Here is a 70,665-nt window from a genome sequence, read left to right on the forward strand (position 1 = left end):
GGCATCGGCGAGGATAAGCTGGAGACCGATACACCTGCCTTGGTCGGGTTCGGGGGAGAAGTGGTTCAGCCCCTCGGACACATCTACCTTCCCCTTTCGCTCGGGAAGGGGCCGATCAAGAAGACCTGCATGACGTACTTCATTGTCGTCAAGCGGCCGTCAGCCTACAACATCATTCTGGGCAGACCGGCTCTAGTCGACCTTGACTGCATCGTCCATTACGCCAACCTTCTCATCAAATGTCCGGTGGGCGACGACTGCATTGTCATTCAGGGAGACCAGTGCTCGGCTCGGTCATGCTACGCCGCTTCGATCAAGCAGAAGGGTCAGCTGCCGAACTCGCAGGAGCTTGACTCTATCGCCGATTCGGGCAGGTGGCCGAGGGCGGAGACATTCGACTTCACTTCCGAGCCGAGCTCAGATTCTCGGCCCCTCCCCGCCGAGGCTTGGGAGGAAGTGCCGATCTCGGCCGAGACACCGGATCGGCTCGTCCGAGTGGGGACTCAGACCAGCCCCGAGCAGCGCTCCGCCATAATTGACTTCCTCCGTGCCAACGCGGAAGTGTTCGCCTGGTCTTACGATGACATGCCAGGCATATCGTCTGACGTGATCACCCACAGGCTGAACACGGACCCGGGATGCAAACCGGTCCGTCAGAAGAGGAGGTCATACGACCCGGTTCGATACGCCGCCATGGCTGAAGAGGTAACCAAGTTGCAAAACAACGGGTTCATCCGGGAGGTCAACTACCCCGACTGGCTCGCCAACGTGGTCATGGTGAAAAAGAACAATGGGAAGTGGAGGATGTGCGTGGACTTCACCGATCTGAACAGGGCTTGTCCCAAGGATAGTTTTCCCTTGCCCAGAATAGATCAGCTCGTCGATGCAACAGCAGGACATCAGCTCCTCAGTTTCATGGACGCCTACTCTGGATACAACCAGATCCTGATGCACAAGTCCGACCAGGAAGGCACATCTTTCATAACTGATCGCGGCATGTACTGCTACAAGGTCATGCCCTTCGGCCTCAAAAACGCCGGAGCCACCTATCAAAGGCTGGTCAACCACATGTTCAGATCTTCCATCGGCAAATCCGTAGAGGTTTACGTGGATGACATGCTGGTCAAGAGCATCAAGGCGGACGATCACGTCAAGGACCTCTCAGACATGTTCGGAGTCCTGAAGGAGTATCAGATGCGGCTGAACCCAGCCAAATGTATCTTTGGGGTTCGGTCAGGAAAGTTCCTGGGCTACCTGGTCAGCCAACGGGGGATTGAAGCCAATCCGGAGAAGATCCAGGCTTTGATCAACATGAAGTCCCCAAGGACACGCAAGGAAATCCAGAGTCTGACTGGAAGAGTTGCCGCCCTGAACCGGTTCATCTCAAAATCTACTGACCGGTGCCTCCCTTTCTTCAAAGCCTTAAGGGGAGCAGGGAAGAGCATAGAATGGACCCCCCAATGCGAGCAGGCCTTTCAAGATCTGAAAAGGCACATGGGGGAACCTCCCATCTTATCCAAACCAGAGGAAGGTGAAGAACTTTTCCTCTACCTTTCTGTTTCAGACTCGGCTCTCAGCTCGGTCCTGGTGAGGGAGGTCGGCGGTGTACAACACCCCGTCTTCTACACGAGCCGAGCCCTCGCCGATGCCGAGACCAGGTATCCAAAATTCGAGAAGATGGCTCTCGCCCTGGTCAGCTCGGCTCGGAAACTGAGACCCTACTTCCAGGCTCATTCTATCGTTGTCTTGACGGATCAGCCGCTCAGACAAATCCTAGCAAAACCTGAGACTTCAGGTCGGCTCATCAAGTGGTCAATCGAGCTCGGCGAATTTGACATCATCTACCGTCCCAGGACGGCCATCAAAGGTCAGGCCATGTCAGACTTCATCTGTGAGTCGACCACCTCGACGGAGGATCCACCGCGCGCCGACGCTATGCCAGCAGCAGCTGATCCGAACAAAATCTGCGAACGCGACCAGGTTGATCTCATTACCTGGACCCTCTATGTGGACGGATCTTCCAACGCCATGGGAAGCGGGGCCGGGCTTGTTCTGATCTCTCCAGAACAAGTTGTGATGGAGTATGCTCTTCGTTTCAGATTTCAAGCATCCAACAATGAAGCAGAGTATGAGGCACTCATCGCCGGGCTCAGATTGGCAAAAGAGCTCGGCGCGATCAAACTAAACATCTTCAGCGACTCCCAGCTAATCGTCAATCAGATTTTGGGAGAGTATGAGACTCGAGAGCCTAGCATGACTGCTTACCTCGAGAAGACTCGTCTGCTACTTGGAAACTTCCACGAATACAGAATATCTCAAATCCCGAGGGCAGAGAACTGCAGAGCCGACGCCTTGGCGCGCCTGGCTTCGGCCACAGACACCGGATCCGCCAGGCATGTTCCAGTCGAAATCCTGGACAGACCTAGCACCGCCGAAACCGAGGCCACGGTTATGCAAACCGAGGCCGAGCCGAACTGGATGACGCCGATCATCACCTACTTGGTCTCCGGGATCCTCCCCCCAGAGAGGGATAAAGCACGTCTCATCAAAACGAGGTCGGCTCGGTTCAGCATGATCGATGGTCAGCTCTACAAGAGGAGTTTCTCCCTACCTTACTTGCGGTGTGTCACTCCCCAAGAAGGTCAGGATGTGCTGAGAGAAATCCACGAGGGGATATGCGGAAACCACTCGGGAGGAAGAACCCTCGCCTACAAGACGATCAGACAGGGTTACTTCTGGCCAACGCTGAACAAGGACGCAGATCATCTGTCTCGCGCTTGTATCAAGTGCCAGCAATTTGCCGCGGTTCCCCATCAACCTCCCCAATTGCTGACTTCCATATCCAGCCCCTGGCCGTTCGCGCAGTGGGGACTCGATCTGATCGGTCCTATGCCGAAAGCTAAAGGGCAAGTCACCATGGCGGTGGTAGCAGTCGACTACTTCACCAAATGGGCCGAGGCCGAGCCCCTGGCCACAACCACAGCCGAACGGATGGAGACCTTCGTCTGGAAGAACATCATTTGCCGGTTCGGCATGCCGCATACCATCATTGCGGACAATGGCAAGCAGTTCGACTGCAAGAAGTTCAGGAGTTTTTGTTCACGTCTGAACATCAACTTGCGCTTCACCGCGCCATACCATCCGCAGTCGAACGGACAGGTCGAGGCCATCAACAAGATCATCAAGAAAACCCTCAAGACTAAACTAGATAAGGCTAAGGGAAATTGGCCTGAACTCCTGCCAGAGGTACTTTGGTCCTACCGAACTTCCTATCGCAACTCCACGAAGGAAACTCCCTATGCGTTGGCGTTCGGAGCTGACGCCGTCGTCCCGGTCGAAATGGGGACTCCTTCATTCCGGACCGGCACGTACAATCCCGAGACCAATGACGCCGGACTTCGGCTCGGCCTGGACATGATCGAGGAGAGACGAACCGACGCCGATCTCTGCCGAGCCGCCTACCAACAAAGGGTAGCCAAATATTACAATCAAAGGGTCAGACCCAGAAGCTTCGGATTGGGCAATCTCGTCATGAAAAAGAATCCCCTTGCTATCAAAGAGAGCTCATTCGATCCGAACTGGACCGGACCATATAGAATCACGGGCATAGTCAAGCCCGGCACTTACAACTTGGCCACTCTGGCTGGGAAGCCTCTCAAGCATAGCTGGAACGCTGAACACTTGAAGACTTATTACCAGTAAAAATGTAGTTAGGATCGGGGACTGTCCGACCTAACACCCATTCCAATCAATGAAAAGATGAACATTTTTTCTACTCATTTTTTTTTTTTTTCGAAGCAAACACTGGGGACTCTACTCCTATACACTTCTAACAAAGAGGAAAGATCTAAGTGTTTCCTTCGAAAAAATTGTACACCCATGTGCCGAGCCGAAGCGCCATTTCCGGCCCGATGCTCGGCATATTACAGACTCATCAGGTCTATAAACTCATGTGTCGAGCGGGCGCGCCATTTCCGGCCCGATGCTCGGCATATTACAGACTCATCAGGTCTATAAACTCATGTGTCGAGCGGGCGCGCCATTTCCGGCCCGATGCTCGGTATATTACAGACTCATCAGGTCTATAAACTCCCGTGCCGAACTAGCGCGCCACTTTCGGCCCAATGCTCGGCATGGTACAGACTTATCAGGTCTATAAAAATCCCTGTCTGAGCCGAAGCGACTTCCTACAGTCCTAACGTTCAACAGGATATTTCTAAAAGAAAAATATACACTCCAACCAAAACTTTCATCGTGCATGCCGAGCCGATCTGAAAGTAGGTTTGAATATTTTTCTCAAAAAACTGCATTCCTAAAATATCTCAATGGGTATGCCGAGCCCATCCTAAAATATTTTTACTTATCCTGGTTATGCTTATCAAGCTGATCCGAAGACAAGTTCTAATTTATCATCACCATTCATTTTCATTTTAATCGGCATGCCGAGCCGATCTCAAAATGTCTTTGTTCTTATTATGTTTTCACTTTTATCATTTTCTTTTCCATGTGTTATTAGTTTTGTCTTTTAGCTTAATTCCCGAAGCCGAACTGACAGCAACTTGTATCATAAAAAGAAATACTGACAAATAAGTAACATAAAACCAAATACAATCTGTTCCAAAATTAGTCAAACCCGAGCCACACCTCGGCTCGGGAAGAAATATAAAAACATAAACATTACAATTAAGCAAAATCAGCTATCATGCAGACCGCTCGGCAGGGCTCTCCTGGACCGGCTCGGTAGACTCCTCAGGCGTCTCCTCGCCAAGCTGCACCACCTCAACCCCGCCGATCTGCATCTCAGCGTTGGGATCGGATTCGGGGGCCGGGGGGATCGGGGTCGGCTCGTACGCAGGCAGTGGAGGGTCTTCCGGAGTCGGCTCGGCTTCTGCGGGGACTTGGCGATCAAGAGGAGGAAGCTCATCCTGATGACTCCCCTGGGTATCTTCCCCCTCGTCATCGGACTCGCCGAGGAATGAGACATCCCAGTCCGGCCTCTTCGCTTTGATCGCCTCCAAGAGCTCCTGATACCCATCAAAGTGGGCATCAGCCAGTGCCTGGGCGCTTGGAAGCCCAGCTCGACGCCGAGACTCGGCCGCCCTTCGTTCAGCCTCATCAACATCCCGCTGGAGCTGGTCAGCAAGTTGCCCCAGGTCAGCCACCTTTTGCTCTGAAGAGGCAAGCTCCTTACTGAGCCGAGCGACCTCCTCCTCCTTCCCGGCCAGCCTGGACCGCAAACCCTCCGACCGTTCACGCTCGGCATCGACCGTCCGCTCGGCCTCGGCTAGCTTCTCTTTTAGCTCCAGGATTCGTGCCCGAAACCTCTCCAGTTTCGCCTCGGCATCGACGGCGGCTTTGGCAGCTTCGAACTGCCTCATGGCGAGCTGCAAGAAAAAGAGAGGCAAATTCGTTACTAATCCGAACCGAGCGAATGGACAAAGTCCGAAGTAAAAGAGACTTACCAACATGGCCTGGCGGGATGCGATCAGAGCCTGGTGGCTGAAGCCCGGCTCGCCATGATCGGCCCACAGCCCCTCCTGCGCCCTCGCGGTCATCACGCGCTTAAGGCCCGTGACGAACGGCTCGAGGCCGGGGTCTACCTCCACCGCCTTCAGGGGCGCCGAACCGGACGTCCCGACACCAGAACCGCCGGGCTCGGCCCGAGCCCTCTTCTCCACCGGGGCCTCGGCCTGGGAGGCCTTCCTCTTCTCTGCCTGCCGAACCGGTCTCGGCGCAGGAGATCTAGGCTGAGCTGCCGCTGGGGCAGGAGCCTGGACCGGCTCGGTAGGGGGCCGCCCCGCAGCTCTCCTTTGGACACTCTTCGCCGCCTTCCTCCTGAGCCGAGCCTCAAGATCTGCCGAATTCATACCTCTTTCCGCTCTCGGATTCCACCTGGGTACAAACCAGGAGATCCCACTTAACCTGATCTGAGTCGGTCCGAGCAGGAACTTGGTGGACAGGTATTCGGTCGGCGAATCTCTGATCACGGCGATCTGATCCTTCAGCTCGCCTCGGAGTTTATATTTGCCCCAGCTGACTGCAAGGATGAAACCAAAAGAAGTTAGCCACAAAATACACATACAATCACTACAAAATATATATAAATTGCCCTCGGATCAGCCCCAGTCTTCCGTTGCCCACCTGGGATCCTAAAAGCTCTCGGAACCCGAGCCGTGGTGGGTCTGCTCGGATCGGAGAATTCCCAATCCCCGGAGACGAAGAAATATCTCCTCTTCCAGGTCTTCTGAGAGGAGGGGTTGCCCGAGAACAACGGCCCCGAGTAGGCCTGCAGGTTGTAGAAGCCGAGCTCAGTGTTCTTCGACCTCAGCGCGTAAGAGCAGAACAGGACATCCTTGTGTGGCACACACTTGTGCACTTTGTGCCACAAGATGTGCATGGACAGGATGATCCTGTACACGTTCGGGTTCAACTGGTGTGGCGCCGCGCCGATCGTCGCAAGCCAGTCCTGCAGGAAGGTGTGCAGGGGAAGCCGAACCCCATTCTCAAACATCTCCGGGTACATGGTCACCCATCCTATCGGGGGTCGGCTCGGCTTCTCCCCCTCGCTCGGCAACCTCATCAGCACGGAGTCGGGGACTGAGTATCTATTCCTCAAATCCCTGAGATGGTACTCGGTCATCTCATTGGGGATCTGATCGGCCTTCCACGCCAGTTCCTCGTAGAAGTCCGGGTCGATCGGATTCCCCGTCACCCCCTGAGCCGAGGTCGACGCCTCGTGACCCCTATCCCTTCCATCCGAGCCTGAAGTAAGAGTGCTCGGGATAGTGGCGATCGGCTTGACGTCGAGAGGTTCTTCATCACCTCCTTCGGCCGTGCCTTGTTCCCAGTCGGAACTCAATATCTCGGGGTTTTCCTGATCCCCTCGGGCTCGGCGCTCTCCACCCGGATTGCGATTCAATGCCGAGCCGGCCTCGTCCAACTCTTCGGACAACCCGTCCCAACTCGCCTCACCCGCAGGTGGGCTTCGGCTCGGCTCGGCCTCACCCGCAGATGGGCTTCGGCTCACCTCAGCCTCACTATCTCCCTCGAAGGCTTCCCCAGAGCCGAGCCGACCACTTGAATCAGTCTCGGACATTACAAACACCTTCTCACCTTTCTCTCTCTTGCTTTTTGAATCAAAAAGTGGTTTTTCTCAAGAACTCTCAAGAACACACACCCAAAACCCGAAAAACACAAAAACTCAGAAAGGAGGAGAATCACTTACTGGTTTTCCTCCGCCCAAAGTCTCCGCCCCTTACACACTCGGAACCACCTCGCCCGCGACCGTGTCTAGTCAAAATCAGGATCGGACAACCTCTCAGACGGCGGTGGGAGATTGAAATTCGCGGCGAGAGAGAGAGGTTTCGCAGAGAGAGGAAGAAACTGAAGATGAAAGTGTGAGGGAAGAGAGAGAAAAGCATGATTTATACCCCCATGCAGACCGATCTCAGCCCTTCATTTCTGGCGCTTCAAATGCCAGATCTTGACACCTGTCAAGCATTCAAAAAATACCCATAATGAGGTGACCCTTACGTTCCCCCATGCAGAAATCAAACGTCCCTTCACCTGTCCCAGAGATTTTCTGACCAATCACAAGTCGTCATGTGCTCGGATCTTCGGGAACATGGGCTTGTAGGGTTCGGCTCGGACCAAGCGAACACGCCATCCTTGGGATTACACTTCAACTTCCAATCCACCACTGCCCGCTCGGATCGGAAGCTGGGGGACTCCTGTTTGTGGGAAAACCCACATCGACCCGAACAGCCAATCACAGCTCGACACGTGGCTGGTCAAACATCCACCTCGGAGTTGATTCTCAGTGGTCAAACTTTGACTTCCACGTCATCACTGATCAGCACTTCCTCTACCAGCTCAGACCGGATCTCCACACCGCCCCTCCTTGTTCGGTCCGAGCCGAACCGATGATCTTCCTTGGGATCGAGTGTCCATCTTCCCACGATCATCCCGGCTCGGCTCGGCTCGGCACACGAGATGGCTTCCTTCCGAGTTCTGGCGTCGACCAGTTAGGGCTCGGAAAGACTCCAATCTATGGACCGGCTCGGCTTGGAGTCCCATGCCCGATCCGACCACATATGGACTTCGTGTCTTCGCATGGGAACATATGTTCGTATCGGCTCGGCTCGGCTCTCCGCCGCCATTCCCAGGAAGATCACGCTGGGACGAACCGCCACACTTAAATGCACCTGACACATTCTTCTGACAGATAGAATATCAGGCCTGCATTCATGAATGTTGGAGCAGTCTACCTGAACCTTCCAACCTTGCATTTAATGGAGCATTCAATGCAGCATTGAATGCTGAGGAAGCAAGCAGCTGAGCATGCAACTAGGTCTGACCAGGTGCGTGGGTCTTTGGCAACCATTCATTCACATGCAGGTATCTTACTCATTAAGGTTTCCTTTGCTTATATATATACCAAGTCATATGCACAAAATGGGGCACCTAGCAATCCACCAATATACACGCAAAAACACTTGCATTCCCTTCTACAAAAAAAAGCCTACCCAACTTGCTGAGAATAACCCAGAACATTTGCCTTGTTCTTCCCATTCTCCCAAGTTCTTCCTTTGTTCTTCCTCACCCACCATCAAACATCATCACTGATTTCATCATCGGAGTGTGTTTGGCTGGTACCACACCGGTCCATCTCCTTTGATCTTGTTTTGTCTACAGGAAGATCTCAACCAGCATCCACTTCATCATCCAACAAAGCACCTGATCAGCCAGGTCAACTTATCTAAGTTGTTGCATCTACCTTACGAGAATTTGCATCAACAGATCACAACTTCAGCTTGATATGAACACCATTCAATTGTGGGCCTCAACAGTTGACCCTTTACAAAAAGCCCATATTTCAAACACTTATCACCAAGCCCGTGTAAGATGTCACTACCCACCAAACACAAGGATACAATCCAAGGAATTAATATGAAATTCTTTTTACAATTACAATTTACAACATATATTAACCTATGGTTATAATTTAAACAGTCAATTGGGTTCTGTTGGTTTTCTCTTTCAAACCATAAATTACAAGTGTCATTAAAAAAATGAAAACTAATTATATGCAGATAGGCATAATGACAAGATATTTATTAAAACTTTGTATTATAACTCTTTAAAGGCTTTAATAATAATACATAAATCTTATTATCTTTGATTTTTCCAAAAGACAGTTAACTCTAATTAAAGACTTATATGTTCTCTTTTACTCTTCCAAAAGACCAAGTTATTAATGTGAAAATATACAATCATATAAAGTTTTATCCTCTTCATGTATTAAAAATGGTACGATCCATAAACTTTATATTTCTGGAATATGAAAAGGGTAGGTTTCGATCAATAGAACAAAAAAAGAAAGAAAGTTCAATGGACCTAGCCCACCACATCTAAACTCATTCTCTTATACATTAACTTGCTTCCGTCAACTTTGAGTCACATAAATTGATCGATAAAATGAAAACAACTAAGAAAACATTTATCTTACAATTCAATTTTAATGCTTATATTACTTAGATTTTCATTCAAGTATTTTCTTAGATGAATTTTTATTGAAGTTCAAAATTTACTTTCTAATGAAGATGATGCCACCAAAGTGACACCGTAAAACTTGTGAAGATGATATGGCCAAAATGACTTTATTTAGCTCGCTTGGTAAGCTAGATGAATTGTGGAACAAAGTAATTGAGGTGTTTAGTTGAAAAGACTTCTTGAAAAGGAAAAGAGAAGTACTGAGCTCTTAAATAGCAACGGTATGTTGCCTGCCAAGAGTCCTATACCTTTATGAAGGGCATTCAAATATCTCAATATCATTATAATTGGGAAATGACATAAATGACTCATATTAATTAGTGAGATATCAGTTAACAATTTTGAGGGGTTTTTTTTTTACCAGATTATTCATTATTTAAATACATACACTTGATTGATTCAACTATAATATCAACCTTCTTAAGTTTTTAATTATTTAAATAATTCAATCATTTCACAATACAAAAGAAAACATGAATCAAAATTGTAATGCCTCATTGAAAAGGGCCAATTTATAAAGTTTCTCTATGACATTATATCTCCCAATTCATTAAAGTGTGCCAATTTATTGGTAAAAAGAGCACATCCCTTATCAACTTTGTAATAAGAAATCTCAACTGTATCTCTAACTTGTCAAACAATTTTAATAAGATTTTATAAATTAAGGTTGTTATAGTAATTATACATATTTTTTAGACTTTCAATATGTCCATTACTTTTTGTAATAGGTATCACATTATGTATGTATTACGTGTATGGTCCATTCATATAGTATTTTATTAATCCAAGTCTAAAACATTTTAACCAGAAAAAAGACAAAAACATTTTGTTTCACGAACTGTGCATAGAATTAGGATATTTTTCCTTTTTCTTTTTCGGTTTGAGTGGCACTTGCATGCAAGTATGCAACTATGCAAAAAATTGGAGGTTGGTTGATTGATGGCTTAAATTGTACGCTGTACCGAAACAAAACGACATCAGTAAACATTATTTGTAAAGGCTGCGGCCTGTGGGTCCCACCGTAGACCCTACTCAGTGGGCCTAAACCACCCACCAAACTTAAGACGTCCCACTCATTGTAAACCGTCTTCATCAGTGATGTGATCGCCACCCTGATCGTTCGTTCCCTCCATGACAAGGCCCGTTTGTCCCACTGGGCCTGCAAAGGCTTACGTGGGATCCGACGGTTGTGGAAGTCCATTGCTGAAACAACGGCGCAGATTGGACAACAGGTGGAGGGAATCTGCCGTGACTGTGACACCGCCGCCAACGTGTCGCGTGCTGCGTGACTTTTTCCGCTGAACGGCGCTCTCCAAGTAGTAGGGATGCGCGTGACTGTCACTCGCGCTTTTGTTTCTTTCTCAAAGTGGAAATTAGAAAATCACCTCAAGCAAATAAACAATTCGTGTTGGTGTCGTGTCATTTCGTGTTTAAGTTAAATATTAATCAATTTTAATTCAACTTGTTTAATTAATTGGTTTATTTGCACGTTTAGTATTTGACTTTAAGGTCTTGTCTTAATTTACTCCCTTATTTTTATTTATTTTACATAATTCCTTGAATTTTTATGTTGTATCTTACTTTGCCTGATTCCGTCAACACCACAATTAAAAATGTTGATGTGGAAGGGTAATCTTGTCATTTCAACCGTAAAATATTTTTAAAACAATATTTAAATTAATAAAATAATAAAACTTTAAATTAAAATAATATTTTTAAAATAAAATCTTTAAAATTCAATTAAATTTAAAAACCTCCTTCCCTACCACCCACCCACTATGCACGCCAACCCCTTCTCTTCCCACCATTCCGGCCACCCCCTCCCCCTCCCCCTCCCCACTTGGCCCTTCCCTCACCCAGCCCTCCCCGTCCACCACCCCAATCCAGCCCCATCCACCCCACCTACCCAGCTCCCTCCCTCCCCGCCTACTTATCCCTGTCCACCCCCTCAACCCAGCCCCGCCTCACCTCACCTTCACCCACTGCCCCAACTCCTCCCCGCCCAGCCAAGCTCCGTACCACCCAGCCTCACCCTTCCCCGATCCTCCCCACACAGCCCAGCCCCACCCCAGATCGGCCCACCCCCAACCAGCCCCTCCCCCAACTCTTTCCCCGCCCCTCCCAGCCTCCCCTTGCCCTGATCCGCCCCACCCCGCCCTTGCTCTGCCCCGCCCTGCCTCAGCTCGGCCCACCCTCCAGGCCCAGGCCCTGCCCTACCCTCCACCGCACCAAGCCACAGCCCCATCGCACCCCTTACCCCCAGCCCCGTCGCACCCCCACCCAACAACAGCCTCCCCGCCCTTTTATCTTCTTCCCTACCCAGCATCAGTCCCCCTCCCGGGCTCTCTCCCCCCAACCCAGCCCGCCCAGCCCCTCCCCTCCCCCTCCCCCGCCCCACCCAAACCCCTCCCACCCCCGTCCCCAGCCCCACCTCAAATCCACCCCACACAATCCAGAAATTTATTTTTTCTTTAATTACAATTTTTTATTTAATTAAAATTTCAGTTTTTATATTTTTAATTAAAAAAATGTGAGAGGGTTGCCAACATGGCATATTGGGTCCCACAAATTACCACATGGCACAAACATGGCAAAGATTGGTCCTATGTGGCTGAAAAGACGAAATTATCTCGCCACGTCAGCATTTTTAACGGTGGTATAGACGGAGTTGACAGAATCGGGTAATGTGAGACATGACACAAAAGTTCAGGGGGTTATGTGAGACAACAAAAATGTAAGGGGGTAAATTGAGATAAAACCTTAAAGCTAGGTGCCAAATGTGCAAATAAGTCTAATTAATTTTGTTGAATGACTCAATCACAATTCAACTTGTTTATAATAATGTCGTGGTTGAGTTACACATGTTTGATAATAATTCAAATTGATTTTATTATTTATGTTTAGCTTATTGTGTTATATTCGTGTTTGTATCAGTAAATAGCCAAATTAAATTCACTAACTTCATGTCGGGTTCATGTCATGTCAAAAATTGTTTTCTTTAACCTTAAATCAATATTTTTGAAGAGTGAATGTGATACACGATTTTGGAACAACGCGTGAGGTCAACTTTGAAGAAATCAACGTGTCTAGGGTGTCCACTACATAGACCTAATATTTATATGCCATTATGTTTTCTATAGAAAAATACGCGAACAGTGAATAATCAATAATGGAAGCCAAGTTGATCATATGATAATTTGCTAATCAATAATTAAGATTCTTGGCCAAAAGAAAATCAATAATTAAGACTCATTCAATTTGTTTACTAATTTGTTCAAAAAATAATGTTTCTGTATGTAAAAAATTAAATAAGTTTTAGAATGGACATAGATATAAATAAACAAATACTTGTTACATTATTTGCAAATAAAATATAATGTATTTGATATATTGTAAGATTCTCAAACACAATTAGAATTTATAAATAAACAACTTGAAATGAAGTACAATTTTTATCATCATTTTTAACTTAATGGTTACGTGTAATTATAGTCAAGGAGTAAAATTTCGGTTTCGAGGAAATTTTCGATGGAAATTTCGACGGAAATTTTCGAGGAAATTTCGATTAAAATTTCGATTTCGACAAAATGAGATAAAAACGACGGAAATTGCTATCAAAATACGGAAATTTTGAATGAAACTTGACCATATGCTTATTTAACATATTATCTACTGTATTGATAAAAAAAATTGAAGAAACCAAATTATATAGTAAGTTTTATGTAATATAAGATGAATATAATGTGCGCTGGTGGTAAATACTGTTAAAAAAATGGGTCACTAATTAGTAATTATATAAATTACACATTTACACCTCAAATTTATTTATATTACAATTTTAAATCATGAATTAAATAAGTATTCAATACCACATAGAGTTTCTAGGAGGTTCAAAATTTTCACTGTCTTCAGTATCATCCTGTCTAGAGTAGGTGAATTGCGAAGAATAATCACCCCAAGATACATCTCCAGCATAACTTTGCATATAATTCCTAACATGCCAACCGTATGGATCAGGAGGTGGTATTTATTGTTGGCTATATATGCTGATCTAAATGTGCAAGGTTTGGAAGCTCTGCAACTTTTTTGGCTTCTGCAGAAGCTTGGCCTTGGTTTTGATGAAATTAATGATCTGATAAACCACAAAAAATAAAAATAAAATAAATTGAATCAAAATGAACTAGATGAACTACATTCAGATGATACATTGATACCAAGATGAGATATGTAGAAAATAGAAAAAAAGAGAGAGAAAATGAGATAAACGTAAAAAAAGTGAAACATGTTAGATAAGAATGAATTAAGTGGATTACTATAACATCCTTAATTTTTTATATTTATTGTGTTGCAACTTGCAAGTAATAAGCAGTATATTCATGAGATGAGATCTAATAAATTGTCAACTAGGAAAGTTCGGTGGGATAAAAATCATAAAACTCATAAAAGTATGGCAGACTATAGACTATAGTCAACAAGTCAACAACAACAAAAAATATATATAAAAAAGACAAAAAAACCCAACCTTGACTTGAGAACGTGAAGGTTGCTCAATTTTTACAGATTGAATCTTCTCTTCCGTTGGTTCTCAATCGATTGTGCAAAGATCGCAGCTTATCTCCCTCAGATGGGGAGACTTATCTCTCCATTTTCTCTATTCTCTCTTCAGATGGGTGTTGTAGTGTAGTGGGTCATGGGTCCTATTTTACTTCTCTGGGGTTTAAATGGATCAGTCCAGTGACTCCAGTCACAGCCGTCCTTTGATCCTACAGCTGACATTCAATTCACAGTGGGTCGTCCTATTTATTTAGAAAATACCGAGAAATTCTACCATGCAAGTGATGCAACTATGTTACCTTTGCAGGGGGTCACGCCGCGCCGGAGAAGACAGAGTGAAGAGGGAGAAAGAGTCACGCCGCGCCGGAGAAGGAGGCCACTGGGAGAGAAACCTTGTGCGCAGGGGAGAAGAAGACAGAGAGAATAGGTTCAGATTTGAGTGTGTGGATGAAAAGAGGAAGAGATCCGAGTGATAAGGTAAGGCTGCACAGTGAAATTTTGTCTGTTCACAGCGAAATTTCGTCAAATTTCGTCGAAATTTCGCTAAAATTTCGACGAAATTTTACAGAAATGCATGTGAGGGGGGATCGAAATTTCGGGCCGAAATTTCGGCGAAAAATTACCGAAAATTAAGGGTAATGTGATAAAATTTCGGGATCCCTGAAAAACGAAAATTTCGGCGAAATTTCGCCGAAATTTTCGAAATTTCACTCCTTGATTATAGTTACTGTAAAAACTAATCATAATTTGTATGTATAACACGTAATGCGCATTGAGTAGAATAATGATATTACATTATTAATGAGCAAATTTATCATTTATGACAACTATTCAAATTAATCATCTAACTACATAACACCCGTTGCAATAAATTCAAAGTAATAGACTACCCATATGTCATGTGTGATTTAGTACTTTCAAAAACTAATCATAATTTGCATGTGTAACATGTGACACACATTGAGTGGAACAATGATATTACACAATTGTTAAAGTTAAAAAATAAACTTTTCTTTTTTTATATCAAATTAACCGTCTAATAACATACATTGTTATAAAGTCAAACTAATTGTCTAACAATGCGTTACAATAAAAAATAAAAACAATGTAACTATTTCAAGAAGGAAGAATGGGCCCAAAAATTAAAAAAAAGGAATATTTCGTATCAAGAATCTATTAAAAAAATATGCAGGAAACAAGGACCTACCTCGTTTCTGTGTGAGTGGTACACACCATGCCTCTAGCTTTTTTTAATCACCTCTATCTCTAAAATTACCATTTTGTCGGGGTTTTCATATTCTTTGCAAAGCAACAAACGGTGTCGTACCCGAGGACAAGGGTGGGTGGTGCAGCCTGAGCCCACAGAAGGCCGAGCCCTGCGATGCAGTAAGGCTCGGACCACAACGCGCCAAGGTGTTTCCTTTTCGCGGTCGTAGGTTCTAAGCTGGCACACGCCGCTTGGCCCAAGTAAACGGCACAGAGGGCAGATTCGTCTTTTCACATCCCAGACTAAACGCTTTGGGAGCACCAAATGCCAATTTCCAAACAATACAAAATTACAAAACGCCTTCATTTTAAAATTATATCCACCCTCTCTCTCCCCCACCCAAGTCGTCCAACTTCCATTCAACCCCACCTGGAAATGACCACTATACCCTTCGCACATTGAATTCGCTCGAGGCCAGCGTGGGTAGTTTGGTCATTTAAGCTCTGTATCTGTGGTTTTGTTGGTTCTCTGTGGCCATTCATTCGTTATTAGCAGGTGGTCTGGTGGTGCTGTGCTTGTGCTCTAAGCATACACACAGACATACTCTCTCTCAGAATCCAAGCCAAAAGCCCAGAAAACAAAGCTCCATCAAACCTCGCATGGTTTTCTCTCTCCTGATCAGCCATGGAGTTCCGAAAAACCCTAACAATCAGAGCTCGAGAGCTGCTCTCTGTGCTCCACCTCAGGTAGACTCCTCAGCACTCTCTCTCTCTCCCCCTCCACCTTTTCTCGTCGCATTTTTCTCTCCGCTCTTCCGCTACTTATTTTGCTCTCGATGTTTCCGATAACACCGTTTTCAAATTTTTTTTTTTTTTTTTTCATTTTCTTTTGCTTCACTTTCTCATCATCGGCTCCGTCTGTTCCTTCCCTGTCTTGATTGTTCAAAATATTTCTGCTTTTCGCCATTTTTGGACTGCTGATTACTTCATCGTTTTCCGTTTTAGACGCTGTTTGGTTCCGATTGTTTTTTTATTCGTGTCTTGCTTAGATGATTGTTTTTTTTTTCTTTTCTATTCTGAAGTTAGTAGAAATTGTGTTATTTTTTTTCTGTTCGTATTCTTTTTTGAGCTTAGTGAGCTTAAAAAGTTTCTGTAAGTGATTTTAGAGTAATAGTTTATGTATTTTGCGCGTGCTCTGTTATTTAGGAAGTTTTTGCTATTAATGGTGTGGTAAAGATTCATTTCCAAACTTGTTGGAGCAAATAGGTTTGCTGCTAAATGCACTGCCCCAATGCTTTTGTTCATTTAGCGTATATATCTAGCGCAAGATACGGCTGCTAATCGTTTGGAACCCTAAAAGAAGGGACTTTGGTTTTACTAGAAATTTAGGATATGCTATTGCTGCATATTGGACTTTCTAGTTTTTCTTCTATATTTTCTGTTATTGTTTTCTTTCTTTCTTTCTTTCTTTTTTTCCAAATTTTGGTGCAAATGTTTGCATGGCGGTGACTCCATTTGGCTGCTGAGAAAATGGAAATCGGAAATAAAATGAAAGAAAACTGATATTGCTCTGCTCAACGGCATTTCCTAATTTTTTTCTTATTGTTTTAATTAGTGGTCTATTTGCATACCAATTTTTACTGTGAAGTTTAGTAAACCTTCCTTACGTGTAAATTGTAATGCTATTTGCCTTGCTCAATTGTTCAGGGGATTGTCACATCCAACCAAAGCATTCCATGTTCTTTTGGTTTTAGCATGTACCCTCTTTTGCCTCGCTACATGTGAACGATGCTCTGGGAATGGGATGCAGAAATTATCAGACTGTGATGCTTGTAGCTCATATGGAGATAACTCTGATGTGGCTGTTGCGAATATTCTTCTTGGTGATACCACTTCAGACTATGGAATTCCAAGAACCCACTTCAACATTGGTAGTATATGTACTAGTTCTCATTCATTCTGCTTTCCCTCCACATTACCTGGTTTTTTGGAGCATAAAATCGAAGTGGCTGATGTAGAAGTTTCTGGGAGTCATTCTGATGATCTATCACCTGTAGGATCAACTGAGAATAGCAAGTTGGCAAGTAACAAAAGCTGGTCATCAGACAATGGTATGTTTAAGTTATTTAATGGAGGGATTGTTTCTTGTTCTTTGAACTCCAAAGAGGCTACTAATGAGTTTTCATCCATTCAAACTGATAGTGCTAATCAAAATGATCTTTCTTCCTGTAGAGGATCTTTACTTTATCAGAAGAGCACAAGTTTTAGGCCGAACAAGAACCCCGAGATGACCAAATCCAATTCCTTTGTTGGTTCTTCCTCACCCCATGTAGAAATTAGCCCCTCTGTATTGGATTGGGGGCAAACAAATATGTATTTTCCGTCATTAGCTTTCTTAACTGTGGAAAATACATGCAATGACAGGATTTTACATGTTTATGAGCCATTCAGTACTGACGTACAGTTCTATCCTTGCAATTTTAGTGAGGCTGTGTTAGGACCTGGTGAAACAGCTTCAATTTGTTTTGTATTCTTACCTAGATGGTTGGGCTTGTCCTCAGCTCACCTCATTTTGCAGACAAGCTCTGGTGGCTTCTTGATACAGGCTAAAGGTTTTTCCATTGAGTCCCCTTATGGAATTCACCCATTATTAGGCCTGGATGTTTCTCCCAGGGGAAGGTGGAGTAAGAAATTGTCTCTCTTTAATTCCCTTGATCAAATTTTCCATGTGGAGGAAGTTACCGCATGGATATCAGTGTATATGGGGCATACTTCCCATTATGCAGAGGCAATATGTAGTACTGAAAAACTTCAAGGTTCCAATGAGCTTGGGTTGCTGAGTTCTAAAGATCGGCTCGTTGTGAGTACTGGCCAAGTTGGTTTGCCTCTGCTGGCAATAAGGCCCCTTAGGAACTGGGAGATTGGTCCACACAGCAGTGAAACTATCATAGAAATAGACTTCTCAGTTGAATCCAAAGGAAAAATTTTTGGTGCAATTTGCGTGCGGTTGCTAAGGTCTTCACAGGACAAGTCTGATACTGTTATGCTTCCTTTTGAAGCTGAAGTGGATGGAATAGAAATCAATGATGATTTTACAGGATCTATCTTAGCATCTCTTGAGGTTTATGCCCCGTGTGCTGCTAGTGAAACTGTTGTTGCTATATCTCTGAAAAATTCTGCTCCTTACCTTTTGAGAGTTGTTAAGATTACTGAAGTTGCAGAGAGTAAAATTTTCCAGATTAAGTATGTTGAAGGCTTACTACTTTTCCCTGGCACTGACACATACGTTGCTGTGGTTTCTTGTACTCACCTACATGTCGAAATAAATGGACACTGTAAATTACTTATACTGACAAACGACTCAAATAGCTCGCAGATTGAAATTCCTTGCCAGGATGTTATTCATATGTGTTCAAGACATTGGAAGGATTCCACTGTTGAATATGAACATCAGTCTGAAAGGAGTGAATCTGGTGATATGAGGACAGTGTCCTCCGACAGTGGCTTGCAGTCGCCATCACAGATCAAGGTATGCATATTTCATGGATTATGTTTGAACTGGGTTGGCCTTTTGAGCTTTACTTTCTATGCTCTATGTACTTATGGTTCTTATATTTTCTATTTTTTTTACTTGTATTGATTATTTTATTTGTAGTCTTGTTTTTGTTGAAAAAGTGGTCAAGCATGGTCCCTGTCATATACAAGTATCTAGAACAGTCCTAGCTATTTAAAATCCCTTTCTCAAATTCTGGGTGCTGGAGCTAGCAGGTGTCCATTTATGAAATCCTTCTAAAAGAAAGAAAAAAAAATGCGTGTTTATCTGTAACAATTTTATTGACTATTATGGTAAGAGTATGCATTTTTATATGGCTGCAGTTGTGGCATTTGATCTCAGAATAATTTTGAACTTTTGTATGCTGTTCAATGTTCTTTACCCATGGACTATCTATGATCAATTATGTTGCATGATTTCTTTTATGCATAAACATCTTTATCCACAATAATAACAAATGTTTCTATGAACTTATTTGAAGGCAATGGAGACGGCAGGAGCAGATGAATTGGTTCTACGTAACTGGAAATCTCAAGATACCAAAAGTGGGATGTCTGTGCTTGATGACCATGAGGTATTCTTCCCAATGGTTCAGGTAGGAAGTCATTACTCTAAGCGGATCACTGTAAAGAATCCTAGTCAAAAGCCAGTTGTGATGCAGCTTATACTGAACTCAGGGGAGATTATTGACGAATGCAAGAGCCCAGATGGTCTTATACAGCCTCCTTCATCTGGTAGTTTGGTTTGCAATGAATCTACTTCTCCGAGTAGGTATGGGTTCTCAATAGCAGAAAGTGCAGTAACGGAGGCTTATGTTCATCCCAATGGAAGAGCATCTCTTGGACCAGTATTGTTTCACCCTTCAAATCGTTGTGGGTGGAGAAGTTCAGCCCTGATAAGAAACAATCTTTCTGGTGTGGAGTGGTTATCTCTGAGGGGATTTGGAGGGTCACTTTCCTTACTACTGCTTGAAGAGTCTGAACCTGTTCAGAGTGTAGAATTCAACCTCAGCTTGGCAATTCCTCTCAACATTTCTTCTCCTGACATGTTATTTCACATGGAAGATACCACTCCATCTTGTTTACAGCCATTATCAAAACAGCTCTATGCTAAGAATACAGGAGATTTGCCACTGGAGGTTAGAAGAATCAAAGTGTCTGGAAAAGAGTGCGGGATGGATGGGTTTATGGTACAAACTTGCAAAGGCTTTTCTCTTGAACCTGGAGAGTCAACAAAGCTTCTAATATCATACCAGACTGATTTTTCTGCAGCCTTGGTACAAAGAGATCTTGAGCTGGCCTTGGAAACTGGTATTCTGGTGATACCCATGAAGGCAAGGCTTCCTTTGTATATGCTCAATATATGTAAGAAATCATTGTTCTGGATGCGCTTTAAAAAATACTCTGCATCAGTATTCCTTGTTGTCTCCTTGATGCTTCTAGTGGTTTGGTATATATACCCCCAGGTGTTGGCCTTTTGCTCCTATGATTGTTTGTACAAGAACGATAAAGGTTCCCTGGCTACTACTATAAGTAGTACAGGAAAATCATCTCATGTACATAATCATAGAAACAGTAAATTTGCTATGTCGGGTGAGATGGGTAGTTTGTTAAGATCAGCTCAGGAAGATAAATCCTCGACGCAAGCATCTGTTGGTAGATATCCTGATGAACAGGGAGGGGCGTCAGAGCAGGAAAAATTTGCTCAGCATGCAAAACAAATTCTACAAGGTCATAAACAAACTAATGATTTCTCAGATACTCCAAAGAATAAAGCATTAGTTGAGAATTCTGATGAACTAGAAGCATCCCAACCTGGTAGCCTCACTGTCAAAACTGGAAAGGAAAAGGGAAGAAGGCGGAAGAAGAGAAAGGGTGCTGGTGCTAAACTAACAGGACTTCTTGAAGTTTCAAGTAGTCAAAGTGGAAATTCTACTCCTTCATCTCCCTTGTCTCCGTTCACATCTGTAACACCAAAACACATGTGGCCGCTATATCCTGATGTGGGTCAAGCTGTTGAGGCCCGGAATCCATTTACTCAAGTGGCTCACCAACGCTGTCAGAAAAGTCATGTTTTTAAATCTGCTTCTAAGGCAAACTTATCAGAGCCTGAGGTTTCTTTAATGCATTGTAATAATCACCAAAGCTTTCCTTCTCAAGAGCAGCCTTCAGCACCAAGAAAAACTGCGGCCAAACCTGTTTTGTTGCCTTCTGCTACCTTTCCTTGTGCGGGTAGGCCTGTACCTAATGTGGTATGCTCGCCCTCTTATCAGGCTTCAACCTCTGCTATTTCTCCACATGCTAAAGCCCCTGGGTCCAAACTCTGTGGCCAGAAAAATGGAGCAGAAGAAAAGGCTCGGCTTGGGGATGAATATACATATGATATCTGGGGTGACCATTTTCCTAGGCTTAAGTTGATGGGTAGGTCAAAGGATGTCACTTCTCTGGTCTCCAGCACCACAGAGAGTGACTCTGATAGCTTCTTTGTAAAGGGTCCACAAATCCTCATGACAAAGTCTCCACCAAGATCTGTAAGTTTTTTCCAACAAGATGGTTAATGATAAATTACTAAATAATTTATAACGTTTCTCTGCTGCCAGATCTCTCCTTGGCAGCTTATCCGTATGTTAATAACAAACTGAAAAAAAGGTAGCCTAAGCTGTAAATAATAAATAGCTTTGTATGGCCTTAAATAATAACAAGATCACTGTTAGCTATGAAAAGGTGGAAAAAAAGAACAGAACATAGATATTATACATTAACAATGAGATAAAAGATGGGAGGGGGATTGGATTGCTCTCAACTATTATAAGCTTTATGTAGCATGTGCAGTGCACTTCCAAACATTTTAATTTCTGAAAGGAAAAAGAAGTCTTGAATCGGGTTGTTCTGTTGTCCAACAAAGTTTAGTTAACTAACAACTAGCCATGTAAAACTTTGGGGATTTGGGTGGGGCACCGTAAAAGCTGCACTATTATTCTATAATGGAAGGAATAAATTTGGTGCTTAATGAATATTTAGAGTTAGTATTAGCAATCAATCCAATTTAAGACCTTCATGCATGAATGCACACAAAGGAAAATCAAATTCAAAATCTGAACCTTTCAAAACTTATGTTTGTGGCACTTGTATTTGAAGAGCCAAAGTTATGTCTGTTTGTAGAAACATTCCCAAGTGTATGCAATTTAGAAACTGCAGATCACTAATTAAATGGGCTGATACATGGATTCCAAGATAGCAAAAATCAAGACATATATAATAATCTTGAATTTCATTATTTGTTAAAAGTTTGTTAATGACTCTACTACTTCTGCAATCACCTTGTGTTTGCCACTGTACTTAATCACTTGGCTTTTAGGAAATTATGCTATTCAAATACATGGTTCTGAAGAATGGTTGCCTGGGCTTGTTTTTTTTGTCTAGTCTAGTGTTTTCTCGAAATTTCACTATTTTCATGCTTACATAAACCTGTCACGAATATTTCATGGGCTTCAATTTATTGTAATCGTGGAATTCCTGTTATATAAGCCTAATTATTGAAGTGGATGTGGCTTAGATTTTCCACTGATCAGTGATCACTCTCTTTCGAGATGAATAATATACAAAACTAATGACTGAATAAAAAGTGCTGTGATGTGTAGGGCCTTGGAGTTCTATGCTGATTAAACAGCCTAGCCCAATTTTATTTTATTTTTTTTTTCTGGATCATACTTGTAGAAGGGGTAGCAAAGCTCCTCTGATAATTTCACATGTGTCATGACATAGAAGCTGCCCGGGTTTTACAACATTCAATTGCTTGCAACAACCTAACAAAGATTAGCATTTGGACAAGATGTCCTTTTGGTGGAAATACAATACAGTTTGTCTTTTTAGTCGTTTTGCATACACCCATCATATATATTAGGACTGGTAGCAATTTCTTGTTGTTTGCCCCTACCAGTCTTTGTGAGATTGACCAACAGACCTTTACCTAGGGCTGGTTATAAATGCGATATGCCATTCTGGAATTTGCCCATTGATGTGCTTGAACAGTCTAGTCACTAGTCCATGCATATTCTCATAAACGCATGCACAGGCACGGGTTTGTGTGGTTGCTGTGGGAGACATTTTGGTATACAGATTGTTACTTGACATTAGAATCACAGCACCGCATGCATTTACTTCTGTAACTTTCACATTATAGTGGCTTCCTAATTAGGGCACTGCATGCAAGTCCTGTCTCTGCTACTACAACCTTATATAATTGAGAGGACAACGGGTATAGATAAGTTCAGGAAATAGCAGCGATGGTAACGGCAGAGAATGATAGCTCGTCTGCTAGCCAGCAAGTGAGGAAGATGAAAACCATAAAGGTGATGGGATTGCAAAAAACTGATTCATGGATGAGGACTTGCAGGGACCATGAGACTCACAGCTGGCATACCCATATGGAGCACTGTTTGTTATAAGAGCTGGCATAACTGCATGCAACTAAAAACAGTGACCTTGCCCAGTTGCCAGCTCAACAAGAAAATTCCTATTTCTAACCAGAACGGATAGCTCGGTATTTTATGTATTCGCAGTTTACCTTGAAGCTGACGAAGGAGTGAGTCGGGTTTTTTTTTTGTTACCTGAGAAAATCATGCCTTTCAATTTTGCTTGTTTCATTTTCTTCCTCTTCTAGTTTTAACTTCTAGCATTTATGTTATTCAAGCCAATTGATAAAAGGGGATCCAGGAGGGGAACTAAGGCTGCTGTAAATCTTGGGATCGCGTAATGAATCATATGCATTCTATCATTTGAAACCGTCAAGTTTGTTTATTCCATTGTTTCAATTGTTGATGTGGTCATTTACGTGGCAAGGGGTAAAGTGATGGTGGAATTGACGGATTTGACTGTTTCGATTTTGTAAGACACGTGAGAAACTTACAGGGGATAAATTGAGATAAAATTATAGTTTTAGGGAATAAATGTGCAAATAAGCATAATAATAGCTTTTAAGTCCCAACTACTAGAACAATTATTGGGCATAATTAATATACCGTTATTTAATATAACTAATTTATATGTAAGAGTATTGTTGGACATACATGTTTATATTTACAAGACATAATATTAATAATATTTCATATTATAACACATAAGTTGGTTATACCGTGTGATAGTGTATCAGGTATATTATGTCAATATTACAAGCAAGTACACCAATGGATATACCCTTTTTTTTTCTCCACCCATCAGATTACGTACAGCATACTAATCCCTAAAATTGACCACCACAGAACATAACTCAATAGTATAAGTCTTTGTTACCCAAAAGAAAATTACTATAAATTTCTGAACGTGAGGTTAAAAAATTTATTTTTTAGGTAAAATTGAACCCAACTAAAATGTTATGCTTGTCAGAACTCATAAGCATAGAATGAATCATCTAGCCCCATATTTATTTCTTGGAGTTGTACGTGTACAATCCTTGGCCCCCCTTTTATAAGAGAAAATATTCAAATTCAAGGTGACAAATTATAATATTTAGAACCTTTAATCTTCTCTCATATAATGATAAATGTTTTTGTGTAGTGTTCCCCACTAGCCATTTAAAACCAATCATACACATACTGACATACAGTTCCAATGTGCCATTAGGCCCATTACCCATTTTTCACAGCTATATGGTATTATAAAGTTTGTATTTCCAATACTGCACTCATATTACCTTATTTTTATAGCAAATGGTAAATGTATATCTGTCTTCAAGCCAAGAGCAACATATGTTGCCAAAGAAATAAGGATTAGTATCACAATAGAGATTTCAAATGCACATGTAGATAACCATTTTCGGACCAAGTTGGTGCTCAATGAGGACCACTACTAAATTAAATTTAGTCTCGTTTTTTATACATCACTTTTTTAATACTACAAAATTGGGCTTTCTTATTTAATCCCCACAAACAAAGACAAGTTGTTAGTTGCCACATAAAATGGATCTGTTTGTTTATGTACATAACCCTCCCCGAATGGTCAATTTCTTATTAGGGTCTTCCTTGTCCAATGGGTTGGGTCTCACCTCTTTCTCTTTTTCTTTTGGTCCCTCATGTTGCACCCATATGTCTTCAACTTAACTGCACAATATTTCACTTTATAAACACAATAATGAACAATCACTAATAACATTGATTAGTTTTTACAACTCCACTTCGAATCCAATTAGAAATTTATCGAGTCAGCTCTAAATACCCATCTTAGGCTCTAAAAATTTTCTTTGAACTACTCCACCTATTGCACATTTGAGTTGACATTCAACTATGTATCGGCTCGAACTGAAATGATGATTAAGTGCCATGCATACTACCCGAACCATCTGTTCTCGTACCAACACATTGAACACAATGCTCCTTAACTATTAACAACAAAAATAATAAGAATCAATTTATGGCTTCATTCTTTCTTTTGCAATATCATTCCATATCTCTAGGTTTCTTTATACCCCTTTTACAGTTCTACCTTTTAAGATCAAATCTAGTATTGAAGTATCGAGTGGAGGAGAAGGGATTAGAGAAAGTTTCTCTGCATGTGCCCTGCTTTGCTTTTGCTCTTCTTTTTCACGGCTGCATCAACTTCAGCATTGCATGTATTGTTCCACTTTTTGGCTTTTGGCCTCACCTCACTACTCGATTTCTCTTTCACAGTTTCACCACAAACTGAGCCCCAAATTTTATGGTGGGTCTTGGCCACACTAGCTATTAATTCCCTATTTTTGGGACCGCTAGCTCCTCAACCCCAAATAAAAAGTAGAGCCAGCTATTAATTCCCTATTTTTAGGACCATCTCGTGAATCTTTGATATGGTTTAGAGTAATAATTGTATGCATTGTACCCTTTTCTTCTGGGAATTATTTGTACCCTTTATCTTTACAGAGAAGTCAGTTCACCAATCCTTTTATGTCGGCCCATTTTCAAGCTAATATGGTAAAAAACAGCACACCGTGACAATCAACATTCTGTCAATGGATTGTATAACATATATGCATGTTACATCACTTTGAATAACAATTAATGAAATGGCTCCTAGTTGCTTAACTTAGAGGCCCTTTATTATTTTTTTTTTTTGGGTTTTCCACAGTACATACAATTTGACCCGTAAAGCTTTTATTATTTTTTTTAACAATAATGCTAGTTGTCTCATATTTTTTCTCCCACATTTATATCACACCTGATGTGTCATTACTTTACTGGAATGGTATTTTTTTTTTCTTTTTTAGGTTTTATTTTTTAATTTTTAGTGTCCAATGTATGAATGCCATGTAAGATGGTATGCAATTGTGGTATAAAAATATGATAAGTGTAGCATTACTGTTTTTTTAATTTTGAAAAGGAGAAGAACAAGAATTGAAGTTTTGTTATAAATGTGAAGGTACGTGAAATTTTTTAACATTAAAACTATAAGCTTTTCCGAAACTTCCATATATACCATTTGGGTCGATCCTAATAGTAACAAGCAGCAGATTATTAATCGTGGAGTAATGATGATTAGGGAAATGTCTAGGCCCTCTTTATTTGAATATGGCATGCCACCACCATATGGGAAAGGTCGGGCTCAACTAAAAGGAAGGGCCTATGCGATACTGATTTTCTTGCTAATAATGGCTAAATTATTTATACAAGATAATTATGGGCCACACCCAATATTAGGAATGGTCCTAATAAGGGTATTTGCATATTAACAATCGATTAGTAATCTTAGTTGTTCATAATTCAACATAGCCTAAAAAGTGAGAACCCTTTTACCCTATACATAGGAAACGACGGGAGATAGTTGGGTTGGTGAGAACGGAGGGAGGAGGTACAATTATTTCAGTGGCTTGATGTATGACTTAAACATTCAACATGTCCCCTGCCCCGCACACACACACAAAGAGTTGTCACTTCAACTTATGATTATAAAGTCCAAAGATTTTAGACTATAGAAACATCGAAGGTTTCTGTCACGCCCTAATTTTAAGGATTTCTGTCACACCCCATTGAAGTTTATGTGATTCACACCTCAACTCAACTTGAGAAGGGTTTTGCTAGGTTGGGGCTTCATGTTCTCACAATCTCTCTAGTACGTACTCGAGCTGTCACCCACCCACACATATATATATGTGTGTGTGTGCGCTTAACGTGATGTATAAAATGCATGTGTTACTATGGAAAGTAAAACATATTTAATGTATAGATCAATGCTTTAATTAAGAAAATGATCAATTAGTTAAGTTATGAGAAATTTTTTGAGAGATCAAGTTTTGCTTTTCGCTCGACAAAAAGTTTGTAGAATGATGTTGGGGATTAGTTGGTCGATCGAGCAAGCGCATGAGGGAGAGACTGTGAGAGAGAGGCATGCTTGAATGATGCACATGATGCATAAATGTATATGAAGTGCACGCTCACGTGCTTGTGCTAATAGAAAATGCAATGCATCATTGAGACCATGTACCTAATTTTGTTTTTTCATCATGTCCTATATACTATACTAATATACTATCATCTAATATTTTATAATACTCAATTTATATATATAACAGTGCATTGGGGAAATGGGAATGCTCTCAGAGTCTACTTAATTTTAATGATATTCTTGTGATGGTGTCAAGACTCAAGAATTGAGGGCTAATTGAGGACTAAATCTTCCATGGAGCATACCCCATGCCCCATGAAGAGTCTCTCCTAAATTCCTAATTGAGTTATTTTTTTCCCTATTGTCCAATTATGCCGTTGGGTGCTGATTTTTGTTTTAATTTTCGATTTTAAGAGAGAAATGTCTATTTTAACCTTTCAACGATTATCAACAAGTTTATAACTTTAGTGATAAAATAATTTACGTCTCTTCCCTGTACTCATGGAAGATTTGAGTCTTACCAGCTCTCATCTCCGATCTTAAACAAGAAAAAACAATTATCTATGTCTCAACCAAAATCCTGAAAAAAAAAAAAAAAAAAAAAGTAAATGGTCCAAACTAGGTCGTGCAATTGTTTATTCTTCTGAAAAAAAAAAACAATTAAAATATGTTTCTTGTGCACATTAATAGTTGCTTGATTTTGAAGAAAGAATCATATTAATTTCATAACAAATTCAGATTCCCAAATAAATAAATGGTCCAAGCTATGTCGTGCAATTATATATGCCGGGTTGATCACGTATTTCTATCTGATGTTACAATTAATAAATTCAATATTGCTTAAGCAGTTTGTGGCGTACGTTGATGGCTATCTTTCATCTTCTGTCTCCATGCATGTTTCGGATGCCTCTAACAATCATTTGGATTTTGTATTACACAATGAGGAAAGAGAGAGAGAGATGGATTTGATAACATAATTTGGATTTTGTCATCCATTTATATTAAGGACCGTTGAGTCTAGATATCAAATTACAATATTTTTTCATTTTAATTATCAAAATGTTTATGTTATTTCACTTTAGATACTAAATTTCAGTATAGTTACTAACTTTAAAAAATATGATTATATCGAGCTGTGACTGTCTAACAGTCATAACTTTTTTATTGATTTGTTATTTTTTTAATATTTGCAAAGCTTAAACTTTAATTTTTAGTCTCTGTGTTATAGGACTTCATCTCCCAAACTAATAAAAAACATTAAACTCTTATAAATTTTGAATTTTTATGAATTTGAAACAATCACAATTGTGACTGTTCGAGAGTCACACCTATATAACAAACTAATATGTGACCTAATTCAAAATGTCTTCTTCTAGCTAGGTTAGTACCTAAACTAAAAAAAATTAGTGTATTGTTGTTATTGGAGTAATCTTATACCGTACACTATGTCAAGATCGGGGAAGTTAACAACTGGCTTTCGCCATCATTAATTAGAAGGTTGGCTTTTGCTTACTTTAAAAAGGCATATATATTTAATAAGCAATCAATTAAATCTTTCAGTACCTGAGACTCTGGAGTGATATTAATTACAGCAATAAACATGGGCAAGTAACACCTATATCATTAATCAATATTGGTACTTTAGAGTTTACAGTAAGAGATTGATGCTTATGGCCCGCAGTTGGTAAACTTAGTACTTACACTTGAAGAGGTTTAATAACTTTGTAGCTGACATCACAGGTGTTCACAACGTTCTGTTATTACTTAGCTATAAATGTTGTATGGAATCACCACTCTAAAGACCTTCTTTTTTCTACATTGTTTCTTGTTTTGCTTTTTAGGCAATATAATTTCATAATCAGAATTATTTATTTTTTAAAAAAATTAGAATTAAATATCAAACCAATAATTTTTTTGTATAACATGAAAACTATATAATATTTTAATTGAACTACCAAATTTAAATGTAGTTTTTTAGATTATGTTACAAATATGTTGGCCCATTTGATTTGATATTTTTATTCTTTGGCCCACATATTTGTGATGTAATATTATTTTTATTTTTTTATTGTAGTGGCATGTGATGTAATATTTGTAAATTTTAATACTTTTTACTTTATTAATTTGTTTGACTTTTCAACTAGTACATAATCTAAAATGCTATTTAATTTTGGTACCTAAACTAAAAAATTATTAAAATTTAGTAGTTAAAATCAATAGATCTTTATTTTTTATATTATAAAAATTTATTTAATTATTTAATTACTATTAAATAAATAGACGTAAATCTGAAAACATAATATGTCTAAGGACGATTTTTTCAAAAAAAAAAAAAAAAAAAAGATAAACCATGATTCTTTTTTTTTTTAGTCAAGTAGATAGACCATGATTCTAATTGTTACTAAAATCACCTATTTATTTGACTTAGTTAATTTTTATAGAGATGACCTTTAAAGCTTAATCTAGAGATGAATGATTTTGATTATAAAATTACATTTCGGAATGAAAAAGAAAAAGAGAAAAAGTAAAAGCTGGGAGAAGGATAAAAAAAAGATAACTAACATTTCTACTGATGGGAGTAGTGGACGTCTATAAGTGGATATATCAAGATAAATTTTCACACATGTTGGTACCCGTCGTTATTAAGTTGAGAACAATGTCTTTCAAGTCTATTATTACCCGTTTTGTTATACATTTCTCTTGTAATATTTCCAATTACAAACGAAAATATGAAACACTATCAAAAGAGGAAAGGAAATTAAAACATTAACATTATTAGGGTCACTATGACCCTGTTGAACCCTACCCGAATAGTAAATATGATTTTATATTACAAATGTCTGCTAGCATGTTCTACCTCCAAATTGCAAGTGTCTCTTTTAAAATCATAAGTATTTTCCAAAGATTGAAAACAAAGGGAATATCATTCTTATGTATTCTAGAAGGAGTCAGGGCTGAGGTTTTAAAAGACAAAATGAGTAGCATGGAAAATTAATACAATTGGTTGTAATTAATTAATCATTCTAAAATAAAACCAATGTGCACAATTGGTTAAAGAATGAAGTCCAGAAAGGAATCCAAAGAAAAGATGTAAGAAAAAGAAGATTGGTTGGTCCTGCATTATTATGATAAGTTAGTAGTAGGAATCAAAAGAGGGATGAGTTGAGTGGGAGTGGGAGTGAGTGTGAGTGCTCTATCTGTGCATGTTAATTCATCATGAGAGAGTAGGTTGTCCGTTGTCACACACACACACACAAAGGCCTAAAGTTGCAACTTGCACAACTCAACTCTCTTGACAGGTCACTCTCTCTCTCTCTCTCTCTCTCTCTCTCTCTCTCTCTCTCTCTCACTTGGGTTGGAGCATAGGAACTACAAGAAGAAGAAGCACTAAAATTTGAAGGAGGGAGAGACTAGAGAGAGAGAGAGAGAGTGTGTGTGTGTGAGTCTTTCTTTCTGCCTGTCTCCATCTCTCTCTCTAACTTTCATGTTAATTTGTTTATTCTAGAAAAACAAACATTTACTTGATTAATAATCTGCAAGTACTACAATGAATTAAACTTTGGGTAGTTGTTTGTAATATAAAAATAGCAGAGTGTACAGTTGGTTCTAAGCTTGTCCATCTGTTACGCTTTTCTTGGATGACGCTTCAAGCTCAAACCCCGTCGTTTTCTGCTTCTTCTGGGTCTTGTCACCTGTGGGCTTTTCCTGCTTTCTTTCTTCACTCTGTTTGAGAATTCAGATATATAAACAAAAAAATCCACCCATTTCTCTTTCTGGGTCTTCCCCATTTAAACTTTCCCGCTCTCCAAACAATATGAAAATGTCTCTCTCTCTCTCTCTGTCTTTTTAGTTTTAACTATTACTTTTTATGTGTGTATCATATTTAGTAGTTACCTGTTTTATATTTTCAGGGTGTATTAAATTTGTACCATCGATCCTTCTCTTCTCTCATTTTCCAGCAAACTGAAAAAAGATGAATACCAGAGTACGCACCAATCTTCAGACCAGGAAAGCTGCTGCTTTAAACCATGATAAAGTAAGTCTTGCTCTTCTTTAAAGCCGAGAGGTCTTATCAGTAACAAATTTCGAGATGACTCTGTTCGTTTCTCAAGAAAGAAGAAAATATGAGGGTCTAGTCTTCTAGAGCTTGAAACCTTTCTCAAAACCTGAAAAAAGATTCTGGGTGTGGTATGGGGCCTATGGGCAATTGGCATCCCAAAATGGGTTTTCAAATTTACTTCAAAAGAAAAGAAAAGGCTTAATTAATTTCAGAACTGCTTCATGTCCATTTTTTACATTTAATTTTAAAAGTATAGCTGTATAGGACTTATTAAATAGTCTTTCAAATCCTGCTAATCTTCTAGTGAACTGTAAAAAGTGAAGCACTTTTGATCCAAATCCAAATTGGGTTCTTTTATTTCTCTCAAGAAACGAATAGTTTTTTTTTTACTCAGACACACTGCTCCCTTTTTCTTATTTATAACATTATTATTTTATATTGAATTACAAAGAAGGAGAAGATGGAGACTCAGAAGAAGAGCAGAGTAATGGGTGCTGAGAGAAGTGGCATCAATCGTCGTCGATCCACCAGAGAAAGAAAAATGGCTTTGCTACAAGATGTACTACTCTTCCACTTGTTACCCCAACATTTCAATTGGGTTTTTAGTTTTTGCTGTAAAAGGACTATTTTTGTTGAATATGCATTCGTTGACTTATTGGTGAGCTCTGAAATTTACAGGTTGATAAGCTGAAGAAGAAGCTCAGACATGAAGAAAATGTTCACAGAGCATTGGAAAGGGCTTTTACAAGACCATTAGGAGCTCTGCCTCGTCTTCCTCCTTATCTTCCTCCATATGTTAGTACAATTTACCATTTTTATTTACTCTCTCTCTCTCTCTCTCTAAGAATCAATGGCATAGAGGAGAGGGAAACCCAGATGAAGCCTTTGCCAACATTAAAATTGATGGTGGATGTACTTTATTTTATTGTGACATAAGAGTGATGTGAATTGTGAAGTGTGGTACACTTTGTTTCAGACATTAGAACTTCTGGCTGAAGTAGCTGTTTTAGAAGAGGAGGTTGTGCGGCTTGAAGAGCAGGTGGTTAATTTTAGACAAGGTCTCTACCAGCAAGCTGTCTATCTATCCTCCAAGAGGAATGTGGAAAGTTTGAATGACTCAATTGACCAGACCCCAATTAGAAGCTCCAAACATCAGAGGTCAAAGTCTTTGTCCCATAATGAGTTCATGTCAGCAACATCAGCCACCAGGCTTCAGCCTTCTCTTGCTAGATGTGCTTCTAGCAGAAAGCTACTGTCCACTGATACTGTCCCTGATCGAACTACGAATTGCTCTAGTAGACAAGTTAGTGGAAAACAAGCATACAGGAAATTCAATTCCTTCACAGCTCTTTCAGAAGATAGGAGAGGAAAAGAGAATCGATTGTGTTCGAATGCTGTGAAGGATAAGCAATCTCCTGACAAGAAAACTGCCAAAACTGTGACCCCAGTGAAGAAACCTTCCACCAAACATGAATCTGTGGAGAAGTGTTTGGACCCCTTGAAGTTAGAGGTATGCTACTGAGATATCCCAATTAGATTCAATCTGTAAAAATTGTGGCTATTTATTTGTGCCTTTGATTGTTCAGCTAGAGTGCAGATTAGTAGACCAGGAAAGAGCACATGAGAGTTCATCTGGGTCTTCGGGTGATAGGGTGCCGGAAGCAGATAACAGTCCTAATAAAGTATCAGAGGATATTGTGAAGTGCTTGTCAAGCATTTTTGTGAGGATGAGCACTTTGAAGGGCAAAGCAGAGGAATTGGGGACTTCTAATGCAGCAAATGGAGAGACAGGGTTTCGAGATCCTTATGGTATTTTTTTAGAATTCAGAGATATAGACATTGGTCCCTATAAACATCTCTGTTCAATTGATATTGGTTCAATTGATCTTAACAGAACAACAAGTGCAATGATTCTGATACACAGATTAAAGTGAGTTATTAGCCTGTTTATTCTTGGTCATCTGCTAATACTGCTTGAGATTGATTTTGATTTCTCTTTTCAAAAAAATATCCAGGTTCTTACTTGAAAAGCTTGCCTCTGTGAACTTAGAGGGTCTTAACCATCAGCAGAAGCTTGCATTTTGGATCAACACTTATAATTCCTGCATGATGAAGGTAAGATGCCCCTCTATCAAGAAATTGAAAATTAAAGAGGAAAGATTTAGAATGTACCAACTGCAAGTTTAAGCAAATCTTTTTATGTCTTTGGGAGTTGGGACATTGTGTATCTTTGAAAATCTGCTTTGCCCTTACCTTGTATAGCTAAAGCAAAATCAAAACTCAAAACAGTTTTTATTAACAATGTTGTAGGCATGTCTAGAGACTGGTATACCTGAGACTCCTGAAATGGTTGTAGCACTAATGCAAAAGGTAAGGTTAATCCATCATTTATTTCTTATTTACACTTGAAATTTTTGTACTTCCTGTTTCAGCAGTAGAATCAATCTCAACTTTATTGGATTTCATTATTGGTGTCTCTTAATGGTTTTCCTCCCATGTTCTTAGTGAATTATTGATCTTTGACTTTATATGCCCCACATTCCATCATGCACACCATTCCATTATGCAGTGTGCTGTTTCTGTTAGATAATCATTTTGTCGGATAATCAACTTTCGGATAACCATTTTGTAAATTGATTTCAGCCATGTTTTTTGCATTAGGCAACGATAGTTGTGGGGGGACACTTGCTGAATGCAATCACAATTGAGCATTTCATTTTGAGATTGCCTTATCACTTAAGATTCGTAAGTACATTCACCCTAAACTTCATTATACTTTTAAGCAACAGTTGACTGACTTTTCTTGAGCCTTCAGTGTTTTCTAATGCACACCTCCTTTAATATGCCATTTAAGTTTCACACTTTTTCTACTGTTACAACAGACTTGTCCAAAAGCTGCAAAAAATGATGAGATGAAAGCTCGCAGCATATTTGGATTAGAGTGGTCTGAACCCTTGGTTACATTTGCACTTTCTTGTGGAAGCTGGTCCTCCCCTGCTGTAAGCTAATTTCAAATTTATCCTGTACTTTAAAGTTATTCCTTCTTTAAAAAATCTTAATGAGGTAGTTACACTTTCATTCGTTAATAAGATCTAATTTGCATTAAGCCCCGGTGTTTGATTGGATTTTTATTCTAGTCCACATAGCTACATTAAATATACCTACATAAATTATGTTAATATACCTACAAATATGTATATAAAATCAAAGAACTAGAATCAATATCCAATCTAACACCCGGTTTATTGAAGCTTAAATCTTGCGGTAAGGAGGAAAAGCAAAATTTCTATTTTGCTGACTACCTTGAAATTTTCAATATAAGTGTATTCTGGTTTATAGATGTGGTACTGATATGTCAAAGATTTTTGTCAAACAAAGGTGAGGGTGTATTCTGCATCTCATGTTGAAGAAGAGTTGGAAGCAGCAAAAAGAGACTATATACAGGCAGCAGTTGGCATTTCAAGGACAAACAAGCTGATAATCCCCAAGCTATTGGATTGGTATCTACTTGACTTCGCAAAGGATTTGGAATCATTGGTTGATTGGATTTGCATGCAGTTACCCAGTGAACTCAGGAATGAGGCAGTTAAAAGCCTTGAAAGAAGGGGAAGAGAAAACTTTTCACAGTTAGTGCAAATTATGCCTTACAATTTCAGTTTCAGGCTGCTCTTACAGAGATGAGACATTTTATTTCATTTATTTATTTTTTTGTCTGATTCTTTAGTCTACATAGTTTTGTGAACATTGGATATGGTGGGTTTGTATATTGATATAGTGGTGAAAGTACATATAACCTAAGCATATGTATGAAAGTGTGGGCAGAATGGTAATTTCCCCACAAAATTGGGTCTGGGGAAGAATATGTGAAGATGACAATTTCTTCAAGTCACTGCATCTGTTTTTTATTTTATTTTACTTTTATATACCTTTTCAAGGATGGTCAAGTTAAACTATTGAGTGATTCATGAATGTAGGTGTCGCATACAAGTTCATGCATATGTATAAATCAAAATGTCAAACTATTCTTAATGAGGCTTCAGCAAACTCAAAGATCAGAACTTGGTATTACTAATTACTTTTAAGCTAATAAACGTCCCCACATGACCAACCTGTGTCTTTTTTATTCCTCTTTGGTACAATCATTTTGCATCTCTAATTGGTGGGTGAAAATAATCCCTGCAGACAAAGGCCAGGGACTGTTTGGCAATGTCGAGTGACAAATTATTCAGCCAATCAATGAATAACCATGAATTAGCCATGGACACTGAAAAAGAAGCCTGTAGGCTCTCTGAGACTCTTAACTTTGGTTGAGTGTACAAAAAAGTACTTGGGTGACAATGCATTGCACCTTCCAAAGAAGAAATGAGAAAAGTGGGAAGAAATTTTGGGTTGGTTGCTTTTGGGTTGCCCCTTTGGGCTTTGAGAAACATGAAGTAGTGGTAGGGTAACAAATTTGGCCCATCATGGAATCCAAGATACTCATCATCATCAAATGATGAATGGTTTTTAAGAGAGAAAAGATGAGGTACATTAGGTAAGAGGCTAAGACACAAGCTAAGCTAGGTATACTATCTATCTGTGAAGTCTAGTGTAATGTATGGACCAGGGGAAACAGTTGGAATCTGACTTTGTCCCTTTGGTAAGGAAAAGGCTGAGCTTACAGCATTTGGACAAGGTTGCATTAAAGCAAAGCAACAAAAATTGCTCTGAGATGCAGGAAAAGAAGATGCCCCTCTACCTCTGTGTTGTTGGTGTTGCTTTTGGAACTTCTGTTATTTTACTTAGAACCAAACAGAACCAAAATCATTAAAAAAACTAGTCGCTTATGAAACTTCTGTTGTTTTGCTAATGTCATTTGCATTTGTGGGTCAAACCTTTGTTCAAATGTGTGTAATTAGGATTTATGACAAGATATTAAACGTCCAACTGCGATGCTGATATATATATATATTTTTTTTTTTTGCTACATATTTTTTAGGAATTAAAACTTGAAACATCTCTAATATTATAGAATACCACTAAATCAATTACTAGTTTGTCAGATAAAATTACACAATGAGACCGTAAAATAGGTTAATAATAAAGTGGTGATATAATGTCTAAATTTCATTTTAGGGATTATCAGATGGTCTTGGAACTGACCTAGTGCTTTCTAGAAACATGTTGTGGTAACAGAATATGAGTCACTCAGTAAAGCTACCCTACATTGTAGCAATCTATACCAAGAGAAACAACGGCAGCAACATGCAGTTTTACAACACTATAATGAGAAATTTCACGTGGCTATGACAAAGTAATTGAGAAAAAAAAAAAAACAAAAAAAAAACACTGTATCAACTCAATCTTTGATTCTCTCATCTCAGTGCTACGTAAAATCTAGAGAGTAAATGTGAAAGTGTTTGTTTTCATTAATTGAATCTTTGTTTACAATAGGAGATTTATATAATTCTTGTAACTTTTTTTTTTTTTTGCCAGGATACCATCCTTGTAACTTAATCTAGAGCATACTTGTGTAAATATAAGTAAACAGTGACGGATTTAGAATTTTGATTTTTGGGGTCATTCTTAGATAAACCTTATCACTCCAACTATATTTATTATAGAATATAAACCAAGTCGGTTCTAATATGAACATCAAATTTTATTTCTTTTAACCACAACATATTAGCCCGTAGTAATTCTCATCAGGTATTAAATGCCCGTAATTACTCAAATAGTTGATAGTCTACTTTAGTTTGCTCCAATATCCCAAATCAAATAAGTGAAATATCATAAAACTACAAAATGTGATACAAAATATTAACATGTTGGGGGGGAAAATGACAACCATTTTTTTTAGAGTGCTACTATTTGCACACCCTTTTTTTTCTTTTTGCACACCCTTTCACTCTTTTTTTCTCCTACACACCCCACGGCCCACATATTCATCTCAAATTCAAAATCTCTCAACACACACCTAACCCATTACCAAAATACCCTCATTTCATTACACACCCACACACCCCCATTTTTCTCTTTCTCACTCTCTCTCCTTCCCTCTCTCTCTTTCTCTGTCAACACACACCCGTGCACCACCAGCTTCCCCACCACCCTGCTCGCAGCAGCACCACCGGACCTTCCTCGCGCGCAGCACCACCTTCCTCGCAGCACCAACCCCGCGCGCAGCACCACCTTCCTCGCACCACCACCGCGCGCAGCACCACCTTCTGCACCTTTCTCTCTCTCCTCCCTGCTGCTCTGCCCGACAGCTCTGCCTAGCTCATTTCTCTTTCTCCTTCGCGCCCAACAACTCTGCCCAGCTTGCACGACCATGCCGCAGTGCCAGCTAAGAGGATGAGCTTCGCAGGCCGTTCGGCAGTCATCCGTCGAAACCAGCGGGTTCGTTCGGCAGCCATCCGTCGAATCCGGTGGGTTCGTTCGGCAGTCATCTGCCGAAGCCGTTAGTTTCGTTCGGTGGCTGTCTACCGAACCAATCGCAGCGACAGAGAAAAGGAGGGAAGAGAGAAGGGGGAGAGAGAGAGAGAGAGAGAGAGAGAGAGAGGAGCCGAGGAGGAGTTGCCGGGCTGGTTGTGGTGGCTGTTTTGGGGGTGCTGTGGTGATGGTGCATGCGGAGAGAGAGGAAGATGGTGGTTAGTGGTGGCTCGGGTGGTGCTGCGCGCGGTGGTGGTGCGAGGAAGATGGTGATCGGGCGAGTGGAGAGGAGAAAGGGAGGTGCCGAGGAGGGCTGCCGGGCTTGGAAGGAAAAAAAAAACAGAGGAGGGGTCTGAACGAGAGAAAAAAAAAAAAGAGGGAAACAGGGAGGGGAGGGGCTGTTTAGTCCTTTTTTTTTTTGGGTATTTTTTTTTTCAATAAGGGTGTGCAAAATAGCAGCACCCTTTTTTTATTATAAAGCCACAATTCATATGACATTGAGTAACTTCTCTCGCATGTAATTCAATGAGGTATCAATGTGTTTTTTGCTGCTTCTTTTTTCTTTCAAAGATGAGGGACTAAGGGTACAAGTGTCTCTTTTTGTCAAGCGCTACTTTTTGTTCCCCAAACAAAGCCGTACAAATTGCAATAACGTTTTCGATGCTCTCCCCTTGTTAGTAGAGGCCCATCCGGCTAAAGCCAATGAGAAGGAAGCTTTTTTCACAGTGCAGGATAAATTTGTGCACCTATCAGAAAGAATCCAGGACAAGGGAAAAGCAAACACAAATGAGCACAAATGGTAACATGCTCGATTTTTATTTTTGGTCCGAAAATCACATGTTGGAATTCTAAGTTGAAAATTAGAGATTGTCCACTTTGCATATTTTTAGTGAATTAACTAATTAAAGGTTTATTCTGACAAAAAAAATTAATTACAGGTTTTCATTTCCAATTAATTATCAAAGCAGAAGAGTATGCCACCAGAAAGATTTGTGCTTTTTCTTTATCTTTTTATTCTTTTTTACTCGTTATTATGAGTATTTTCTTTATTGAATTAAATTGAAATAAGATTGGGAAAAAGGAAGAAAGAAACAAAGAACAAGCGAAGAAAGACCCTCTTTGTCATGTCTGTACTTGCATTACAAGTCTTTAGATGCAAATGCATGTACCGAGGGGCTTTCTTTTTTTTGGTCGAAACCGAGGGGATTTCTATAGCGAGAATCTTTGCTTTCCTCTAGAAAATTTGGCCAATTCCATCAAAGTTGTTGCACCCTACAACAATACACCAGGTTTTTTTCTCTTTTCTTCTTTTTACAATAGCCCAAATCAAAATACATATCAGCCCACCAAAAGAGCCCTCTAACAAGAGATAGTTCCTAGCAGTCACCCACAACAACAACAACAACAACAACTCTTATGCAGCAAAATCTACTTTACACCACCTGAAAATTTTGAGGAAAAAGGGATGAACATATGCTATGGCCAGTAGGGAAAGTAAACTTAGACTTCAACCAAAGGGCGAAGGAACGGGTGCTGGCCCTGTGAGTGCATCTGATCTTTTAATGCTTCCCATGCCACATATAATGCAACCAGGCGTTATGAGAGCCGAAAATTTGGCCCCACAAAGATCACATACATCATATCCAATAGTTGACAGCCGACTAAGAGTGGCGGCACAGAACTGGGAAGGATCTTCAAGTGGATCAATGGACTTGTTTGACAGACCCCTTTGAACACACATGTCAACTAAGCTCCTCAGCTCATCCTGCTTACTTGGAGGTGCTTTGGACAACAAGAGTTCAAGCATCTGCTTTGAATAAGCATAATTTTGCACCTCCATGTTCCGCTTAATGGCAGTTCGAATACAATTTATCCTGTGCTTTGCCAGAAGAGGCAAAGAACCCAGGTGGCGTGAGAGTCTCGCCATTTCATCTTTTGCACTGATTGCACTAGGGCCGTGGACTTTCTGGAGTCGCCCAATTTCCTGCAATCAAACCCCAAATAAGAGATTATCTATCTGTTGCTAAAGTATGAATGACTGTCTATGTATTGGCAAAGGGCTGTATTGTACTCTTAAGACATTTAGCCTAAGGAAGTTGGATCTAATTCCATCTGGTCTATTTGAGAGTTTGAATAATAATTATAATACCTGAAGAAGAGTAACAGCTATCTTGTATTGAGCACAGATGGTCGCTTGTGATTTGATATCAGCTCCACGAGACTGATCCTTAGCTAGTGCAAGAAAAGCTTCATCAAAGCAAGATAATGCATCTGAAAGTTGATTCTGCTCAAGGTGAGCAACTCCAGTCTTAAAACATACAGAAGCAGCAGCCCCACGGGGAACCTGTTATGAGGAAAACCATGAAATAAAAGAGGATTAGGAGGGTGGGGAATTAGATAGTTATGCATGTGTGTGTAACATGTACATGTATGTATTACCTGTCCAGGACGCACAGAAGATGGTGGAGAAGGAGGCCGCACGGAAGGTTTTCCAGAATCTGCAGAATTCGGAACCCCAAGGGCGCTAAGATCAAGGGGTTGGGTAGAATGTGGGAACTGAGCTGACTGAACCTGAGGCTGTTGCTGCACAGCAACCTGGCTAGAGTATTGTGGTGGGACACCACCATCAGGAAGTCCAATGGACTCGTGCGGAACAACAGCCTGTTGAGTAGCTTGGGGGGGAACACCACCATCAGGAAAACCAAAATTGGCATTGGATGCATTGACCTGATGAACTGTTTCCTTGTTAATTTCAACCCCTTGAGAAGCTTGATCCAATTTTGAAAGAAAGGTCCCAGGAGGGGGTAGTGAGGCTGCAACCTGGAGGGATGGTATGGTATTCTGGAAAAAGTCCTCTGGAATAGGTCTAGCCGTAACCCCTCCACCTGTAGGAGCTTGCTGTGATACTGTTGCAGGTTGAGTAAATGAATCCATACCAAACAGATCACCAGGGGCAGAGCCTACACGAGGAGCCATTGATCCACTATTAACTGGAGGCGGTTGGGATAACATCTGGCTAAGGTCCTGGGATCCAGTCAATGACTTGGTCCTGCTCATAGGTGGACCCAACCCTTCACCAAGTTTGAATTGCTTCGTGGCTTCTTTGATCTTATTCACATCCACTGCAGTAGAAGCAATTGGCTTCTCTCTTATTCTAATGTGCAACTTTTTAGTTTTTGAAGTTTCTTCCTCATCGCTGCTGCTACCATCAGCTGCACCATACATTGTTTTCTTGAATTCTTCTTCAGCTTTAGCCTGTTCATCTGCCGCACTGGAATTAGCAAACTGTTTGGTAAGTGTTTCCAGACCCTTCAAGGAATCACCATCAGGCACTCCCTTGGATTTATTAGATGTGGATAAAACTGAAGACAATTGAAGACCATTTCGCTTACTGTCACCACCTGCGGATGTAAAAGTTTTGACCAAACTATTTTCCCTTACTTCTACGATGTTGCCTCTTCCTTTGATTGAACCCAAGTACACACCTATATGATCAGCAATAATGGATGGAATGGTACCATCATCAGTCTTCATGTATGGCATCACCTCTGCAGCCAGTTCCCACTGAGGTATTGCCTTCATGTTAGTTGGGGTTTTGATTTCCCAGTTCCCACCACCCCATTCAGGACCTTTAGGAACCATACTCTCAGCAGCAAAGTTAGCAAAAATTCCTTGAGTCCATCCAGTAGAGCGGACTCTTAAAATCCTCTCACAGTATCGTCTTAGTTCTGAATCAGTGGCATCTTCTTCCAATTTTTGAGCAAGACGTCGCATCGCACTGGGGTTAAGGTGGCATATAAAGAGATCTAGCATACTTTCATAATCTGCTATAACTTCAAAGGTTTCTTTTGCACTATCAAACTGACCAAACCTGTCAGAGTACAATATCAAGAAATTTAAAAGGAGAAAGATACAGAAAAAGTTTCTTAAAAAAATTGTTAAGACATTTGCAGAATAAAAAATTGAAATGAACAGTTTGTCTTATCTGCATACTTGATACATGCATATCCCAACTGGCGGAATCGGTGGAATAAATGAGATGTTGGAGGACACCTTGGATAATCTCTAGAGCGCAGAAATTCATCTTTTAAAACAGATAAAGCAGTAGAAAACCGGAGAGCTTTGATAGCATAGGCACCCCGCAACACCTAAGTCATTTATATGTTCAGTAAACAAAACAGACGATTAACAAAATTCACTAAACAACACATTCTTTCACTCACCTGAGTGAACTGTGGTCCTGCTTGAGATAATGATACAGAAAGATCTCCACAAACAGGAGAGCCTCTTGCAAGAATATCAAGAGACCTTGGAGTGATACGCAAGCTGTCAAACCTTCATTCAGAAAGAAACGCCACATATCAAGTATCATCAGCCTTTATTCATGGACCCATATTTATTAAGGTGCCGTAAAGAAGACATGATGTTACAATCCATAATGTTATAACAGTTATACTGCTTTAAGATGTAAAAAACATAAAAACAATTTCCACAAAAGATAGCAAGTGTATAAGTTGAGATCATGGGAAGAAGAAAAACCTTGATGTTATTTGATACAATATCTCTGGAAGGTCAAGCTTCTGCTCAAATCTTTCTTGCATCGTGGCAAATCCAATAAGAAGAGGTTCAAGGAGCCCAACAAGACAGCTCTTAATCTCAATTCCCTTCTTTTGTCTGGGATTTATTTCTGTTGGGCTAGCAAGCAACAGCCGGTCATTCAGCGCACCAACCAAAACTGCACAGAAATACATCGTAATGAGTCAGAAGAATAACAGTAGAGAAAGATACATACCTGCATCAGCAGCATCACAAGATACATACCTGCATAAGGCATATTGATAGAGAGAATAGTCCTCACTTTCCCATCCCAGCCAAGCACACTAATTGCAGTGGTAGTAGAAAAGAGAAGTGCAGGGCCAACCCATAAAAGTGATCTAAAGTGAATAGAAGTCAAGTGCTCAAACAAGTTTATGTAACATAAAAGTTCAATTGAATCAATGATTACATAAAGTAAAAAATTTTACACCAAGATATTGTATGAGGATATTGAAGGAAGTCCTTTATCAAATTTTGCAGAACTGCCTGCCAGTATCTCTAGATCTGCCGAAACCATAAGCACCCTTTGCGTAGTTAATATTCCAGCAACATATCCCCTAAGAGTTTCTTGCCAGTGAACCTGTCATATTTGAACAGAAAGAGCTTCAAAGGGGGATTCAAAAACTCTTTCACATAAAAAAAAAAGTCCACACCAGTGGACAGTCCCGAAGAATACACTTGCAGAAGAATATAGTTGCATGTGTTGTGATTGCAAATGTCGTCACTCACTTTAATAAGTAATCAACAATATGCTTGACCCAAAAAAAAAATCAACAATATGAATGTACAGGAGCTGTATATATAGAAGAAATTTGGAGAGCTATGTGTCAGATGCAACCATAGCAAACAACAATAGAGAACTACTGGTCTTATCATAAAAAAGCCCTAGAAATAAGGTTTCAGGAAAATAAGGAACAGTTGCTCTATCTTTTTGCAGGAAAGTTATAGTCTGCAGGGTAAAATACATGAAACCAAAACATCCTTGGTTTGAACCTGAAATTTGGTTAGGCAATGTGAGAGAAGCAAAAGGGAATGGAAGTTTATTGGAATAGAAAAAATATGGATTTATTCACATAAAAAATAAATATGACAAGATCTGGCTGCTTCAGTATCTGATGTCAACGCCCGTCCCCTCCTCCCCCCGCCCCAAAAAAAAGAGATGGAAGAAATTAACACTTTGGTATCAAAACACAGACAACAAGTCAATGAATGCCCAATTTTTAACCAGCACCAACAAATGTCCTAAAATATTTTTCACCATTCAACAAAGGGTCATAAGTTTGCTTGAATGGGCAGTTTTGACTGAGGAAGTGTAAGGGGGTAAAGGTTTTACCCTCACCAACACATAGGAATTACTTTCCATTGTTCAACACTACGTAATAAGCTTGAATGGTTATAAGATCACCTGAAGTACAATCTCATTTAGTTTCAACTTAATTGACTTTTTCCCTTCACTTTTTGTTGATATATAATGACCACCAGCATTAGAAAGGCGGTATCCTTGAACCAGCTTTGCCAAGCCAATCTGATTCCCATGAGAAGCAAACATCAATGTTGACTCTACAATCACATAATACTATGATTAGCACATACTGTTGATGAACCTTTTTTCCAAATTAAACATAATAGTTATTCTTCCCTCAAGTACCTATTGGAGTGGAAAAGATTCGATCAACTTCACTTTCAAACATAAATTGCATTGGGACCCGGGTGGGACTAGCACCAGTATCCATAGATTGGTTTTCTTCAGACAGTAAATTCTTTTCATTAGCTTCTGGAGAAGCCTTTTCAGGCAGAATATGTAAAACCAGTCCAGTCTTATCATCATCAAGAATTGCAAACTGATTTTCCTTGGGGCCAATAAATGCTGCATCTCGACCTACAAACTCAAAGATGCAATTTGTGAATAATTATTGATTACTACATCTCCTACATACATATTTAGATATTCTAAGGACATAAAGACATCCTATAGACAGATGAACCTTTTAATGTGCTGCATTTACTGTTTCCCGTCTGAGAATCAGTATTCTCAAAATATAGCACCACTTCATTTGTAGCACCACTAAATTCATAGACAACAAGAAATAAGTTCTGTTTTTTACTGTAGATCACGTATTTAGGATGGTATTCCACATTTCCAGGAACCTATGTAAGAGGAAAATAAAAGTTATTTCAATACCACGAATGTTGGCACCACTAAATGGGAAACCCTCACAAAAGCTAAAGGGGATATATAAGACATCAGAGTAATTCAGGAGATAGTATATCATGTTCTACATTACCGATGTATAAAGTTTCTTGTAGATAGTATCTGCTCCAGAACAGAGATTATATGCCATAAGGTATAATCCATCTACACTAAAGGCCCTGACAGGATAATGAAGAACCCGGTTCTCTTTATTGAAGAAATTTAGCTCCAGGTGAAACGGCTGAAAGTGAACCAAAGTTGTCATACTGGAATTAAGCAAAAGAAACAGAAGATACAATCAATCTTTATCAGAAGCAACTTACCTGACAAACAGGAACGTCCTTCAGATGATGCTTAGTATCTACAATAGTAATGAGAGGCAGCCGAGATATTGGGGCACTTTTGGCATGACCTTCCATAAAATGCTGTAATAATAACGCAAAGAAATGATACATCAATAAATTGAATTATAACTTAGGAAGCCTGATTAGATCACACAAGAAGTTTCAAAAAAGTGTTTAATATAAAAGAGATGGGACAAAATAAGCTAGATAGTGGTTTTTACAAAGTTGCAACCCAGCCCATTACAGCCTGGTCACATTCAAATTTATCCATGATCCATCCTCATAACATTATAAACCATATTCACTAAAAAAATTTCTCCTTTAGATATTTATAAAAAGAAAGTGGCATACACTGTGGAGAAAAGCCTTCCGAGCAATGTCTGATATTGTAAGCTGACTGTGGCTGCCAGAAAGGACACATTATTATTGAAAATAAGCAATAGTATTAAAGCACCAAACTAGTCCAATGAATTTCAAATCAACAAACCCTTGAATCCCAATGAATAATATAAGCGTGCAAGTCTAAAACTTGAACCAAGAATAGCAGTAAAATGATAACCAATGAGTAAATTAAATCCTAGAGGTCAAAAAATGCAGCTTGTGCCATCAATAATAACCCAAAAGAAGAAAAAGGTTAAAGCAAATCTTATTAAATCAGTAATGACTAGCAACAGTAATACAACTAAGCTTAGTGTATGTATTTCAATCTTAATAACTGTTACTTTTTTAAATGAATAAGAAAGCTGACAGCTGTAGAGAGGGAAACCCTTTACATAAAATATTAACAAATGTCAAGCATTTGAGGTCAAGACAAAGGGTCCTGAATTCAACCTCAAGAAATTTTAGGATTAAATTACCACATAATTATTATTTTATAACATTAAATCCAACCTCTAACAAATCGGGTTTACAAAAGTTTTGATCTCACCCTTTCAGATGATGCTCTTGCAGTTGAGCTTGAAGTTGATGTTCAGCTAATATTCCAGATGAACCCAAAGATGAAAGCTTTTCTTTCAAAACAGATGCTGCAAAATACTTCTACCATTAGCATATCTTGTCAATAAGCAAGGCAGCAATATAAAGAACATATATGAAGGTTCTATTCATAGCATTAGAAACTCCAAAAATTTGCCATCTTTCAAAAACCAAACAAAACAATGTAATACATGTACAGAGTTTCAGGGCATGTATCATGTATAAAACCGATGATTAATAAGCTTGCACGCTAAAGATGTCTACAGGGTGACCAAAACTATGGTATATTATCAGCATTTAAGGGAAATAAATGTTACCTTGGTATTCTAAGAAGTATATATAAGGATTTTTTTCATTTCTACCTTAAATCTTAGCTACAATTGTCAATGGCACAAGAGAAGAGAAAAGACAAGAAAGAAGGCAACTATTTAAGCATGCAACAGAAAAGTAAGGTTCCGTAATGACTAATGTTCTCATTGGACCTTGATGTACATATATGCTGCCCACCAAGCACATAATTTGTGGGCCTTCCACTCTCATAATTTAGATCGATCTGGATCCTCTGCTTGCCTTATTTTTACTTGACTTTTAACCTAAGCCTTTCATTACAAATTCAGGGGTTTTCTATTTTTGAGTTTTATCATCAAACCCTAAACCATAAAGAACAATCCTTATATATTTTTGCAGCACCCTTTTGATTAAAAAGTCAAGAAATGTCTAAGGCAAGTATACAATCCATATTCGTACGTCATAGTTAAGATGTATGTAGAACAAGAGAACCAATAGTCAGACCAAAATAACAACTTCGTGGTAGTTGCCGACCACGTACTAAGACATATGACCACAAAATTAGAGCCTCAAACATAAAGTGCAACATCTACCATGAGAAATCTTTGATGAAATCCTTTTCCTATTAACTACTGAAAACATCCTAGTTAATGATGAGAAAATTTACATATGATATAGCTTGTTATAACTTATCACTAGACCAAATTATTAGAAGATTTCTAAAACATAGGCCATAGAAAGTAGAAATTTCCTCATAATGCCGTTGTGTCAAGGAGGAAAAAATTCAGCATAAATGACACAAAGAAGAGAAACAAAAAAGCACTTGAGGAACACAATGAACTCTACATCTGCATGTATTGAAAATAAAAAATATCACAACTCAAACAAAACAGTTCAAATAAATACACAAATATTGGGGAACTCTTTATTTTCACCTGAAGATCCTCTTGCACCTTGCAAAACTGCAAATAGCTGTTTCCTCCCTTCCCTAGTGTATGCAGCCCTATTTTTCACATTGTCTCCACCTGTCATATTCTATAACAGAGATGAAATATTCAAAATGTGCACTTTTTGACATTGGGGGTAAGCAAAATGTGTGTTTTTTTATGAAAAAAGTAAAATGTGTGCTATGTAAGTGGTTGCTCTTAACTGTAAACAGAAGTGCTGCTAAATTTAATTTGGAGTGAACTTCTAGAGTTTTGATTCGTGGTAAAGGGTAAACTGTTTCTCCACCCTGCTGGGAAAGGATGCGAGGAATATCTAGTGATTCAATTGCTGCAGAATAAATTGAACACTATAGTCAGTGCAACCTATCATAGAGCGAGGTAATTATAGCCACAAGTGTGTATACGAGCATACTGGTTGTCAAAACCTATGAAAGATAGCACCATTGGTGCCCATGCAAACACGGAATGTCATATACAAAAAATCATACATACTACATTTATATCTATATACAATAAGGGTGAAGTATTAATAGAACAAGAGAACCAATAGTCAGACCAAAATAAGAACTTCAGCGTAGTTGCAGACCACCTGCTAAGACATATGACCACAATAAAATTCTAAGAGAAGATAATTCAATTAACTTAGGATAAAATAGTAAGAGTGCTGCTATTTGCACACCCTTTTCTTCTCTTTGCACACCCTTTCTTAAAAAAAAAAAAAAAAAAAACTCAAAGGAAAAGACCTTATACCCCATCCATTTTTCTTTTTGCACACCCTTCCTAAACAGAAAAAAAAAAACACACACACACACACCCAAAAATCACACCCCATCCCCATCTCCCCCCCCCCCCCGTACACACCCCCTCCCCACCTCTCCTCTCTCCGGCACACACCCATCCCCGAGCAGCCTACCACCGCCGGCGACCACCCCACCCTCGCGCGCCACCACCTTCCTCGCAGCACCACCACCTTCCTCGCAGCACCACCACCGCGCGCAGCACCACCAAAAACAGCCACCATAACCAGCCCGGCAGCCCCTCCTCGGCTCCTCCCTCTCTCTCTCTCTCTCTCTCTCTCTCTCTCTCTCTCTCTCTCTCTCTCTCTCTCTCTCTCTCTCCTCTCACCCAAGCAGACAGCCAAACAAATTTAAAAAAAAAAAAAAAAAATTGCAGCGGGTTCGGCGGACCAGTGCCGAACCCGGTGGTTTCGTTCGACAGGTACCCGCCGAATAGAATAGGATTTTTCGGTGGGTACTTACTGAACGAAACCATTGGGTTCGGCACTGGTCCACCGAACTCGCTCCAATTTTTTTTTTAAAGTTCTCTTCTCTCCGGCGTGCGACGGTGAGCTAGCTGCGAGGAAGGTGGTGGCGCGCGGTGGTGGTGCTGCGAGGAATGTGGTGCTGCTGGTGCGAGGAAGGTGGTGCTGCTGGTGCGAGGAAGGTGGTGATCGGGCGGAGGGAAAAAAAACAGAGCAAGGGGGGAGGAGTCGGAGAGGAGAGGAGGGAGGCGAAGGCTCGGGGGGAGGTGGTTGGGGTGGGGGGAAGAAGAAGAAGAGAAAGGGTGGGGAAGAAAAAAAAAAAAATTTGCAGGTGAGGGGAGGGGTGTGTACGGGGGGGAGATGGGGATGGGGGTGTGTGGGTGAAGGAAGGGCCAAATGGTCTTTTTTTTTAGTTTTTTTTTTTTTTTTTTTTTTTTTTTTTTTTTTTTTTTTTTTTCAGAAAGGGTGTGCAAAAAGAAATGTAGGGGTGTGCAAATAGCAGCCCTCAATAGTAAAAGAGTAATACGTTAAATTAAAAAAATTAATAAAGTAAAATAGCAAAACAAGAAGCACGTTTCTTTAAAAAATGAACAACCAATTGACAACATTTGTTACTTCAAAAACAGCCACATACAAACAGTTGACTAATTATCTTCTTTTTTTTCAAAATTATCCATTTAGTCAGATAAAAAAATCCATTTAATTACTCACTAAATTGATTCTCACCAGACTTAACCTTTGCCTAATCTCTCTATTTCTCAACTGCATTTTATGTTACTATTGGTGAAAAACCCTGTAAATGTGAAGATCTAAAATGTATTTCCTTTAATTATTTTTCTTTGATTTTCTTTCTTCTTATCTTTTCTTATATATTACTGTACAAAAAGTATCTATATATGCAATAAAAAATAAAACCTCTTGGCGCGCACAGGAGCATGTGCCAAGAGAATAGTTAAAAATAAAAAGAATTTACATATTACTAGTTTCCTTGTGGTGGTGGTGGGGGAAGGGGGGAACCTTCATTGTAAAACGACGATAATAATTCATTATGATAAATTTACAGTATCCTAAAATATATAATCACTTATGCTTTGTTTGAGACTTGTGGTTGTCGGGAGAAATATTATTTACATAAATACAAAATAAACAAATAAATAAATAAAAACTAGCAGTTGTACAGTTACAAAAGTTAAATGTAAGAAACGAAACTGAAAGGATGCCAATATGTTTCATAAAAGCAGAATCACATCCTTTTCAGGGTAAAGGAAAAAAGTAAAAATAGTAATAATAATAACTAACCAGCAGGTTCAAAGAAATTTGCTTGCATTGGAGGTCTATTAGGATTAATTATAACCCTTGTTTTCCACACTTGAAGAGTTCCATCCTTGGACACAGTTACAAGTAACCGCAACATTGGGAGCCAAGCAACTGAAGTTAATGGTTGGGAACCCACTTGTGTACTGAATTGCAATAAAAAGTCAAAACTTAGAATTTTGATTAATACCAGCAAGAGATTGACAGAAGAAGCAAAATTTCAAACAGAATTGGATTATTTAGGTAGCCAATATGACCTGTATGTATATGAAGATATGAAACAATCCATTTCAAGCAATCCTATTCTAACATTCCGGCTTAAAAAAAACAACCCTATTCTAAAACCTCTTAGCTTTATAGAGGAGCTTGCAGATTTTTTATAGCCATTCAAGGTCAACTGAAGTTTTTTAAGGTTAATAATGTAATGTTTTTAACCGCCAGTTGGCTGTGATAAGATTGTCCGTAGGATGTTCTTTATTAAATTTGGTAAAACCTTCACTCCATTTTTTAAAATGAAAAGAAATAAATTGGTGAAACATAAAATGAAAGGGTAAAAAGAACATTAATCAATGAACTCCAGCAGAAGGGTATTAAGGCATTAATTCATTACTTTCCTAATCTCCAGTTTTTACTTCTTTTTTTTGGCCTTTATGGCACAATCAGTATTTCATTTCAGAATCTTTCTAGTCTTGCTACCATAAATGACTTACATTCCAATCATATTAGGTCTCTCAGTTGACACATCCCACGCAAGAAGCGTACCCCGTCTATCACCAACAAAAATCCACTCCAATGTTGGGTGAAAACCAAACGCACCAGCACCAATAAGCTTTATGGTGTTGTCAACTGAAGAACAAGAACAAAAGATGATGACACATATACCACTTAAACGAGAATAACTTATTACATTCTGAACAAGAAAGAGTCACTCATTTTACTTTGTAAAGTGTAATGAACAGCATATGTGTGAATGTTGTAAGCTCGAATCAAACCATCTGCATATGCCACATACTGAAATAGGAAAAAAAAAAATATGCTTATAATATGCCAGAAAAAAAGATTAAGCACATTAGATGTATTTATTCAGCAGCCACCCAATGTGTACCGACTACAAGGACAATAGGAATAAATTCAACCAAACAACTGTATTACCAGAACAGGGAGGCGAGGGTGGCATGCCAGATTGACAATAGGTTTCTTCAAGTCTGTCTTTATTTTTGTTGGCGCCCTTCCTCCTTCAACAGTTCCAACAACTTCATGCATATTGAAGCAGTATCAAGAATTAGAGATAACCAGTAGGAATAATTAACATGTAATAGTATTATACATTTCTTGTGGCTGCATTATGTATGTTTAGAGAGGGGGGGGGGGGGGGGGAGTTAACAATTAAAAGAAAAAAACCTGTAACACTCATCCTTCGGTGGAAACCAAAAAACACTACAGGTTGGAGAGGCGTCAAAGCAAGATGGACTTCTGAATCAGAAGAAATTTGCTCCATCTTCTTCTCAGGTGAATGCAAGACGCAAGTTTGCTCAGCATCAAAATCACAGGAACGAATGGTACAATCCTACAAAATGGGGTATAAACATATCCATACTCAGGCAAGCAAACAAGAATATCCATAATATAAAATATGCAGCTTCGGAAGACTATCAAAATTCAATATAAACCAAGCACTGAAGATTCTTAACACCAAATAAAATGTAATTCTACACAAAGCAACAAAAGCTTAAGTAACACAAAATGATTGAAGTAGCAAGAAAAGACACAGATTTACATTAACCAAACAATGAAACTTCAAAATTGTTCAATTGTTATATGACCTTTGACCAATCTCTTCAAGAATCACCCATTGAGATCAAATGAAAAAGCATCAGCTGCTGTAAAGCATACATCTTTGACCTAATGGCCATTCTCATTTATAGATGTTTCTAAAAAGTTACCAATTGGATATTCCAACCATGTGCATGAGCATAAAATTTGGCCCATGATCCAGATATTCAGTCACATATCGTCCCCTTGCCTACCAATCAGTGAGCATAATCTATTATAGTGGCCAACAAATGTAGTCAACATGACACTTCCCAGAAAAAGAAAAAGAAAAAAAGAAAAAAAAAAAAAAAAAAAAAAAAAGGGCACAACTTCAAGAAGTTGGCACAATTGAAACTAAATTCCACAGTACTCTAACTAGAACACTTGATAGATACTTGGATGTTAAAAAATATAAAAATTAGGACATGAACCAATAATTATTAGCACAAAGCATGGAATTGAACATAAATTAGAAGGTCTTATTTACAAGGATTTGAACTCGAGATCTCTTGCTATAATACCACGATACCATTTATTAATTTACCATTGTTCCCAAAGGCTTAAACTGTTAGGATGTGGAGCAACAATTATTTAATAAACTACCATGTTCTAAAACTAAAACCTGCATATTACCATTGAAAAGATATTCAAGAAGCAATTCTCTATATCTAAATGTCCTGAACAGAGAAGAGTATATGGGCACCAACCTCAAGGATTGCTACCACGGAATGCCCACTCGTGGGACTATAAGACATGCGGACAACAGGTGAACCAATATCAATAGATGAAATCTTGCTTCCTGTCAATGCATCCATTTCTGTGTGCACAAATTAAGACAATGTCAATTAAAATTAATCAAAGTGCATATGAAGAAAAAACAAGAATATAAAGGTAAACCAAGTTTATAAACAAATTCAATCTATAAACATTCTTCAGTACTCGGATTTCCGGGGTCACTGAGTACATCCATGTGGCTATTCTTAAATAATTATGGGATACTAGCGGTTTTTTAAGAAAATTAACCCGGCATCACTAACATTGCCAATAAAACCTCAAGTATAGACCTTTAAACTGATAATAGAAGCTCTCACTCAAGCACCAACCATAAAATTTCACACCACAATTAGTTAGTAGAATAATTACACCAAGGCACCTTAACTCCAATGTCACACTCAAGCACACGCGCAAACCCGAAAAATAAAACTTCAAATTCCAATTAATGTCACTGTAACTAGAATGATTCGAAGTACAAAACTGAAATTACTTATAATTGATAAAAAGGAGGGAATGGGCTGTTACCAATGATGTAGTTGCCGATGGCGACGGCGACGAGCGCCTGATGGGGATGAAATGCAGCAGCATGAGGCTGCAACGGTTTTTGGCTACGCCCCACGTGGCGCAGATCCAGATGCTGCACCGTCGTCCACTCCATCTTAGACGTTCACCTGCAACTCAAGCATCAGAAACCAATACATACACCTGTACTATATCTATATGTATGTGTATACTGTTGCCCCCAAAATCTTAATTCTTATCGTAAATTTGTTGATTGTTATGAATCGAATAGATCGAGAAAGAGAGAATATGCAGATGGTTTAGATCTTGCTTTACTTGCAAGTGAAAATTGTGGAATTACCTGGTCAGAGACTCAGAGTTGAGTGAAATGGGAGCTCATTTGAAGTAGAAGAAGAAGATCAATGACCGGGACGAAATGCGAAAATTACAGACAGGGAGGAGAGAGGTTGAAGGACCGCGCTTTTCAATAACCGAATGAAAGGGGCCCAACTACTACTCTCTTTTTCTTTCGTGGGCTTAGATGGGCCGATATACCGGTGGCCCATTCTATGTGCACTCGAAACTTACTCCCGACACCTATGATTTAAGGTCACGTTTACTAACATAAAATGAGAGAAAAAATAAATTGGAATGAGAGAAATAATTGGAGTAGGGATGAGTGAATTCTGATAGGTTGTTTACTAATCATCTAGAATGATAATAAAAATGAAGTTGATTCACACTTCTGTATTTATTAACAATCATGAATCGAAATAAAAACTTGTTTAAATATTACAAAGTTTCAGTGTTGTAAAAAAAAATTATTTTTTTATTGGATATTTTGGGATTATTAAAAAAAATTGAGGGTACTTTTGATATAAATTAATAACTCATGATGGAATGAGAGTCAATAACATGTCCCCTCCCCCCTCAAGGAATGAGATTGGGGGAGTGATTCTTGATTTTGGAGTGGGCTCCACTTATTTTTTGATTCTCTAATACAAGTAAACACAAGATTGGAGTAGAATGAGAATAACTCTTATTCATTTCATTTTAATTCCATGTAAGTAAACGTACCATCACTTCTAGGACCGGTTTGACGATACGTTTGACAGTGTCAAGAGCACTTCTAAATAAAGGTTTGGTCGGCACGACCCATTCGTATTTTCGTGTTGTGCTCATGTTGATTCGTATAGCTAAGATCTAGGTCTGGCACAGTATGCGACCCATTCACATTCTTGCCGTGTTCGTACTATACTACCACGCCTTAAATGGGCCTTTTTATTTATTTATTTTTAGCGAGACAACTTATTTTCCTTGAAAAATTGGATTTTCATTGTTTTTTTAATGGTTGTTGAAAAATTCTTTAAAAAAGAGAAAAACAATGTTAAACAAGTCGTGTCTAATTTGGGCCTCTTTTGTGCTCGTGTTTATGTTGTACTTGGCCCATGTTGCACTCGTGTTATGTTATGCCGGATGGGTTAAAGACTTTAGCCCAGCCTGGTCCATTTATTCATGTCGTATTGTGTTATGCCTATTTTAATCATGTCGTGCTCGTGTCGGCCCGGCTCGTCTGACATCTCTACTTCTAAATGTGAAGTCCTTAGAGTTAGCTCAAGTATTGAGAGTAAGTAGGGTAAGGATTAAAATTAGGGTAGACCCAAGATTCGATTCCCTCCAATGTAAACAAAAAATAAAATAACGCTTCTAAATGACTAAATGCACTTTCATTTTTCAACATTAGTGTTTGGCAAACTTTTCAAAGGTATTTGTGTGAAGTTAGGAAGCACTTAAGAGTGGTTTTGATCACGATTGTATTTTTCTTTGTTATATTTAAAGCCATCAAAGTTAAGGAATTACAGTTGTTCCTTTTTTTGCACAACAGGGGCTAGGAGCATCACCAACAGATGGGGCAAATGAGTATGGCAAAATTGTACTTTACTAACCTATGTGGCAATTTGACATACTATTTTGCTACTTCAAAAATTTGTCACTCCAATGGATGAGGCAAACGATTTGAACTAAATATTATTTTATTGTTTATCTTTCTTTTGTTACTTTTAAAAATTAAAAAATACAATATACTTTTGAAATTACAAATAATGACTTTAAATCTTGGGGATTCATGTTGAAGTCCATTAAAAAAAATGAGAACATGAAGATATACAAAAAAAAAAAGATGAAGATATGAAAGTTAGAACTTTAAAAATGGAGAAGAGGAAGCTACGTACAAAAATGGTGGTGCAGTACCGGTACATATAGGAACAAAAGCCAGCAAGATTGATTTTCTGGGTATTGAGAGTATTGTTTCTGCTGCTGCATATATATACTTTTGGAGGGTATTATATATATATATGCACTCAATCAATACACAAACCATCTGGGCAGAGGGCAGCTCATTCTTTTTAAAAAGCAGGTGAAATATTATTAAAAAATATGTAGGGCCCAATTTACTGTGTCTTAACATTAGGTCAAATTTGCCTTGTTTTTCTCTTGGTCAAATTTGACATTTGATTTACTTAGGGGTGGTTTCGGTACGGCAATCGTACCGAAACCTTGATACTGCGTGCCAACCTCTAGGGGTCGAAACTCTTGTTTTTGTCACTGATATCGTGCCGACGGTTTGCGGTAACCGCAATTTTTGGTTGCAGTCGGCGAAGGGCAGCATTGGCACGGTACTGGGCTTGCCGAAACCTGAGAGAGACAGCAGGACAGAGAGATGGAGATCGAGAGAGCGAGACAGAGAGAGACAACGAGATGGAGAAAGCGAGACAGAGAGATAAAGATGGAAAGAGAGACTTGAAAGTTAGACAGAGAGAGATTACCAAGAATCAAAATCAACAGAGAGACAAAAAACTTACCCAGAAGCACAGTAAGCAACCAAGGAAGCACCATTGACATAAATCAGAATTATTAGAGAGACCAAAATCCCCTAAATCAAAACCCCAATAAATTGAAAGTTTGAAACCCAAAAAACCCCTAAATCAGAAAACCCAAGAATGGTAGCTAGTAGCTAAGATGGTGAACTGGTGAGACAAAAAGTGGCGACGGTGAGACAAAGAGAGAGAGGCGACGATGGACTGGTGAGACAGAGAGAAAGGAAGAGAGGGAGGCGATGGTGGTGAACTGGTGGGGCGTTTTCGGAGTCTAAGATGGTGGTGGTGGTTGAAGACTCGGAGATGCTGGATTGATGGTGGTGGAGTGGTTGCCTGGTTGGGAAATTAGGATCTCAATTCGCACAGAGAGAGAGGGAGAGAGAGAGAGAGAGAGAGAGAGAGAGAGAGAGAGAGAGAGAGAGAGAGAGAGAATGACTTAGTGAGAAAGAGGCATAGAGTGAAAAAAAAAAAAAAAATACCTGTTGTTTTGTTTAAATGTTTTTTTTAATTCATTTATTATTAAACATTAGGAATTTAGGATTAGAGTATTTTGGGGTTTGGACTTTGGGGTTTGGGTGGGGTTTGGAGTTTTTTATTTTTATTACATATGTTTTTTATAATTTATAGTATATAGTTAATAACTTAATAGTTTATATGTTTTTTAATATATATGATATCTCAAACCTTAGGGTATAGGCTATAGGTCATATACCTAATAGGACCATTAGGCTAAATGGCTAATACCATATTAATATATTATACCATATTATACATTTATGATTGAGGTAATTACATAAATCATAAATAGTCCATAACTCCATAGTCCATATTGATATTAATATATTATACCATATTTTACTATATTATATCATATTATACAATATACTAATTAAATTACTAATATTATCATACTATACTATACTATACCATATTATACCATATTCTAGTATTATACTATATACTATATACCAAAAGTTACCAACTATGAATCTATGAAGTATAAATTTATAGTATTAGACTATTAGGATATAGAAATTAGTAATTTAGTATGAGATATCATATACATATACTATATAGGGTTTATAATTTAGTATAATATTAGGGTTTAGGATATTTTTAATTAGTTTTTATATAGAAATGTATTATATAAATTAAAAAACATATAAGGTAATAAGTTATAGGGTTTATAAATTTATATATGTTTTATATAAATTATAGAAAATTAGAAATGTATTATATAAAATTAGAAATTATATAGAAAGGTATTTAGTATTCTAGTATTTTTTATTTAGGGTATATCGATATAGTATAGAAATGTATAAAAATGAATTATTTTAATTATATTTTTTCAATATACGGTCAGTATCGGTATACCGTCGGTACCAGACTTTGTGAACCGGTACTGTTACCAAAATCATCGGTATCGATAACCGACTAGTTTGGTATTTTTCGATATCGGAGCCGATCAATATTTTTCGGTATTTCAATAATTAAACCCAGCCCTAGATTTACCCCATCCATTCGAGCTCCAAAATCGAACATGGTACCACAAATAAATTTTGACCCATCAATTGCTCCATCTGTTGGTGATGCTCTAACCCCAAAGAGAAAAAGACAAAATTAAAAAAAAATTGGGGTCTAGCAACAGCAAATCATCAAGTAGAACTTGCTCATAACACAAAAGAGTAGGGCTGGATGAAAAGGGTGGCCAACCTGGGCTATAACCTAGGTAAGTCCACTAAAAAAAAAAATATTACATATTAAACTGCGAATGCCAACTCCAGTCCACAGTCCCAACCTTTTTCGATTATGAAGAATTTAGAATGGACCAAATCCATATGAGGCTTTTGAGCCCGGCCATTCTCTAATTCCTACCAAGCATCACCCGCTTTAAATTTTAGACGGGAGCTAAATGCACCCAAAACTTTATTCCTACCAAAATAATGTTGGGAGGTCATACAAAAAAAAAAATAATAATAATGTTGGAAGGTCTAGTGAGTAAACAAGAAAGGTCCATTTAGAATTTCTCTAAAACTAAAAGCTAGATTTTCATTAATGGGATTGCATTGTTGGAAAAATATTGTAGTAGACCAAATAGGTTGTAACAATATTGTCATTTTATTCCTAGCCATATATATAGTTTTCCATGTTTGGATTTTAATTCTCCTCTTGGAATTAATGCTTTTGTCACTATAGATCTAGAAACTTACAGGTGGTCCTTAGATTAGGCCCAAAAGAGGGTTGACGGAGAAAGCATAAGAAGGAGGATGAAACTATAAGAAGCAGTGCAGGATTTGATGGGGTCCCCCGTGATGGATCATGACATCATGTAGACCCAAGTACTTAATCAACGGCATGAAATGCCCGTCTTTCACATTCATGATATTGCTCGATCATCGATATAAGCCTCTCTATCTTGATTCCTTAATTAATTTGGAGAAGATGTTGAAAAAATGTATACTCTAGCAGTTTCTTTAAACAAGTCTCTGTTTAGAGCCTGTATGGAAGTGTTTGTAAATATACTTAGAAGCTCTTCTTAAAAAAACATCTATAAAAAGTATTTTTAATTTTTTTTGTTAAACGTAAATAAAAGTACTTTTAAATAATTAATAGCGCTGATAAGTTTTTTAAAAACACTGACAAACAAGCCGTTAACTAGTTAATGACGACTATCTATATTTGAAGAGTGAGAATAGCTCTATATATCTTTTTCAAGTAAATTAAGTCTTTGTTTGAATTAAGAAAAATTTAAATATTCGATACTAACTAGGAAGAGAGTATTGTTGAAGTAACTAAAACACTTGGCTATTCTAACTAAAATTTGGTCACTTAAAAGGTTTTGCTGGAGATGCTGTAATTAAATATTTGATGAAGAGTGAAGATGAGAGTATAAATGGCAGAAGAAGGTAATTGATAGAAGAGGCTAAAGCTTTGGTGGCTCAATTGGGTTCCATTTCAACAAGCTTGTAATGGAATAGCCCATGCATTAGATCAGTGTATTGATTGAAGTGTTAACACTTTATGTATGAAATGATTTCGGTTTATTTGGGTAAAAGAGGTCCCCCGAAATGATTCTATACAAAGAAATTACCCAAATTCTGAATATGATGCTAATCAAGGCAATAATAGCTAGTTTTTTAATTATTATGGCTGCTTTCGATCAGGAGCCACGCACTAACCCTCTCATCATCTCCACCATCATTGCCACCAACAACATCAATGGTGACTCCACCAGCTCCACCACCATCTCTGTCCCTACTCATGCACTAGCTACAATACCAATGAAGGCTATGGAACCATGAGAATGTCACACATGTGAACTCATTTAAGATATAGTAGCCCCCTTTTCCTTGTGTCCAATCCAAATTTAACCACAAACCCAAGAAATTGAAGGGGGCCATACAACTTGGATTGGAGTACTCATTAAAACTTTGATTTCTTGCAATTTGTATGATGCTAAGGAGTGTGACATGCGCAAGGAGAATATTGATATTGATAGAATGTGAGGAAAATGACAATACAATGATATTTTATATGCAATTATTGCCCTATGGATTATGAAAATGACACTTCCCATGCATACACTGATGTTTGCTTAAGCATTTGTTTCAATATACAAAAGCTTCTTGATGCATGTTACTAATACAAAGAAGCCATATTTAGCAGTAGCCTAGGCAACTCAGTGCAATGGGCAGGAATGCAAAAGCAGGGTTAACTATTTGTTTCAATAGAAGAATTGTTTATCAAACTAGCTGATGGATACCTATAACATATAAACATATTTAACAGTGGAATAATTTACATTTCTAATAGTGAAAAAATGAATATGTAAGACTGTAATACGTATTTGTATGATAGAATAAAAAGCTTATTGATGTTTCTAATCCATAGAAATCATATGGCAGCAGCCTAGGCAGCTCAGTGCAAAGGGGTAACAATGCAGAAGCAGGGTTAGCTAGGGGGAGATTCTCTGCCACCTTCAAGATTAAGATTCATAGATATAAATTTGCCCAACAAGATTGGTTGGTATAAAAAGGTTGGAGATGATTGGATGAGCCTTTTTGCAAGATTTTGGGCTTGGGGTTCATTAATTCATGTAGAATATATAAGATAATTCTCAGAAAGATCCAACTCACTTCATGCAGCAGAAAGCAAAGATCGAGAAAAAGAGAAAAAGAAGATCAAAATAAGAGAGGAATCAAAATCTGATCTATTGTAGAATTAGGGGAATCTTCTTCCCACTCATGGAGCAGTGAAGCTACTGTCAGATTCTAAAAGTTGGTAGGCTCTTCCCTTGTACGGTCCCCAGTTCATGATTGAATTTTGCATGTTGGAATATAGTGAAGATATTAGATAGTGAAAGAGAAGACTAATAGGAAAGTTAGGAGTCATTGTGCTGATTTGGTTCTCAAAAGAATTGAAACCACCAATAGTACTGTAGTGTTTTTGGATGTTAGAATCAACCATCATGGAAGATATATTGCGGAGATACTATTTATTTAATTTTGAATTCTATTTTTATCTCATCTATTTATGTCACTTGAGCTAAAGTTTTATGAGCAAAATTCTCATTACTTTATTTATTTATAGGCCTTAAGTATAGTTTTTGTTTTTTTTACTCTCACACTCTTTTTCAATTGACTATTAACCAAGTTGAAACATATAAGTCCACTAGCTAAGCGCTACTTTAGGCCAAATTGATCCAAACGCAACATTGACTCGGTTGGTTTAAGGTTGACATGACCCAATAACGGTATGACCAAAGTTGTGCCATGCCAAGCACATCATAGATTATGTAGCCATGTTGGACCAAACCAACAAGTTCAATTAAAACTACACTTGAAATATGAATGGTTGAGATGGAAGTAAAAAACTTTGTACTTAATTTGTGTAAAATGGGGGCTAATCCCAATTCCCAAATAAACAAAGAAAGAAAGAAAGACGAAACAACGTTGTGGTTAAGCATCCTTAAGTGGCCTAGCTAGACAGATTTCATGGTTGTGTTGACTGTTGAGGACTTAATTGAGAGGTGGGGTTGTAAGTTGTAACGTCACTGTCCCGGCCAGTTGAATCAACTAGTTTGGGACAACCCTTGTCCAGCTTAAGATCATAAAGTATGCGCAACATGGATTCCACACAGACTCAATGTAATTCGTTTCATACAAATGGACGGTGGATGATGGTGCAGAATCTGGAGATTAATTACACAATCCTACATTAACATCGCTCTATTAAAATAAATAAATCCCAAATAAATTTTTATTTATTTTTTCTGCGCAGTTGGGTTATAAAGGAGGGAGGCAAATTAAACACAAAGAGGCAGAGGCCTTGAGACAGACGCCTTAAGGGCAAGAATATGCCTGTTACACAGTTACACAGGAGGCAATGACTCAGACAGCAACGTAGCAGATCGTAGCCACTGTCATATCCACCGTCTCCTCCACCTCTTCAACTCACATGGTCTCTCGCCTTGTTATTATTAATTTATTCATTGGTATTTCAATTTTCAAACACCGGCCGGCTAAGCAGCTAGCTAGCTTAGCTAAGATGCGGAGCATGGCGAGCTCTGCTCCCAACCGAGGCATCGCGGCGATTGTGGGCGTTGGGCCGAAGCTGGGCCGCTCCATAGCCCGCAAGTTCGCCCACGAAGGGTACACGGTGGCCATCCTGGCCCGCGATCTCGGGAGGCTGTCCAAATTCGCGGACGAGATAGCGAGGGAGGAGAAAGCGCAAGTGTTCGCGATACGAATCGACTGCTCCGACTCTCAGAGCATCAGGGAGGCCTTCGAGGGGGTCCTCTCTCTCGGCTTCGTGGAGGTGCTCGTCTACAATGCTTACCAGCCGCCGCCCATGTCCGGCTGGCACCCCACCAACTTCGCCAACATTCGAGTCGACTCCTTCGAGAAGTCCCTCGCCGTCTCCTCCGTTGGCGCTTTCCACTGCGCTCAACAGGTACAGCCATAAATATTCTCTTATCAGACTGTCTGAAAGTTTAGTAGTTGTACTAAATATCTGAATCATTGATTAGGTTGATTATTAATGTATTGACATGAATAATTGGAATTAATATGAAATGGGAATTTTAATCTTAAGGTTCTTCCGGGTATGGTTGAAAGAGGGAGGGGGACGATTCTGTTCACTGGGTGTTCAGCTTCACTCAAAGGCATTGCTGGATACTCTGAGCTATGTAAGTAGTGCTTGAAGATTCATGATATGTTCCACTTGGCAGATCGTATTTGCTCTATTTATGTAGATTTGTATTCTTTTTCATTACACTGTCAAGTGTAAGTGACTGTGTTTGTAATTGTGATTAGGCTGTGGGAAATTTGCATTGAGAGCACTGTCACAGTGCCTGGCCATGGAATTTCAACCGTTGGGTGTACACATAGCGCATGTTATCGTCGATGGGGTGGTGGGCCCACCTAGAGGCCTATCATCATCGTCGTCGAGTTTGCAGAGGAGCGGCGGTGGAGGAGGAGATGGGTCGTTTATTGACCCGGACGCGGTGGCTCAAACCTACTGGCACTTGCACATTCAAGACCGGAGTGCTTGGACTCAAGAGATCGACATCCGCCCCTCCAACCCCCCTAAATTCTGCTAGCTACTTCAATATTCTCATTCATGATTCATTCCTCTCCATTCCACAAAGTCCACGTACCCCAACTACTTTAAATTGCTTTACACCAATGCATCATCATTGTCATTACTAGGTACTTATACCACTTGCCCAACTCCTTGCATTGCTATCATATATGCTTGCTTCCTTGATGGCTAAATCTTAATTATCATTATTGTCATATAAAGCTTAATTTGCTTTACAATTTGTTCCATATGATTGCTATATACAACACTTCTCTTCTACTTATTCATACATAAGTAAATGCATGAACCACATGAAAAAGTGACTCACCGAATAAAGTGAGCATGGGACCAATATGTGATAAAAATGGTTACCAGAGTAAGCATTGTAGGCAAGAGGCCAGGGTTTCCTAGCTAGGGTGCTTTCTTGAAGACTCTCGGTGTCAACCCCAAGTTGCAAGAGAGCCACGTATATATCTAGCCACAACTTGTAGGACCCTTCCAAGTAATTCACAGTTGAAGCTTGCTGGCTCGGGTCCAGTCTATCTACCAAGTGGCCAGGAACTCATGACCAGGTTAAAAATTAGTGTGGGGCTACCATTTCTTTAGTGCCCACATTAGTTAAAGAGTTTCTTTCCACGCCAAAACCCAACCAAAAAAGAAAAAAAGTGTAAGATTACTCGTCTGTTGCATGTACTTTATCCTTAACATGGCAATGTTTGTACTGTGTACATAGTGTGATTTTTGTAATTAATTATCATTTCGAAGTTAATGTAATTTAAAAGATTATGTATGTATGTGTGTGAATGTGATGATTGAATTAAGGAAGGAAATGATGTTTTTGATCATTAATGAATGGATCTGTCGGATTGATGCAACATATAATCATATATTGTCTATTGTGTGGGGACGGATCAAGTTGGAAAGGCCCGCATTTTGGAAAAACAGGGAGGTGGGGAAGTGGGCCACAGTACAGGGCTGGGGACAGGTTGCAAGGACAATAATAGGACTTCGTGTTCCAACTTGGGACACGCAAAGCCTTGGATTACTGCCCACGTCATGTCTGTTCTTTATTTTTTGCGCCGAGAGCTATAAGAGAATTTTTCTTTTGAAAATTGGGCAAATTGGTGACAGTGACGATCATTGATATTGTCTGACAATGACAATGTATTGGGTGTTTTTATTTTGCATACAGTGACATTTTATCGAGTACTCAATAAGTTATATTGAGGACTCAGTGAAGGTGCTGACATTTCGACTCATTAAAGTGAATTGTTCTGTGTCACTGTGTTATTACATATTGGCCGATCAATTAAGGTATTTTTTATTTTAGACTTTAAAAAAGACCCTAAATATTTATATATAATTTTCTTTTATTAAGATATTTAAGGAATTTTTTATGAGATTTACTTTATATAATATTTCAACGATTTAAATCGTTTGTTTTTTAGGTTTATATTCAAAGATCATCAAAAAATTAAACAACTTAAAAATTATTAAGCTATCAAACTTGATCACATAAATAGACGAACATAATATTTTCGATAAACACTGAAAATGGTGACCGTTTAATCAATGATCAAATGATTTCTGATTAATCTAATTTTTTGTAAAGACAATCCTTTAAAAAGACTAAAAAATATATAATTTTAATCATCAAAATATAATGTGGAGTATACTCCACAAGAAATTTTTTAAATAAATTTATTTGAAAAATCTCTCAATAAAAAAGGGCATGTATTTATATAATGCTATAATTTTTAATATGGAATAATACATATCACATTATTATTAGTATGTGAAACTTCTTTCATACGCGATGGTGAGATTAACTCAAGTAACGAAGAATGATAGGGTAATGAGTTGATTAATATTTTGAGTTAATGAAGAATGATAGGTTATGTTTGAGGGTTTGATTATTTCTGATTTAACTATAAGAAAACTTCTATTATAGGAACACTAATGTTATACTAACACACTTTTCAATCATTAGAACTTCATGGTTTCTCCTTTCCATTATTAGAATATAAATCATTTTACGTCTATTTCTATGCCATTCAATATTTATAAGAGAATTTGTAAGAGAATTCTATAATCCCTAAATTCCCGTAATGATATTTTTAAGGAGGGGCATCATTTGGTGGGACCCACATGATGCAAGCAAGGTTCCAGTAGCTGTAGGCTGTAGGCTGTAGGGAGTAGTGAAGTGATAGGTATGAAATAGGAGTAGGACATATTGTATGAAGTCCCATCTCAAAAGTTCATCACATCAACAGCCAACCTTGACCCTATCTCAGTGTCTCTACACTCCGGGGTACTTCATGACAGTTTGCAAACAGACCCATTCCTTCCTTCAATCCTTCTTTCTAATTCCACAAATATTCTCTACATTTCATTTAGCTACGAATGACATATATTGATATTTACTTATTAACATAATGAAGGTTGAAATAAACTAAATATAAACAAATAAAACATTGTAATACCAATTAGAATCCAGAATTTTAGAATTTATTTTAATGCCTTTGATATTTATTTTTTAATTAGAGTTTTTAGATTTAGCTACAAATGACATAGGATATTTATTTATTAAGATAACGAAGGTTGAAATAAATTAAATATAAACAAATAAAAAATTGTATACCAATTAGAATCCATAAATGCCTTTGGTATTACTCTATACTTAAAATTAAGTAGCCTCATTTCACCTAAAAATTTTACTTTTTCTTTACGATTTATTTATTTTTTCTATTAAAACTAATAAATGAGATATAGTGAAAGTAAGTATAATCTTTTTTAAATTACTTTTAGGTCACACTAAAACAAAGGAAATAAAGGCAACAAAGGGACAATTCTACGTTGTATAATATTTTAATGTATTTAAAAAATGAAGCAGAAAATAACTATGTTTCTTTTCTTTAATCTTTTTAGTTTTAATAAAAGATAGCCAAAGTCTGCCATTGTCTTAGATAATAGAGATTTGCGCAACAATTAATCACGACAAATTATTATTAGTCCAATGCCTATGCCTGCTACATTTGAGTTCAACATTTTCCAATGGAGTAATCGATTATCTTGATTTGTTTTTTTTTTTTTTTTTTGCATTTTTTCATTTACAAAAAGAGGAAGGCGAGAGTGAAACTAGAGTTCATAAGTACAGAGTTAAGTGTTACCACTAAAGCTATAAGCTACATGATTAGCCTAACCGACCAAAATGTTAATTTTAGATGGTAATAAAGATTACATTAAAGGAAGCAAGTACACTAAATTATACAGTGAGTCCATCTAGTTTAAACGGTACCCAACTACTCATACATATCTGCTGCTGTGACTTATTAGTCTTTCCCTAAATTCCTGTGGAAAAATAGCATATATATACATATATCAAACACCAGGTCCTTCATTACCAGATGTAGTACCTCCAAAGCTCTCCTTATATATCGTGGCTTTGTGCATAAAACTAACCCTGTAATTGGGTATTGGTGACATGGGTACTGAGTAACTCAATCTTGTTCTTGCAGATTGGTCAAGCACACCAGGACCCTGACTTGGCCATGTTTTGCTAATTGGTAAGTGCATACTCACTTCTCTTTCAGCTCCATCATTGATATATTGGTATTGAACAGCACCTGTTTCTTCATTAGTTTAAGTTGCCTTCCCTCTATGCCCACAATTTCAATGCAGGCTACAATGAGCGCAAGAACAATGCCAAATTGAAGCACTTCTGCCATAATTTGAAGTTCAATTCAAAGACAGTGTAGAAAAGGGTAGAAGCAAACACACACTTGCAACAAGATTCAAGTATGTTGTGGTACTTATAGTATGTTGATGAATGGTGACAAGTTCATGAAGGTGAGAGGCAATGAGTAGAGCACCGAACTACCGATCATCATCAGTGCAAAAGAAAAAGCAAACATTGCTTTCGACAGCAAGTACCATCAGATCCTTTATATATATTCATTCAATCATTATCATTATCAACCACTCAAGTACTCCAAACTCCTAGGTTCATTTAAGTCCAAATTGAAGTCTCAACCCAAGTTCAAATTGAAAACCCATTTTAAGAATCTAGGTATATAAGGTTTTGAAAATATTAGGATCAATCTGCATCAGCATGAGATATTTGGATTCATTAGCATAACTTTAATGCTATTATTTGTATGTATGATGAATTGAATGAACTTCAAATAGTTACATTGTCTGGTGGTCCTCTAAAGCACACCATGTACGCTGCTGTGGAAAGGTGCACTCCTTGCACTCCTGTGTAGAAATTCTATTTGAGATTGGTGAGGAATTCGAGGAGGGTCAGACTGAATGCAGAGCTGGTACTCTATCATCATTAGGGCGAGCTGATTTCTGATGCCTCCTAGAGCAATGAGAGGCTTTACTCATCGAATTTTGTTGCAAATTCATCTGTTTTAATGATAGGGGGGCTGCTCTCTGTTGACAGAAATTACTATGGTTTGCAGATCCCCGGGATGATCCTTTTTGGAGTCTATCAACATGCTTCCCCTTTTCTGATTCTTTAGTTTTTCTCATTTGATTTGGTCTGGTAAAATGGGATTGTTTCTGACACTTCACACCTGATCATATAAGAGATAATCGTTATATAAAAATCTTCATCCAAGAACAAACAATCTCTCTCGCATCTGGAACAACAGTAAGATAGACGCTGTAAAAGTAACATGCAAGAAAACGGCTTCCTTTCCTCCTAATACCTCCATCTGCAGTCCATTTCTTTGATCTTTTCATTGCTCTTGCAAGCCTCGCTGCTTGACCACGTCTGTGCTTCTCATCAAGCACTTCTGATCTTTCAGCTTCATTACTCCAACGCTACAAGGTGGACAAGAAAACATGCAAGCAAACCAATATCTTAACAGTGCATACCAGAAATAGAAAAAGAAAATAATAATAATAATAATAATAATAATAATAATAATAATAATAATAATAATAAAAAACAGCATCCTATTCACAGCTACCTGTCTAAAAGTTCTAAGTTTATAAAGGTTACGACCCTTCACAAACAAAGAAAAAAGTGGACACAGCTTCTTTATCCCCCTGCTCCATAGAACTTCAACCTTGCACATCACGAAGATGGATCACTAAATAGCTACACTATATCACTGAGATATATAGCAACAGGTTATAGATTCAGAAATGATCACTTATCATTAACTGTCACATAACTAACTTTTATATATGAACCTAATAACCCACATGTAGACCCAAAATCAACTTAAATTTATCCCCCGAAACAACCTTAAGCCTAAGCCTTACCGTAAATGTATGTTGTTGTTTGGCTGCACCATAGCTTTCTTTGACAACCCTGCCAGCAACAGTTCTATTCCCTACAATCCTTCCATGCCTTGTCACTTTATCAAACCTGTTTGAAATCAAATCCTCAATAAATAACAGCATCAAAAGAATTGAGGACACTGCACAGAGCATCACATAACAAAACTATGAAAGAAAATAACTGGGATAAGTAAATACTTCTCATAAACTTTCTGGGTGAAGAGCACGACATCTCCCTTACAGACGTCACCTGCATTAAGTTGTAAACTTGAAGCAAAAATTGTACAAAATCGGTGACAAATGCATATATATATATATATATATAAAACATTTACCTGTACAATTAATTGCAAAAGAGGATCTGGGATAGAGTGCTTCACCATTTCCATCTTTCAACCTAAGATGAGAAGTAAATCAATCAATCAATCAATCAATACATAACTAAAGTATGTACCCAGCAAAAGACAGTGACTACAACCAACACAGAAAGTTGAATAATGACTCAAAATTTAAGAGAACAAGAATTTACAGGTAATTAAGCACTTACCTCTGGTGCTCTTCAATTCTTTGTATACAAACTGCCTTAGTCCCGGATATTCTGAGGCCATGCTTCCGCAAATATGCCTTGCAGTCCTTAAGATTCAAAGAATCCAAATCACTCCCTTCTGCTAAACACAATAACCAACAACAACAACAAGCCTCAGAATCAGAAAACATCTATTTAAACGAAACGTAACGCGCGCATTACTTAGGGTTTAAGAAAAGGAACCCAAATTCTGATGCTCAATTTATGAAAATCATAGGCATAATTTCGAATTATTGGAAGATGAAGAGAAAAATGCTAGTTGAAATACAAAATTTTCACCGAAAAAAAAAAAAAAAAAAAAAAACCTTTGAGAAAGCGGATCACTTTGTTGCAGAGAGACTCATCATCATCGCCCTCGTTTTGCTCTCCATCGTCTTCTTCCTCCTGCTGGTCATCATAATCGTTCTCACTATCATCATCATCGTCTTCGTCTTCATTGTCGATGATGTCTTCTACTTGTTCGTTATCGTCTTCATCTTCTTCTTCTTCAGAAGACGAAGACGAAGAGATGCAAATAAAAGCGCGCTCAACTTCCCTCTCGGCCATGTCATCCAACGCCAACACAAGTGCAAAACAAACAAGAGCATTTCAGACAAATCGGGCAATTTCAGTTGGCAGCCGTTGACGCCTTGTGGGCCTTGTGGGCCTTGTGGCCCAATCATCTCACTACATCTTCTTTCTCCAATACCGGTAATTGAATTTTAGCGGGAACTGGGAAAGCCCATTTGCATAAGTGAAACGACCGCGTATCGTTCTATGGTTCAAAGATTTGTAGTTCGAGGTTCTATATTGAAAACTCTCATTCCCATATAAAAAAATAAAAAGTTCTCAACGTTCTTGATATTTTAAGGTAGAATTTTTTTAGTGATCTTCATTTCACTAGATCAATCTATCCACAAGCCCCTTAATTGGCTAGCAAGCAAGGCAGTGGGAAAAAAATGAAAGAAATTTGATATTAGTAAACAAAGAAGATATGATGCTGATAGAATAATAATTAATAATAGTAATGATAATAATATTAAGAGGAGACAAACAGAGAGAGATGATGCAAGAACAATTTCTGGGCATGTCCGGCCAGTCTAATATGTCAGAAACATCAAGTGTGATCGTCTAGTAAACCAACCAGTTGAGGACTATTCTAATCTGCAACTACTCACACTAGACTAAAACTACAGATTTACAGTGGAAAAAACAGGACCGGGCTTCTTCTCGAGCACGGGGAATTTCACGTTGATCATAACTCCACCTCCAAGTGTGTGTACACAAAGCTGAAGTGAGCTTCATCAAATGATTCACATTGATCTTATTGCACCCACGAAAATCAAGAATTTTGGGTCCAGGAAATTTCTTATCCATATCTAACCATTGTCTTATTGGTCAAGACAGCATGGGCAACGTATACTTCTTGAATCTCATCAAAACTGTCATTGAGCTTTTGCAACGGTCCGGCTAGAAACCCCATGCAACAATTTGACAAATCCAAGGAAACTAAGCTTTCCATCGGTGTGCCTAATCCAATCGTGAAGAACAGCATGAACTGGGACAGAAGGGCTGAGACCAAGTTCCTGAAACATTGTTCACATAATACCATAGATCAGCATAATATAATGCATATGGACATTTTGATTTATAGCTTCCCTTTTACTCCAACCAATTGGGACAAAATTTTGCATTGAGCGCGGGAGGGGGCACTTATAGTAGACTGTAGAAGGATTCAACAATAAGGTAGAAGAAAGACATAGAATACATGGGAGGCATACATACCGAAGCCAGTTCCTCAATGACAATAGCCCTATTTCCATCTTTCTCAAAAAGTTCATAGGCACAACGGGCATGTTGCTCCCATCGATCAAGAGCCTCAAGTTGATAGACGCTTAATGTAGCTGTACAAAATTCCTCGAAATCCATCCTTCTGTATTGCAATGCATTAAGCTGCCAACGAGAGGCAATAGATGTTCAAATAAGAATTAAGAAAATACAAATGGAATAAACTGCCACCTCTGTTACAATAGTCAAAGCACCTACCGAAGCTAGAAAATCAGCAATTCGTGCCTCCTTCATTGCATCAGTTGCATTTTTCATCAAGGCCTGACAAGATTAAGTAGTACATGAGCATGACTAACCATAGGTCGATTTTAAATAAAGACATTCTGAAGGGAACCAACCGTTTTAATATTTTCTAAGCTTATTGTGCCAATTTTGTTTGGTTCCAACAGCGCAAACTGCTCCTTTAAATAACAAAGCTCATCCACAGTCAATGTTTTGGAAAGAGCCTGCCAAAATGCCAACGTTGAGAGGACTAAATAAGCTTACTGGATATTACCAAAAAAAAAAAAAGGAAAATTAACCCCAAAAAAAAAAAAAAAAAGCATAAATTGAAGCAAAAAAAAGGGTGGCAAGAAGAAACTTGAAGGAATAATAACAGTCCAATAGAGTCACCACAACAACACACTAGCATATAGTTTCAATTGAAAATGGCATCATATACACACCCTTAAAGCAGCTTTCCGGAGAGCTGATGAACGCATATAAGCCTTCATGAGTTTGAATATTAATATATCCAGAGGCACTTTAACCTCATTAGAATTTTTAAGCCAGGGATGACCTGCAATAAACAGTAGTGAGCAACATTTTGA

At 38.8% G+C, this 70,665-nt stretch overlaps 5 protein-coding genes and 1 pseudogene across 11 annotated transcripts in view; 3 read left to right on the plus strand and 3 right to left on the minus strand.

Annotated features, from left to right (window-relative positions):
* Positions 1–14,124: 14,124 nt before the first annotated feature.
* On the plus strand, positions 14,125–21,468 carry LOC147284467 (uncharacterized). Of its 4 annotated transcripts, XM_086245065.1 has the most exons (4): positions 14,236–14,338; positions 14,414–14,583; positions 17,020–18,841; positions 19,347–21,468. In XM_086245065.1, exons 3-4 carry the CDS (start codon positions 17,117–17,119, stop codon positions 21,420–21,422), a joined length of 3,801 nt encoding a protein of 1,266 aa, XP_086101191.1. In that variant the 5' UTR covers positions 14,236–14,338; positions 14,414–14,583; positions 17,020–17,116; the 3' UTR covers positions 21,423–21,468. The 4 variants fall into 4 exon arrangements, with proteins under 4 accessions (XP_086101190.1, XP_086101191.1, XP_086101189.1 ...); XM_086245064.1 differs by having other exon boundaries at positions 14,125–14,583; XM_086245063.1 differs by lacking the exons at positions 14,236–14,338; positions 14,414–14,583 and adding an exon at positions 15,875–16,059.
* A 9,191-nt stretch (positions 21,469–30,659) lies between these two features.
* On the plus strand, positions 30,660–35,161 carry LOC147284468 (ternary complex factor MIP1 leucine-zipper protein (Protein of unknown function, DUF547)). 2 transcript variants are annotated; one of them, XM_086243412.1, is made up of 11 exons: positions 30,660–31,038; positions 31,128–31,252; positions 31,728–31,835; positions 31,955–32,071; positions 32,253–32,786; positions 32,863–33,206; positions 33,292–33,391; positions 33,587–33,646; positions 33,938–34,021; positions 34,159–34,275; positions 34,655–35,161. In XM_086243412.1, exons 2-11 carry the CDS (start codon positions 31,190–31,192, stop codon positions 34,955–34,957), a joined length of 1,830 nt encoding a protein of 609 aa, XP_086099538.1. In that variant the 5' UTR covers positions 30,660–31,038; positions 31,128–31,189; the 3' UTR covers positions 34,958–35,161. The 2 variants fall into 2 exon arrangements, with proteins under 2 accessions (XP_086099538.1, XP_086099539.1); XM_086243413.1 differs by having other exon boundaries at positions 31,176–31,252.
* Positions 35,162–38,788: 3,627 nt separating this feature from the next.
* On the minus strand, positions 38,789–53,164 carry LOC147284469 (Transducin/WD40 repeat-like superfamily protein). Of its 2 annotated transcripts, none has more exons than XM_086243725.1 (25): positions 53,052–53,164; positions 52,715–52,860; positions 52,123–52,232; positions 51,005–51,170; positions 50,756–50,856; positions 50,542–50,614; positions 50,314–50,449; positions 49,589–49,749; positions 47,232–47,356; positions 47,017–47,116; positions 45,747–45,843; positions 45,170–45,215; positions 44,798–44,899; positions 44,569–44,715; positions 44,269–44,431; positions 43,932–44,162; positions 43,689–43,843; positions 42,735–42,863; positions 42,509–42,626; positions 42,227–42,422; positions 41,911–42,022; positions 41,681–41,835; positions 40,127–41,558; positions 39,837–40,031; positions 38,789–39,671 (listed from the first exon to the last, which is right to left on the minus strand). In XM_086243725.1, the coding sequence occupies exons 2-25, from the start codon at positions 52,845–52,847 to the stop codon at positions 39,195–39,197; spliced, it is 4,860 nt and encodes a 1,619-aa protein (XP_086099851.1). In that variant the 5' UTR covers positions 52,848–52,860; positions 53,052–53,164; the 3' UTR covers positions 38,789–39,194. The 2 variants fall into 2 exon arrangements, with proteins under 2 accessions (XP_086099851.1, XP_086099850.1); XM_086243724.1 differs by having other exon boundaries at positions 45,170–45,221.
* Positions 53,165–60,861: 7,697 nt separating this feature from the next.
* LOC147284470 (NAD(P)-binding Rossmann-fold superfamily protein) lies at positions 60,862–62,997 on the plus strand. The gene is made up of 3 exons (XM_086244805.1): positions 60,862–61,518; positions 61,660–61,753; positions 61,881–62,997. The coding sequence occupies exons 1-3, from the start codon at positions 61,024–61,026 to the stop codon at positions 62,165–62,167; spliced, it is 876 nt and encodes a 291-aa protein (XP_086100931.1). The 5' UTR covers positions 60,862–61,023; the 3' UTR covers positions 62,168–62,997.
* A 3,187-nt stretch (positions 62,998–66,184) lies between these two features.
* LOC147284471 (uncharacterized) lies at positions 66,185–68,624 on the minus strand (annotated as a pseudogene). The gene is made up of 8 exons (XR_015122409.1): positions 68,335–68,624; positions 67,991–68,108; positions 67,779–67,840; positions 67,642–67,693; positions 67,426–67,531; positions 67,128–67,226; positions 66,864–66,978; positions 66,185–66,728 (listed from the first exon to the last, which is right to left on the minus strand). The product of XR_015122409.1 is annotated as an uncharacterized LOC147284471 (transcript).
* A 379-nt stretch (positions 68,625–69,003) lies between these two features.
* CRK (CDPK-related kinase) overlaps positions 69,004–70,665 on the minus strand; it is a 4,267-nt gene continuing 2,605 nt past the window's right edge. Inside the window, exons 7-11 of the mRNA XM_086243299.1 lie at positions 70,522–70,634; positions 70,195–70,302; positions 70,055–70,117; positions 69,794–69,961; positions 69,004–69,594 (exon numbers count right to left, since the gene is read on the minus strand). Of these exons, the coding sequence (XP_086099425.1) occupies positions 69,454–69,594; positions 69,794–69,961; positions 70,055–70,117; positions 70,195–70,302; positions 70,522–70,634 (593 nt within the window). The 3' untranslated portion in view covers positions 69,004–69,453. The remainder of the gene's footprint in view (positions 69,595–69,793; positions 69,962–70,054; positions 70,118–70,194; positions 70,303–70,521; positions 70,635–70,665) is intronic.

Source organism: Dryas octopetala, chromosome 5, assembly GCF_963921425.1.
Source record: "Dryas octopetala chromosome 5, drDryOcto1.1, whole genome shotgun sequence".
In the NCBI taxonomy this organism is placed as follows: Eukaryota; Viridiplantae; Streptophyta; class Magnoliopsida; order Rosales; family Rosaceae; genus Dryas; species Dryas octopetala.

Excerpts from the sequence above, each read along its gene's own strand:
- LOC147284468 (XM_086243412.1), top strand. The coding sequence starts at position 31,190 with ATGAATACCAGAGTACGCACCAATCTTCAGACCAGGAAAGCTGCTGCT. Across the intron at positions 33,207-33,291 it reads ATTCTGATACACAGATTAAA|GTTCTTACTTGAAAAGCTTG; the intron begins GTGAGTTATTAG and ends AAAAATATCCAG. Across the intron at positions 34,022-34,158 it reads TGCCTTATCACTTAAGATTC|ACTTGTCCAAAAGCTGCAAA; the intron begins GTAAGTACATTC and ends CTGTTACAACAG.
- LOC147284470 (XM_086244805.1), top strand. The coding sequence starts at position 61,024 with ATGGTCTCTCGCCTTGTTATTATTAATTTATTCATTGGTATTTCAATT. Across the intron at positions 61,519-61,659 it reads CTTTCCACTGCGCTCAACAG|GTTCTTCCGGGTATGGTTGA; the intron begins GTACAGCCATAA and ends TTTAATCTTAAG. Across the intron at positions 61,754-61,880 it reads TGCTGGATACTCTGAGCTAT|GCTGTGGGAAATTTGCATTG; the intron begins GTAAGTAGTGCT and ends AATTGTGATTAG.
- LOC147284469 (XM_086243724.1), bottom strand. The coding sequence starts at position 52,847 with ATGGAGTGGACGACGGTGCAGCATCTGGATCTGCGCCACGTGGGGCGT. Across the intron at positions 50,857-51,004 it reads CCGAAGGATGAGTGTTACAG|TTGTTGGAACTGTTGAAGGA; the intron begins GTTTTTTTCTTT and ends ATATGCATGAAG. Across the intron at positions 50,615-50,755 it reads ACCCTCGCCTCCCTGTTCTG|TATGTGGCATATGCAGATGG; the intron begins GTAATACAGTTG and ends TTCCTATTTCAG.
- LOC147284467 (XM_086245063.1), top strand. The coding sequence starts at position 15,998 with ATGGAGTTCCGAAAAACCCTAACAATCAGAGCTCGAGAGCTGCTCTCT. Across the intron at positions 16,060-17,019 it reads CTCTCTGTGCTCCACCTCAG|GGGATTGTCACATCCAACCA; the intron begins GTAGACTCCTCA and ends TCAATTGTTCAG. Across the intron at positions 18,842-19,346 it reads AGTCGCCATCACAGATCAAG|GCAATGGAGACGGCAGGAGC; the intron begins GTATGCATATTT and ends ACTTATTTGAAG.